This window comes from Amblyraja radiata, chromosome 35 (genome assembly GCF_010909765.2).
Source record: "Amblyraja radiata isolate CabotCenter1 chromosome 35, sAmbRad1.1.pri, whole genome shotgun sequence".
In the NCBI taxonomy this organism is placed as follows: domain Eukaryota; kingdom Metazoa; phylum Chordata; class Chondrichthyes; order Rajiformes; family Rajidae; genus Amblyraja; species Amblyraja radiata.
Genome location: NC_045990.1, coordinates 5399718 through 5471483, shown reverse-complemented (window position 1 = coordinate 5471483; position 71766 = coordinate 5399718). Strand labels below are relative to the sequence as shown.

The window sequence follows — 71766 nt, the reverse complement described above, 5'->3', positions numbered from 1 at the left end:
ATGATACTCAGACGATCCTCCCCAGAGCTGGGCGAGACAGTGACGCAGCAGTAGAGTTGCTGCCTTGCATCTTTGGAGTGTGGGAGGAAACCGGAGCACCAGGAGAAAAACCCACGCGGTCACAGGGAAAACTTGCAAACTCCATACAGGTAGCATCCGTAGTTAGGATCGAACCAGGGTCTCTGCAGGCTCTACCCGCTGTGCCAACGTGCCACCGCCTTTTGATGTGCATATTACCACACCAGAGCATTAAAGACACAAGGGATGCAGATGCTGGAATCCTGAATAATAAGCAAAGGGCAGGAGGAACTCAGCGGGTCAGGTAATAATAATAATAATGGATGGGATTTATATAGCGCCTTTCTAATACTCAAGGCGCTTTACATCGCATTATTCATTCACTCCTCAGTCCCACTCGGTGGTGGTAAGCTACTTCTGTAGCCACAGCTGCCCTGGGGCAGACTGATGGAAGCGTGGCTGCCAATCTGCGCCTACGGCCCCTCCAACCACCACCAATCACTCACACACATTCACACACATTCACACACAGGCAAAGGTGGGTGAAGTGTCTTGCCCAAGGACACAACGACAGTACGCACAGGTAGCATCTGTGGTGGTAAATGGACAGACAATGTTTTGTGTCGACATCCCTGGGACCCAACCCACATCTTCATTTGCCCACTTGGGCGGCACGGTGGTGCAGCGGTAGAGTTGATTCCTCACAGCGCCAGAGACCCGGGTTCGATCCTGACTACGGGTGCTTGTCGGTACAGAGTTTGTACGCTCTCCCCGTGACCGCGTGGGTTTTCTCCGGGTGCTCCGGTTTCCTCCCACACTCGAAAGACGTACAGGTTTGTAGGTTAATTTGGCTTTGGTAAAGATTGTAAATTGTCCCTAGTGGGTGTACGATAGTGTTAGCGTACGGGGTGATTGCTGGTCGGCGCGGACTCAGTGGTCCAAGGGCCTGTTTCCACGCAGTATCTGTATGACCCACCGATTTTTTAGCTGCTCTGTGCTTTTCAGAAAAGTTTAACACCAGGTCCATTCAATAATGGGTGCAACAGTGGCCACATGAACAGAGCTTGGCAGAAATTACAAAAAGTAGTAAACACTGCCCAGTCCATCATCGGCTCTGACCTTCCTTCCATCGAGGGGATTTATCGCAGTCGCTGCCTCAAAAAGGCTGGCAGTATCATCAAAGACCCACACCATCCTGGCCACACACTCATCTCCCTGCTACCTTCAGGTAGAAGGTACAGGAGCCTGAAGACTGCAACGACCAGGTTCAGGAATAGCTACTTCCCCACAGCCATCAGGCTATTAAACCTGGTTCAGACAAAACTCTGATTATTGGTGGCCCATTATCTGTTATTTGCACCTTATCAGTTTATTTATTATTCATGTGTGAGGAGGAGGAGATTCACTGTGATGGATGTTTGTATAAATTGAATTGTTTGTATGTTTTGTAGGATTTGTCTTTGTTTGTATGGCTGTGGAAACGGAGTTTCGTTTGAGCCTCACTGAGGTTCAAATGACATGTAATAAATATTCTATTCTATTTATAATAATAATAATAATGGATGGGATTTATATAGCGCCTTTCTAATACTCAAGGCGCTTTACATCGCATTATTCATTCACTCCTCAGTCACACTCGGTGGTGGTAAGCTACTTCTGTAGCCACAGCTGCCCTGGGGGAGACTGACGGAAGCGTGGCTGCCAATCTGCGCCTACGGCCCTTTGACCACCACCAATCACTCACACACATTCACACACATTCACACACAGGCAAAGGTGGGTGAAGTGTCTTGCCCAAGAACACAACGACAGTATGCACTCCAAGCGGGATTCGAACCGGCTACCTTCCGGTTGCCAGCCGAACACTTAGCCCATTGTGCCATCTGCCGCCCCAATTTATATTATGGTATATGGACACACTGATCTGTTTTGTAGTCAATGCCTACTATATTCTGTGTGCTGAAGCAAAGCAAGAATTTCATTGTCCTATCAGGGACACATGACAATAAACTCACTTGAACTTGAACTTGTAGAGTAAGTGGATCCAGGAGCCACACAAGAGGAGAGCATCAAAGAGGGGTGGACATGGCAGATTGTGCATGCCCAGAACTATTAATTCCGTTTTGACAGGAGATGAGGAAAGTAATGAAGGGCTGGCCAATGAGTCATAAGGCAAGGCAGCTTCCGGAGTGGTGCTAAGTAGGAAGGAGATGTACTGTAGCTTCAGTATTGTGTGGCAGCAGCACTCCAGGGATCTCACAGTTGGAAGCCAACCTCGGCATACCTGCCTCTCACCACACACTTGTCACAAACCTGTCATCGCTAAAAAATAATCAGTTTGTACTTGCATACCTCATCCAGCAGCAGCTCCCCTGTGGCAAAAGACATGAACATATATTAAACCCAGTAGCAGCTCCAGTCCTGTAGCCTGCTGTGCTGGAACCTAAGCTTTTAATTGCCTTCACTAACATTGAAAAAAAAAAAATCATTTTATTTTCACTTCTTTCTGTCATGGTTGTTCCACTCTTCCCATCGCCCGCGATCGCAGGGGACCAAAAAAATGGTTTAAAAAATTCAAGAGCGCGGGAAGTGTCCAGACACAGAAAGAGGGATGTTGGGATGGGAAGGGAGGGGGGCAGTAGGTTCTGAAGAAGGGTCGCGACCCAAAAAACACCACCTATACCTTTTCTCCAGAGATGCTGCCTGACCCGCTGAGTTACTCCAGCACTTTGTACCCAGCCCCATCTATAACACCCCCACCTGCCTACATTTGACCCATATCCCTCTAAGAGTATCTCTAACCTTGCATCTACTCAGCCGTTTACTGAGTTTGCTTAGCATTGAACAATCCTTTTTCAATCTCTTTTCAAAATACTCAACCACTAAGTGTGTCCAAACCCCTTTGGAATAAAGAATTACTACAGATCTGGGCACTGGATATTTTTAAGGCAGAAATGGATAGATTCTTGATCAGTACGGGTGTCAGGGGTTATGGCTAAGGCGGGGAATTCCACAGACTCACCACTCTCTGTGAGAAAATGTGTTTCCTCGTCTCCGTTCTAAATTGCTTACTCTAAATGTGGCCCCTGGTTCTGGACTGCCCCCAACATCGGGAACATGTTTCCTGCCTCTAGCTTGTCCAAGCCCTTAACTATCTTATATATGTCAATGAGATTTCCTCTCATCCTTCTAAACTCCAGAGTGTACAAGCCCAGCTGCTCCATTCTCTCAGCATATGACAGTCCCGCCATCCCGGGAATGAACCTTGTTTCCTCATTTGAGGAATCCGGAGTTCCCGGGGAAAACCCACGCGGGTCACGGGGAGAACCTACAAACTCTGCACAGATAGCCTAGCACCCATAGTCAGGATCGAACCCAGGTCCCTGGCGCTGGGAGCCACTGTGTTGTTTGACTTTATCTCTCAGAAGATCACTGCCCGCACTCTGCTTCTGACAGAAGGGCTTTCATTCAACCTGAAGATACAAAGGACCAACTTTGCCTGAGGACATTTGTTGCGGCCTTGAATTTTCCAGGTCTTATCTTGTCTCCAAGTCACCCCCCCACCCACCGACCCCTGCTTTCACTCTGAAGAAGGGTCCCGACCCGAAACATCACCTATCCTTGTTCTCCACTGACCCGCTGAGTTACTATGTGTCTATCTTTCATTCATCCTTGCTGTGATCTTCAATGCTGGAGAGCAGTATTTTGACTTTCCTGTAGGCAGCCTCTAGGCTTTACCTATCGTCAATGTATCAGGACAAACAAAATAGGATTCAATGTTCCAAAGCCAAAATGTTCCACTCTTTCGATCGGTCATGACTTCCTCAATTTCATAATCTATCATTTGGCTTTGCAATAAGTTCATGTTCATAAGTGATAGAAGAAGAATTGGGCAATTCAGCCCATCAAGTCTACTCCACCATTCAATCATGGCTGATCTATCTCTCCCTCCTAACCCCATTCTCCTGCCATCTCCCCATAACCTCTGACACCCGTACTAATCAAGAATCTGTCAATCTCTGCCTTAAAAATATCCACTGACTTGTCTTCCGCAGCCTTCTGTGGCAATGAATTCCACAGATTCACCACCCTCTTAACTAAAGAAATTCCTCCCCATCTCCATTCTAAAGGAAGTCTGAAGAAGGGTTTCGGCCCGAAACGTTGCCTATTTCCTTCGCTCCATAGATGCTGCTGCACCCGCTGAGTTTCTCCAGCACCTTTGTTTACCTTCCATTCTGAAGGAACGTCCTTTAGTTCTGAGACTATGACATCTGGCTGTAGACTCTCCCACTAGTGGAAACATCTGCTCCACATCCACTCTACCCAGCCCTTACAGTGTTCGATAAGTTTCAATGAGGTCCCCCTCCCTCATTCTTCTAAGCTCCGGCGAGTACAGGCCCAGTGCAAGGCTAGAAATGACCAGGAATATTCAAGGCCGCAACAAATGACCTCAGGCAGAGATGGGCGGTTGTTTGTAAGAGAATGAATGAAAGCCCTTCTGCCAGTAGCAGTGCTTGGGCAGTGGCCTACTGAGAGACAAAGTCAAACATAAAGTACAGGCTCAAGGCAAGTGTTTCCCAAATCTCTTTCCATTTTGGAAAAACATATTTTATTTTTAGTTACTTTGATCGAGCAGAGGTTCTGGGATCAACATAGCTGTTAAACTGGGCGATGCAGAGATTAAAGAGATTTTTCTCATTTTTTAATAAGTTTAATAAGTTTAATAATGCAACAATCTCCCCATTCCTGCTCTCCACAGATGTTGCCTGTCCCGCTGAGTTACTCCAGCTTTTTACTCCAGCTTTACAAGAGTGATCCCAGGAATGAGTAGGCTAACTCATTTGTTGGCACTGGGCCTGTGCTCACTGGAGTTTAGAACAATGAGAGGGGACCTCATTGAAACTTACCGAAAAGTGAAAGGTTTGGATCGAGTGGATGTGGAGAGGATGTTTCCTCTAGTGGGAGAGTCTATGACTAGAGGCCATAGCCTCAGAATTAAAGGACTTTCTTTTAGGAAAGAGAGGAGGAGGCTGAATTTCTTTAGGCTGTAGAGGCCAAGTCAGCGGATATTTTTAAGGCAGAGATAGATAGATTTCCGATTAGACAAAAGTGCTGGAGAAACTCAGCGGGTGCAGCAGCATCTATGGAGCGAAGGAAATGGGCAACGTTTCGGTCCGAAACGTTGCCTATTTCCTTCGCTCCATAGATGCTGCTGCACCCACTGAGTTTCTCCAGCACTTTTGTCTACTTCGAAGGCAGGAGAATGGGGTTAGGAGGGAGAGATAGATCAGCCATGGTTGTATGGCGGAGTAGACTTGATGGGCCGAATGGCCCAATTCTACTCATATCACATGACCTTTTTATGTCTTTCTTTGGTTTAAACCAGCATCTGCAGTTCCTTCCTACACATGAAACAATCTAATTTGGAATCAGTAAAGTCCAAATTTCAATCCTATTTTCTTAGGTTGCCCATCAAAATATTCACATATTCGGGTGGGCGGCGCGACTCACGTCACAGCGGCCTCTGCAGTCCGTCTGTCGTTTTTTTATTTTTTGTCTCGTTTGTATGTAGTCTTTTTAATTTTTTAATTTATTAATTTTTTTAAGCTGGGTATGTGTGCGGGGGGTGGGGAAACTTTTTAAAATCTTTCCCCTGCACGGAGAACCCGACCTTTTCTCTGTCGGGTCTCCGTTGTCGTTGGGGCCGAGCACTGTGGAGCGGCCTCCAACCGGAACGACCTGGGGCTCCAGTCGCGGAGTCTGCGGACTTACCCACCATCGTGGAGCTGGCCGTGTTCGGAGCAGGCATGAGCTGTGGTGGCGCGCTGCTGAGTCTCCAGCCGCAGGTCTGGTGGACGGTAACACCGGGAGCCCGCGGGTCCCTGCTGGGAGACCGCTTTTCGGGGCTTCTGCAACGGCGACTTCTCCCGCCCGAGTTGCGGGGTTGAGGATGACCTGGAGCGGGGCCTTACATCACCCGGCGCGGCTTTAAATGGCCGCGGGACTTGCTAGCGCCCGCCGGGGGCTCCAACACCGAGACCCGGAGCGTGGCCTTGCATCGCCCGCCGCGGCTTTATAATTGCCGCGGGACTTATCTACCATCGCCCGCCGGGGGCTTTGACTCTGACATCGGGAGGAGAACGAGGAGTGCAGGGGAGAGATAAGACTTTGCCTTCCATCACAGTGAGGAGGAGATCCGCTGTGATGGATGTTCGTGTAAATTGTGTCGTGTCTTGGTTCTTCTTCTTGTTCGTATGACTGCAGAAACCAAATTTCGTTTGAACCTCTGGGTTCAAATGACAACAAATAAATTGTATTGTATTGTAAAATGCCACAAGCCAGTGATCACTCATTCCAGCAGATACGAGTAGTTGCTCTACTCAACAGCCAAAAATCTGTAGCCTCCCTTTGATCTGGTATTTTGTTGGTTGATCAATGGTGTTTTATCATTAATGTTTTATTATTATTAATGTCTAGTGTTTCATTCGTAACTGTCACTGTATGTCATGTTGTTACTTGTGGGCGGAGCACCAAGGCAAATTCCTTGTATGTGAATACTTGGCCAATAAACTTTCTTACTTACAGGTAGATTTTGCTGGGCTATTTCATTCAAATCATTCAGTGCATGCACAGGATCTCTGTATAGTGGAGCTTCATACTGTGCTTGATTTGTTGCAGGCTGCGTTAAAACATTCTATCATCCCAGAAGTCTTAAGGTCAGCAACCGTGGTCTCATTGCGATTTAGATCTACATTTTTCCCCCGAGCCCTTTTATCATTCTTGATAATTAATCCGTTTCAGTCCAGGATTATCTCCGCACCTCTTGAAAAGACAAAGTGTGATTGCAGCCAGGGAAACAAGGCATCATGTTGCACAGAGATAACCAGGGAAAGTAATTACCACAAAAACTGAGTGTGTATTCATATCAACAAGATGAAGACAGCTTCACAATTTGGATCTAATTACTGTAATTGCAACACCTGGGGAATTTATTGAAAAAAATCTCATTCCTTTTACATAGTTGAGATTAAATTACCGCATGTAATTTCTACTTTTTCATTTAAACTGGTAGTGAATGGAACCTTGCTTATGAGTAGAATAATATTTACTCTAAAAAGATGAAACTCCTGTGAAATTAAAGTTAGATTTGTGTGTTGTGTGTGTGTTTGTGCGTGTGTGAGCGTGCGAGTGTGTGTGTGTGTGAGCGTGTGTGTGTGTGAGTGCGTGTGTGTGCGCGTGCGTGTGTGTGTGCGTGAGTGTGTGAGAGTGAGTGTGTGTGCGCGTGCGTGTGTGTGTGCGTGAGTGTGTGAGTGAGTGAGTGTGTGTGTGTGTGTGAGAATGTGTGCGAGTGTGTGTGTGTGTGCGTGTGTGAGCGTGCGTGTGTGTGTGCGTGAGTGTGTGAGTGTGTGTGAGAGAATGTGTGTGAGAATGTGTGTGTGAGTGTGTGTGTGTGTGAGTGCGTGTGTGTGTGTGCGTGCATGTGTGTGTGTGTGCGTGTGTGCGTGAGAATGTGTGTGTGTGTGTGTGTGTGTGCGTGTGTGTGTGCGTGCGTGTGTGTGTGAGAATGTGTGTGAGAATGTGTGTGTGAGTGTGTGTGTGTGTGAGTGCGTGTGTGTGTGTGCGTGCATGTGTGTGTGTGTGCGTGTGTGCGTGAGAATGTGTGTGTGTGTGTGTGTGTGTGCGTGTGTGTGTGCGTGCGTGTGTGTGTGAGAATGTGTGTGAGAATGTGTGTGTGAGTGTGTGTGTGTGTGTGTGTGTGTGTGTACGTGCGTGTGCGTGCATGCATGCATATATAAAGTTTTAGTTCAGGTTAGTTTAATTTAGTTTTGTTTAGAGATACAGCACAGAAACAGGCCCTTCAGCCCACCGAGTCCATACCGCCCAGAGATCCCCGCACATTAACACTACCTGACACACGAGGGAACATTTACACTTATACCAAGCCAATTAATCCACAAAACTGTATGTCTTTAGAGTGTAGGAGGAAACCAGAGACCCAAGAGAAAACCCACGCAGGTCATGGGGAGACCGTCCTTAATCAGGATGGAACCTGGGTCTCTGGGACTGTAAGACAGCAACTCTACCGCTGCACCACCTTGTTCTTGCTCTGTATATCATTTTTATTCTGAATAACGTTTATTTTTGGAAGTTATAAAAAAAAAATTCTTCCTAATGAGCGTAGAATCTCATGACGGGGAGAAATGGCACTTACTACGATAATGGTGACAGACAATCTATCTCTGTGCTTTGAAGACAAATGCTGCCTGCCTGCCATTTAGCAGAGCACGTTGCAGAAGGCACAGTGATGGAACTAGTCTGTGTTATCACAGAGCCTTCCAACGCATCCCTATTGTGACAATCTCTGTCAGCTGACAGCCGCAGTAACATCACCCCTGAGCCTTCCCTAAATGAGAACGGTGACATTCCACAACTGTCACAGCTCACAGGGAGCTGAAGAACAGAGCTGACAGCTGGAGATGTCTACCTCGTCTATAAGGTGGTGGCACAGCGGTAGAGTTGCTGCCTCACAGCGCCGGAGACCCAGGTTCGATCGCGTCTCCATACCCAGTTTGTTCGGTCTCCTTGTGACCGCGTGGGTTTTCTCAGAGATCTACGGTTTCCTCCCACACTCCAAAGACGTATAGGCTTGTAGGTTAATTGGCTTGGGTTTGTATAAGTGTAAAAAATAGTTGTCCCTAGTGTGTGTAGGCTTGTGTTAATATGCGGGGATCGCTGGTTGGCGCGGCTCGGTTTCCTGGTCCTGTTTCAATAGACAATAGGTGCAGGAGTAGGCCATTTGGCCCTTCGAGCCATTCAATGTGATCATGGCTGATCATCCCCAATCAGTACCCCGTTCCTGCCTTCTCCCCATATCCCCTGACTCCGCTATCTTTAAGAGCCCTATCTAGCTCTCTCTTGAAAGCATCCAGAGAACCGGCCTCCACACTCACCACTCTCTGTGAGAAAAAGTGTTTCCTCATCTCCGTTCTAAACAGTAACTTTAAGTAAGATTTTGCCTCCATCACAGTGAGGAGGTGCCTGGTGAACTCACTGTGGTGGATGTTAATTTGTGTTTGTTGTGTGTTTTGTTGTTTATTATTATTATTATTATATGTATGACTGCACGCAACAACATTTCGTTCAGACCGGAAGGTCTGAATGACAAATAAAGGATCGAATCTAATCTAATCTTACCCCTTATTCTTAAACTGTGGCCCCTGGTTCTGGACTCCCCCAACATGGGGAACATGTTTCCTGCCTCTAGCATGTCCAAACCCTTAACAATCTTATATGTTTCAATGAGATTCCCTCTCATCCTTCTAAACTCGTTTCCCCGTTGTATCTCTAAACTAAAGTAAGAAATATAATTGCCTGTAAATTTAAACCCTCTGCATATGTGTGAATGCGTCACGGCATTGAACAATCCCTCTGGAATTCAGCTCCATTGAGTCCAATGAGTGAATGAGGCAGAAAGCATGGTGCTGACGCAATTATGGAGCATTTCTAGCACGACCAACTGGAAACAATTTTCTAGGCTGCTGCGCTTGGATGTTTTGTGCTAATTTTTCATGCATCTTTTCTCAAATGTCACAGTTTGCACACACTTTCAGGTACGACTGGCTGTTTCTTCGTACGTAAGAAGCAGTCATATTTTTAAATACAAAAGTAATTAAAATCCAAAGACTTCAAGCTGTCAGCAATTCACTTTTCAAGTTCAAGTACAAGTTCACATTTATAGCCACATGCACCAATTACAGTGGCATCTGATTGACCATGCAGCCACACAATCAAATGGGGCACAAAACACAATAAAATATAACATGAACATCCATCACAGTGGAATCAACATTCTTTACTGTGGTGGAAGGCAATAAGGTTCACTCAGTCTTCCTCCTTTGTTACATAGAAAATAGGTGCAGGAGTAGGCCATTCGGCCCTTCGAGCCTGCACCGCCATTCAATATGATCATGGCTGATCATCCAACTCATCAACTCCCTGCCTTCTCTCCATACCCCCTGATCCCTTTAGCCACAAGGGCCACATCTAACTCCCTCTTAAATATAGCCAATGAACTGTGGCCTCAACTACCTTCTGTGGCAGAGAATTCCACAGATTCACCACTCTCTGTGTCTAAAAAAAGATTTTCTCATATCGGTCCTAAAAGACTTCCCTCTTATCCTTAAACTGTGACCCCTTGTCCTGGACTTCCCCAACATCGGGAATAATCTTCCTGCATCTAGCCTGTCCAACCCCTTAAGAATTTTGTACGTTTCTATAAGATCCCCCCTCAATCTTCTAAATTCTAGCGAGTACAAGCCGAGTCTATCCAGTCTTTCTTCATATGAAAGTCCTGCCATCCCAGGAATCAGTCTGGTGAACCTTCTCTGTACTCCCTCTATGGCAAGAATGTCTTTCCTCATCCGTTCTTTCCTCATCTGTCTATGTTCATCCGTTTAGCACTGCCTGTCACAAACAAATCATTCCCCGTTAGTTTTTGGTTGTGGAAGAAAAAATGTAATTTGAAAAACAGAGTCCATAGTGGAAGGGAAGGGCCACTTCTCAACAAATATGTTTCTTCTCACTACTAGAGCAGAGGTGCAGCGGTAGAGTTGCTGCCTGAGCGAAATATCAGCGGCTCTGACAGTGGAGGAGGCCCAGGACAGAACGGTCAACATGGGATAGACACTAAACGCTGGAGTAACTCAGTGGGACAGGCAGCATCTCTGGAGAGAAGGGATAGGTGACGTTTCGGGTCGAGACCCTTCTTCAGAATAGTCAAGGGAAACGAGAGATATTTACGGTGATACAGAACAAAGGAATGAAGAATATGCAAACAAATAAAGGAAACAGGCCATTGTTAGCTACAGTATCTCTCGCTTTGGTTTGGACCGGTGGCCCCAAGAGTCTGTATCCGTGCTGTATCTCTAAACTAAACTACACTAATCTGCACATTGGATTCCAAGAAGCTTTTGCTTTAGCAACCTGCAGCTACAGTATCTTCCTTCTAAGTAGCAACTTCAATGACTCGGGTGCCAGTCCAGGATTCACAAGTTATAGGAGTAGAATTAGGCCATTCGGCCCGTCGGGTGAGGCAGCAACTCTACCCCAAAAAAACACAAAGTGCTGGAGAAACTCAGTGGGTCAGGCAGCACCTCTGGAGGACATGGACAGGCAATGTGTTGGGTCGGGACCCTTCTACTGACCTGAAAAGTTGCCTATCCACATTCTCCAGAGGTGCTGCCTGACCCGCTGAGTTACTCCAGCACTTTCTACTTGTGAACCAGCATCTGCAGTTCCTAGTGTTGTATACCTTGAGTGTTTCTGTGTCTGGAATGATTTGATTTGACCGGATGGCACGTATACAAAAGCTTTTCACTGCATCGAGATACAGGACATTAATAAAACATAAAGCAGGGATCAAATACTCCCTCTTTGTGAGCCGTTTAAACACGTTTTCTAGTCTTTACATATGGGGCAGTGGGCAGGTGCTATGGACCTGCACGGGAAGGTAGACGCTCCCGCCCCCACGAGTCTCGGGCAGATGGGGCTCGTCAGCCTGGGAAGACAGTCCATCTAGGAGAGGGAAAACTCTGATTTAAAACCTCCACTGCCTTGTGGCCGTATCCAGTCATGGAAAAGGCTCCAGGAGTAAACCAGGAGAAAATCCGGAGTCGGAGCCCCTAAGGTAGTTTGTCGTTGTCTACAACCTCGCTCTGGCAGCTCCGGCGACGGCGCTGGTGCCAAACTGTAACGGCCCTGCTGTTCCTTTGGATCAATCAGCGACGTGGAGAGGGGGGGACGTGCTGCATGGGCAACAGCCTGTCCTCCACATGACATCGATCGCCCAGGCTTGCATCCGACCACACATCACCTGCAAACTAGGATGCATCTCCCATGGTCAGTCATGACCGAGGAAAGCCCTACTACGACTACATATGGGGAAATGAAGGTAGACAAAAATGCTGGAGAATCTCAGCGGGTGCAGCAGCATCTATGGAACGAAGGAAATAGGCAACATTTCGGGCCGAAACCCTTCTTCAGGGAAATGAAACTTTGTTTAACCCTGCGACTTGGATGAAAGGCTATCAAATTGAGTTCGCTTTGCCTATTTGGTGGAAATGAGAGGAAACCTGCGCGATTATTTATGAGCCCATGAGTCCTTGAAACACAGTCTAGCATCACAGATTCAATCAGCGGCCGGCTCTGCTTGAACAGTCTTGACCTCTCGACAAACAGACGCACACATCCACTTGATTAATAAAGCAAAAATAATCTCTCGCTGCCTTGACGGACATTTTGAAAGGATCAGATAATACGAAACATCCGATCCGAGCCTCTTTCATAACCCTGTGCCAATCTCAACCTGCCCTTTTGAGCGCCCATGTCGTGGGTGATTCACTGTTTTTATATTGGTCATTGTGCAATAACAAAGGGAACAAGAGACTGCAGATGTGGGAATTTCAAGAGAATCGAGAGCGTTTTTTACTGTATGTCCCCCAAGCCGAACAATGAAACTCTTACCTGCGGCAGCACAGTGTGTAGGAAGGAACTGCGGATGCTGGCTTACACCGAAGGAAGACACAAAAAGCTGGGGTAACTCAGCGGGTCAGGCAGCATCGCTGGAGAGAAGGAATAGGCGATGTTTCAGGTCGAGACACTTCTTCAGACTGAGTCAGTGGAAAGGGAAACGAGAGATATGGAAGAATATACAATTGGAAGAGGCATAGATAGGGTAGACAGCCTGAGCCTTTCTCCCCAGGGTGGGAAGTCCAAGACAAGAGGGCATAGCTTTAAGGTGAGAGGGGAAAAGTTTAAAGTAGTTTTATTTTTACACAGAATGTTGGGTGCCTGGAACACACTCATGGTGGTGGCAGTAGATAAAATAGAGGCATGTAACAGATTGTTATATAGTCATAGACAGTGTGGAAACAGGCCCTTCGGCCCAACATGTCCCAGCTGCACTAGTCCCACCTGCCTGCGTTTGGTCCATATCTCTCCAGACCTGTTGAAAACTTTCTTAAACAGGATAGTCCCAGCCTCAGCTACTTCCTCTGGCAGCTCGTTCCATACACCCAACACCCCTTTGTGGGAAAAAGTTACCCCTCAGATTCCTATTAAATATTTTCCCCTTCACGAACCTATGTCCTCTGGTCCTCGATTCCCCTACTCTGGGCAAGAGACTCTGTGCATCTACCCGATCTATTCCTCTCATGATTTTATACACCTCTATAAGATCACCCCTCATCCTCCTACGCTCCAATGAATAGAGACCCAGCCTATGCAACCTCTCCCTCCAGCTCACACCCTCTAGTCCTGGCAACATCATCGTAAATCTTCTCTGAACCCTTTCAAGCCTGACAACATCTTTCCTATAACATGGTGTCCAGAGTTAGATAGAGCTCTAGGGGCTAGTGGAATCAAGGGATATGGGGAGAAGGCAGGCACGGGTTATTGATTGGGGACGATCAGCCATGATCACAATAAATGAGGTGCTTGCTCGAAGGGCCGAATGGCCTCCTCCTGCACCGATTTTCTATGTTTTCTATGTCTTATACAACTGCAACATGACCTCCCAACTGCACCATTAATCACTCAATACTGACTGATTAAAGGCCAATGTGCCAAAAGCCTTTTTGACCACCTTATCTACCTGCGACTCGACCTTCATGGAACCATGCACCTGTACTCCTAGATCCCTCTGCTCTACAACACTCCCCAGAGGCCCCCATCCACTGTGTAGGTTATGCCCTTGTTGGACTTCTCAAAATGCAACACCTCACACTTCTCTGTCGGGAACATGCAGGGTAATATGCAAGGAATGGATTGATATGGATCATGAGATTAGTTTAACTTAGCATGAAAGGTGCTATGCTGTGCTGTTCTACGCGCAGAAAGCAACTGCAGATGCCGGTGTACAGCGAAAATACACAAAATGCTGGAGTAACTCAGCAGGTCAGGCAGCATCTCTGGAGTAAAAGGATGGGTGACATTTCGGTTCAGTCTGAAGAAGGGTCCCGAACTGAAACGCCACATCTTTTTTCTCCTGAGATCTGCCTGACCCGCTGAGTTACTCCAGCATTTTGCGCCCATCTTCTCTACTGTTCTATGCTCTATATTATATTCAATTCTTAAATTTGCCGAACATTCATGTCCTTTGATGAATCAGCTTCGGCACAGTAAAATCAACAGCACTTTATTTAAATCCTTTTCTTTCTACCTTTTATTATTTTTATTGACTGCTGCCAGTCTATCTAAAGTGTTTGTCGTGTGTACAGAAACAGAATGAAATTCCTACTGATATCCTTGTTTAAAAGAAGTTTGGCTGAATAAATCTGACGTGTAGTAGCTTCAAGTAATACAGCACACAATTCATGATTTGTATCATCCACCGGCATGATTTAGATTCTGTCTTACGATATTTGAAAGGCTTCTCCTCTCAACTTGGAGTCATTTTCAGCTTAGTTTTAGTTTAGAGATCCAGCGCGGAAACAGGCCCTTTGGCCCACCGAGTCCACACCGACCAGTGATCCCTGCACATTAACACTACCCCACACACACACACTAGAGTCTGTGGAATTCTCTGCCTCAGAGGCCGGTTCTCTGGATGCTTTCAAGAGAGAGCTAGATAGGGCTCTTAAAGATAGCGGAGTCAGGGGATATGGGGAGAAGGCAGGAACGGGGTACTGATTGGGGATGATCAGCCATGATCACTTTGAATGGCGGTGCTGGCTCGAAGGGCCGAATGGCCTACTCCTGCACCTATTGTCTATTGTCAATTTACCAACAAGCCTGTACGTCTTTGGAGTGTGGGAGCAAATTAGATCACCTGGAGAAAACCAACACAGTCACAGGGAGAACGTACAAACTCCGTACAGACAGCACCCGTAGTCAGGATCGTACCCGGGTCTCTAGCGCAACAAGGCAACTACTCTACCGCTGCGCCACCGTGCCGGCCTCATCAGCAACAGCAGAAGAAATGTGTAGATGCTGGTTTATATCAAAAAAAAGGGTCCCGACCCGAAACGTCACCTATTATTTTTCTCCAGAGATGCTGCCTAATATGCTGAGTTACTCCAGCACTTTGTGTGTCTTCAGCAACTGCGGAGGTTAGTTTACTGATGCTGCCCTCTGGTGGTACGTGAAATGAAGGCAATGCGAAACACGAGAGAGAATATGCTGTAAAATAAACAGGCTGGTCATGCAATGACCATGGAAGGAGAAACAGCAAACATTTCAGGTTGGGGATATCTCGCTGGAAATGAGAGAAAAAAAACGAATTAGTCGCGGTGGCAGTGAAGGTGATAGTCATACAGTGTGGAAACAGGCCCTTTGGCCCAACTTGCCCATGCTGACCAACATGCCCCATCTACACTGGCCCTACCTGCCTGCATTTGGCTCATATCCTTCCAAACCTGTCCCATCCATGAACCTGTCCAAATGTCTTTTAAGTGAATCACTGCCTTACCTGGAAAATCCCTCACAATTCAGAGACTGCGGGAACAGAAGAGGTGAAAGGATAAGTGACCCAACAGCTGTATTTCATGGAAATTTGCCTTGTGAGAGATGGTCGGTGGGATTGGGAGTTGGGAGTCACAGAGGGAGCCTTCATTTTGAAATGTTGACAGGGAAAGGGAACTCTGGTGGTGGGATCTGGAGAAATACAATATTGAGCGATATTGGATTATTTATTTGTCTATTGTGTTATCTATTTAGCATTGTGTTTACAAACCTGTTATGATCATGACATAGAAGAATAATCAGGCCATTCGACCCAAGTCTGCCCCGCCACTCGATCATGGGTGAAAAGAAAACTTTGAAAAGAATTTAATACTGTTGGAAGTGTATTTAATCATGTCATAAAGAAACAGGCCTATCAACCCACGCAACTCTCACACACTCACCTCATCTCGGACTGTCACGCCTCGACACACAAGTCTAAGACACAATTGACCATCTATAGATGGCAACTCCCACTGTATGCCTCAAAGCCAATGACATATAATCATTTATATCACGGTGCAATCTCTGATGACATTTTTTTATACTTTTTAATATTTTAAACTTTATTCTCTTATCTTGTATCAATACACTGTAAATGGCTCAGTCTGAAGAAGAGTCTTGACCTGAAACGTTGCCTATTTCCTTCGTTCCATAGATGCTGCCTCGCCCGCTGAGTTTCTCCAGCATTTTTGTCTATCTTCGATTTTCCAACATCTGCAGTTCCTTAATCAATTGTAATCATGTTTTGTCTTTCTGCTGACTGGTTAGCACGCAACAAAAGCTTTTCACTAGAGTCGTAGAGTGATACAGTGTGGAATCACTTCGGCCCAACTTGCCCACACCGGCCAACATGTCCCAGCTACACTAGTCCCACCTGGCCGTGCTTGGTCCATATCCCTCCAAACCTGTCCTATCCATGTACCTCTCTAACTGTTTCTTAAATATTGGGATGGTCCCTGCTTCAACTACCTCCTCTGGCAGCTTGTCCCATACACGCACCACCCTTTGTGTGAAAAAGTTACCCCTCAGCTTCCTATTAAATATTTTTCCCTTCACCTTAAACCTATGTCCTCAGGTTCTCGATTCACCTACTCTGGGCAAGAATGTATACCTCAGTACACGTGACAATAAACTAAACGACTGAGTATATGCTCAGTCACTTATGGATCATAAGACCTTAACATATAGAAGCAGATTTAGACCATTCAGCCCATTGCGTATTCTCCACCAATTAATTGTAGCTGATCTATCTTTTGCTCTCAACCCCATTCTCTCCATAACCACTGACGCCCTTACTAATCCAGAACCTATCAATATCCGCTTTAAAATATCCAATGGCTTGGCCACCACAGCAGTCTGTGGGCAATGAATTCCACAGATTCACCGCCCTGATGTAATTCTGTATTGCACATTAAGTTCTACAAAACTGCCATTAGGCAGCCTTGCCCGTCGTTAAGAGGATTTATAGGCTTTGTTGTTAAAAGATTCAGAACATTTATTGGAGGGAAGGCAACTGAACATGAAAGTTAAGAGTTTGTGAATGTTGTTGCATAGTGTCAATGATAATTTACACTAACAATGGAAGAAAATCAATACGAGAGATCACCATAGAGACACAGAGGACAAACTGGACAAGGGTGACAAGACTTCCTCTCTGGAGGACACTGAACTAGATATTTGTTTTTAAATCATTCGTTAAAATAAAGATATTGGAATATTTCAGAGAACTATAATTGATATATTACCATACTAGGCTTACAAAAAAAGGCACAAAGTGCTTGAGCTACTCAGCAGGTAAGGCAGCACCTCTGGAGAACATGTATAGGTGACGTTTCGGGTTGGGACCCTCCTTTAGAATTAAAGGACATTCTTTTAGAAAGGAGATGAGGAGAAATTTCTTTAGTCAGAGGGTGATGAATCTGTGGAATTCTTTGCCACAGAAGGCTGTGGAAGTCAAGTCAGTGGATGTTTTTAAGGCAGAGATAGATAGATTTCTGATTAGACAAGAGTGCTGGATAAAGCGGGTGCAGCAGCATCTATGGAGCGAAGGAAATAGGCAACGTTTCGTTCCGAAACGTTGCCTATTTCCTTCGCTCCATAATAATAATAATAATAAATTTTATTTAATGGGCACCTTTCAGACATCTCAAGGACACCTTACATAGTAATCGGAATAAAAACATATAATCGGAATATAACAAGTAATAAAGACATCACAGAGACACAAATTAAAAACAGAATTCAATCCAAAAACAGAAAATCAAAAACACAGTGTGAAGAGAGAGCAGCGGCAGCCAAAGCGCGCCAGCGTCCACTCTCCCTTCACGGCTGCCGCATCCGCTGAGTTTCTCCAGCATTTTTGTCTACCCTGGAATATTAGAGGGAATCTTTAGCTATTCCAGTTGCCCAGATAAAACATGATTCAACGCAGATTAAGGACAACCAACTGCACAGAATAAGACAAGAGGCTCTGATATTTTGAGGAATTTCTTTATTTTGACTTAGTCAGACAAATGTAACCTTACATTTCCCATCAACCTCAATTTCATGTTGTAGCTTCAGTGCACTTTAAGAAGACATGCATGCACACCAACGCTAACCAGCCTAAAAGGATCTTTGCAACAGAAAAGAGAAAAATGATTCTCTTTACCCGTAGTTCAGATACCGACAATTAACTTTTCAGAACTGCATCTCTATCAGTACCTTGTGGAATGGTCTGAGGGGGGGGCGGGGGCGGGGGAGAGAGAGAAAAAAGTTTACCTATACAACCACTGACCATGCAATGGTCAAAGATCAGCAGCAATACTGCATACCAAGAGCACAGAAGCTAAAGGATGATGAGTTAAAAGTACTCCCCGCATATCAATGCTTATGCATTTCCGTGGAAGTGGTAAAGGGCCCTGCTTTAACTACAAACAAAAGCCTTAACAGGCGCTACCTCCAATATAAGAGAATAAACACATACACCATATGAACTTGTGCATTAGTGTAACTCGCAATGACTAAAGCAATAAACAAAGGGATGCTAAATTCACCCACAATTTCTCAGTGCCGGGAAAATAAACATTAATTTTGTCTAAATTAAGCCTGCGTTACTCCAATAAAATTCAAACGGTCTTCAACACATCATATAGCAGAAGCGTGTACAACAGAGTAACGGCAATACGGCGCAGACTGGCACAAACCTGCACTCACCCCCAGACATTGGATCAACATGTGGACTGCTGCATAGAGACAGCGTTATTTTAAAGACTCCGTTTATATAATTAAGGTCAGTTCCTTCCTCTGACTGCCGCCGTCGCCACAAGTGCCTGCAAGCGCACTGGACAAAATGTCAAAATTTTTAAAATACTAGGGATGCCGGAAGCAATGTGGGTGAACGTTTCCATAAACTGTCTTCAGCAGTGGCTGGGCGATTCACTCTGTAAAGACAAACCAAAGGGAGGCACCTTAAGCAGTACGGAGGATGATATGAATACCAGAATCCGTAAACACTGGATTGCTCATTTCTCCAATCTTCAGCGAATATGTGGCTTCCTCAAACGGCCTCTGCATTTGACCTAAAAACACAAAGCAAAATGTAAAGATCAATGTTTATTGATCGCTACCAAGATGGTGGAAAATGCCTTTTTTTTTTTTTTTTATTCCATAAAATCAGAAAACCACACAAGCTACAGCTAAGTCGAGGACAATATTGGAAGAATCAATGTTCTTCTCACAGGACAAGAGAGAATAATTCACTAATTGTGAATATGCTATCTTCGTTGGTAGAAGCAGTCGGTATTCACAATCATTCATGAATGGTCTTTCCTCAGGCAGATCAATATGCAGGCGGACAAAATGTGTAGAAAGGAACTGCTAAATGCTGGTTTATACCGAAGATAGACACAAAGTGCTGGAGTAACTCAGCGGTTTAGGCAGCATCTCTGGGAAAAAAAGGCTGGGTGATTTTTCAGTTCAGGACCATTCGGGTTTGGACTCTTGGGTGAAGGATCGCGACCTAAGACGTCACCCATCCTTTCTCTCCAGAGATGCTGCCTGACCCGCTGAGTTACTCCAGCGCTTTGTGCCGATCTTCTGTATTATGGCGGAGATGCTTTTGGTGAACACAGCCTCGTAGGGATTTCCGTAATGCAGTGCCATATCATGTGCACATGAATCAAGATCCACAAGCTGAAATAAGTGTTTATTAACCTTTTCCACATAAATTAAGTGAGACCGGATCTTATACACAGATCTTATCATATTTCTGGGTAGACAAAAGTGCTGGAGAAACTCAGCGGGTGAGGCAGCATCTATGGAGCGAAGGAAATAGGCAACGTTTCGGCCCAAAAGTTTCTCAAGCACTTTTGTCTACCTTCGATTTTCCAGCATCTGCAGTTCCTTCTTAATAATATTTCTGGGTAGTGATTAGTGAACTCCAAGGGCGAATTTTCACAATGCAAATAGCATTCATGCAGGGGCTGTCCGTATTTAGCTTTTTAAATCATTTTTTAAATATACATTATTTTTTTTTAAGTTGCATTCGTCAACATTTTCATCACAAATTATGTTATTCTAATTACTTCACATTAGTTATCATTCATGTGCAGCCCTTGAACATGGTAGGAAGGTGCGTTCCCATAGAGCTTTTGTAGTGGCTTCTCCCAGTTTCAGCACATCATAAACGTCCGGGCATGCAGGTTTCTAGTACTCAATGGTACAGAAACAGTCTAGAATATCAATGCGCTCCAGGCACATCACAATTTCCAAGCAGTATATATATTTTTATAGGTAGACAAAATAATATTGACCAGCTTTTCCCTGGTCCATTCGTCCCTTCCCACCCAAACCACCCCCACCCCGGGTACTTTCCCCTGCAACCGCAGGAAATGCAACACTTGTCGCTTTACCTCCCCCCTCGACTCCATCCAAGAACCCAATCAGTCTTTTCAGGTGAGGCAATGGTTCACCTGCACCTCCTCCAACCTCATCTACTGCACCCGCTGCTCCAGGTGTCAACTTCTCTACATCGGCGAGACCAAGCTCAGGCTCGGCGATCGCTTCGCTGATCACCTCCGCTCAGTCCGTATTAACCAACCTGATCGCCCGGTTGCTCAGCACTGCAACTCCCCCACCCATTCCCAATCCGAACTTTCTGTCCTGGGCCTCCTCCATTGCTAGAGTGAGGCCCAGCGCAAATTGGAGGAGCAGCACCTCATATTTCGTTTAGGTAGTTTACACCCCAGCGGTATGAACGTTGACTTCTCTATTTTAGATAGCCCTTGCATTCTCCTTCCTTCCCCTCCCTCTTCCCAGTTCTCCCACTGTCTCCGCATACTTCCCTTCTTTTTCCCGCCCCCAACATCAGTCTGAAGAAGGGTCTCGACTCGAAAAGTAGCCTCTTCCTTCTCTCCACAGATGCTGCCTCACCCGCTGAGTTTCTCCAGCATTTTTTGTCAACTTTCGATTTTTCCAGCATCTGCAGTTCTTTCTTAGACATATATATTTTTACAAGCAGTTTTTAGAAAAGCCCAGCAAAATAAGTGCTGCATTATGTCTCTGTATCTATCTCCCGTACTCCTGGCAAAAAGCATTCTGGGAGGAGAGATCTAATTACCAGAGCAACAGTTTTAAGGAGATGCAAGAAGCTGCAGATGCTGGAATCTTGAGCAAAAAAAAAAAGGCAGTAGGAACTCGACTGGCCAGGCAGCATCTGTAGACAAAATGTGCAGGAAGGAACTGCCGTTGCTGCTTCACATAGAATGTTTCGGGTCAAACGGATTAGTCTGAAGAAGGGTCCTGACCCGAAAGCTGCCTGCCCATACCCTCCACAGATGCTGCTTGACCTGTCAAGTTCCTCCAGTCTTTTGTTCATAATGACAAGGTGTAATGTGACCAATTTTCCGATGGTACGTGAAAGATTTGAAAGGGAGGGCTTTTCTCATCACCAAACAAGCAACTAGGCTTTGGGGTTTGAATGCAGGTAATATTGACATTCCTATTTCTGATGTACTGCAGCAGAGATGGCCAAATTGATTTTTGAACATCTTAAAAAGATGGGCTGCTGAGAACCCACAACTGCCAAGTTGCTGAGTAAAGGATATCAGATGACCTTTAATTACAAGTACGAGTTATAAGTGGACGTGGAGAGTGTAAATTAACATGTCAGGTTACAGCTTTTTACAGCAGTATAGAACAATTCATCAACTGAAAATGCCAGTTTTGTTTTTCACAGCACGAGTGCTGCATGGCCAAAATATTCCCGTATTTCTTCTCCAGATTTATTTCAGACTTCCAGTGCTAACTGAATTTCACTCAGCATCCATTACAGATAATAACATCAGTCAATTGCAACATGGAGAGAGAGTGACTGCCAGAGCCACAACTATTGATTTCAATATAAATATTTAATTTTAATTTAAGAATGGCTTTCAACTATTTAAAATTTAAAGCACCTTCACAAGTTAAATTCTTCATGACTTTGCCACCGCACAAACTGTGCTTTGTGACACAAACATATGATATAAATGCAGTGCAAGGCTTGCTCCGCAAGTGTGGCCGAGTAAACAAAATGTTAGTTTTTAGTTTATTTTAGAGATAGAAATAGGCCCTTCGGCCCACTACGTCCGCACTGAGCACAATCTGCCATATGTTAGTTCTATCCTGCATATTGGGAACAATTTACAGAAACCAATTAGCCTACAAAGCTGCACGTCTTTGGAATAAAAGGAAACAGGCCATTGTTAGTTGTTTGTTGGGTGAAAACGAGACGCTGGTGCGACGGGTGGGGGAGGGGTAGAGAGAGAGGGAATGTCGGGGTTACTTGAAGTTAGAGAAATCGATAATCGTACCATTGGTATAGACACAAAAAGCTGGAGTAACTCTGGAGAGAAGGCAGCATCTCTGGAGAGAAGGAATGGGGTCGAGACCCTTCTTCAGACTGGTTTGCCAAATTTATTTACCATGATAGGAAGCATTTGGCTTAAAGCCAAGCGGAGCACACATGCTCCATGCCAAGTCTGCTTTACTGCAAGACAGTGCTTCAAGAAACTTAGGTGCCATCTGCTGGTTCATCTGCTTTAGACAAGAACACAATGCATTGCAGAGGAATTCCTTTTAAACCGATGAAACTACTTGGCAGTAGTAGTTTAGTTTAATGATATAACCCACCAGGTCCATGCCAACCATCGATCACCAAGACACTCTTTCTATGCTATCCCACTTTCACATGCTGCACACTATGGGCAATTTACCAAAACATATAATTGTATTTCAGATATCAAAACCTGATGCTTCATGATATTTTACTGAGCAAACTTACACAATTTGAATGAACTCTAATTAAAAACCCAAAACATATACAAGACTGAACTGAAATATAAAACAAAAATAAAAATCAAGTGGGGAAAAGATTTAATAGGAACCTGAGGAGTAATTTCTTCATGCAAAGGGCAGTAGGTGTATGGAACGAGCTGCCCGAGGTGGTAGCTGAGGCAGATACTATCACAATGGTGAAAAAACATTTAGACAGGTACAAGGATAGGACAGGTTTGGAGGGATATGGGCCAAATACAAGCAGGTAGAATTAGTGCAGATGGGACATGTTGGCTGGTGTGGGCAAGTTGGGCCGAAGGGCCTGTTTCTACTCTGTAAAGGGCCTGTCCCACTTGGCCGTCATTTGCGCCTCATATGTAAAAAGGTCGATGCGTCATTACGCGCAAATCATGCGTCATCGTGACATCTGGTGCGCTGGACGTCATTAGATCACCCTGCGGCGACGCATGGTTACGCACGGTGACGTAACCATGCGTCACCACGCGATACACGTGAGACATCTGGACGCCAATGCGTCGGCGTGTGTACTCAATGCGTTAGCATGCGTACGCGATACATCACGCAGGTGGCGCGTGAGGATTTCGTGCAGCACTCCTCCACGCCTCTCCATGCACCCATCCCGCGCTACCCAGACGCTACCCGTGCGTCACAACTCGGCGACCACATTTTTGGAGGTCGAGTAAATGACGGCCAAGTGGGACAGGCCCTTCAGACTCTCTATGACTATAATATTGTAAACATTATAGTGATAAAGTTAAAACAAAAGAGAATGAATATTTAGCTTTTTAAAAGTGGCCACTTTGAAATGGCTCGATGCCCAGCGGCCAGATCAAAGACATATTGCAGGACTGATGCTTTTTTTCGTGTCAGCCAAAATTCCTTCTCTATTTTAAATTGTGCCTGACATTAGCATTTTACACAATGAAGTGAAACAGCGGGGAGCTATTGCATAACAATTTACCAGACAAGAATGAGTAGAGAGGAAGGTTCATAAAATCTTAAAAAACAATGGTTCAACTGAAAGTGTATTCTTACATGCAGTTGAGGAAGCCACACTGACTGCCTGGATGAGGGACCGTAGTTATGTAGATTGGATAAAATGAGATTATTCTTGGAACACCAGAGGTTGCATGGAAATCTGTCGGTGTTTTAATCATAAAGGATATAGATGGATAAGATTGAAGTGTTAAGAACGAGAAAGCATAGAATGAAGGAGCTAAGCAAATCCAGGTGAACAATCAAGTTTATCTGTTATTTATATGATGCACAGAGGGTGTCAATGGAAAAGTCAGTACTTTGAAAAGGCAAAGGAAGAAAATGGACAAAAAAACCCCCAACCATAATAGATTTAAGAGCAACAGTGGCACAGCAGTAGAATTGTTGCCTCACAGCGCCAGAGGCCCGGATTCAATCCTGACCACGGGTGCTGTCTGTACGGAGTTTGTATCTTCTCCCTGTGACCGCGTGGGTTTTCTCCGGGTGCTCCAGTCTCCTCCCATATTTCAAAGATGTGCAGGTTTGTAGGTTAATTGGCTTCTGTAACTTGTCCCTAGTGTGTAAGATAGAACTGGTGGACGGATGATTGCTGGCCTGTTTCTACACTGTATGTCTAAGCTAAGTTAAGCCAAATGTATTCTAAACCAGGGCCACCTTGGTCACAAACAGGGAAGGCAACCACATCAAAATTGCATGAATTACTTCCTTGGAAGAAAGAGTACGAAATAGTTTGGTGTAAACCCTACGACACTGAATGTAATCCCTATGCATCATGTGGTATCAGTAAAAGGTCTGACTGTTCACAATAGGAAGCTGATAGCAATCAAATCTGAAACGGCCCCGTTCGTGTCACGTTGGATGGCGTAGTGTAGGTGGAAGCAGCAAACTATCGGTGCCACTTACATGATAAAGATATCACATCTTACCTTTGCCAAAATAGCCCAGATCGCCCCCTTCTCTTGCAGAGCTGCAATCACTGTATTTGGATGCTAAGCTGTCAAATGAGGAATCTCCAGATTTGATCGTTTGGATATACTCTGAATTAAGACACAAAAGTTCACAGTAGTCTGATCAATGGTTCGACATTGTGCTATCAACACATTAATAACAATATGCTCCACAGCCAAGCAGAATGCAATCCTATATCCCATTATTTCCCCACAACAATGAAGCACTAAAAGATCACTTTAGGAGACTGATAGCCAGATATAATATCCAATCAATTCTGGAACAAAAAGACCCCGTTCCACCACTGTAGGTGTCAAGAATCTGGCCCTATAAATTTCCACAGCAATTTTGCTGATGGAAGGGAGAGCGCTTAGCCCGAACCATGAGTGCAGCACGTAAAGTGCCAATCCACAATAGGCTCTACATTTAATCTGCTGTCTACTGCAGCAAAATCAATAGTCTCATGCTGAGGTTATGCTTGAAAATATGCGGCAGGAAAAAAAACAGGGGACACTTGAGAATTTTAAAGGTCAAAAGTTATTAGTTTGGTGACAGAACAACCACACTTCTGTTTCACTTTGTATTTTCAATTTAGCTCCCAAGCTTAATGTCGCCATATTTTATTTATAACATGTGAGTGCACCCTGGCGTGGTGGTACAGTCGCTGCCTTACAGCACCAGAGGAACCCGTGTTAGATGCTGACTACAGGTGCTGTCTGTACGTGTTTTTACATTCTCCCCTTGACCTGCGTGGGTTTTATAGACAATAGGTGCTGGAGTAGGCCATTCGAGCCAGCACCACCATTCAATGTGATCATCCCCAATCAGATGTAGTTCCTGCCTTCTCCCCTGACTCCGCTATTTTTAAGAGCCCTATCTAGCTCTCTCTTGAAAGCATCCAGAGAACCTGCCTCCACCGCCCTCTGAGGCAGAGAATTCCAGTTTTCTCTGGGTGCTCCGATTTCCTCTAACATTCCAAAGGCATACAGGTTTGTAGGTTGATTACATTTGGTAAAAAATTGTAAATTGTCCCTAGTGCGTAGGATAGTGCTAGTGCATGGGACGCTGTTCTCTAAACTAAACTAAAATAATGGCCCAAGAGTGGAAGAGTCTAGGACTAGACGCAATTCCCTCAGAATAAAAGGACGTACCTTTAGAAAGGAGATGAGGAGGAATTTCTTTAGTCAGAGGATGATGAATCTGTGGAATTCATTGCCCCAGACTGTTCTGGAGGCTGTTAATTGATATTTCTAAGGCAGAGATTGACAGATTCTTGATTAGTACACTTATAGCCCAGTGGTATGAATATTGATTTCACTCACTTCAGGTAGCCCCAGCATTCCCTCTCTCTATCCCTCCCCTACCCAAGTCGCACCAGCTTCTCATTTTCACCCTACAAACAGCTAACAATGGCCTGTTTTCTTTATCATCGTAACTTTTTTGCATATCTTTTATTCTTGTTCTTTATTTCTCCACATCATCGTCTATATCTCTCGTTTCCCTTATCCCTAACCAGTCTGAAGAGGGTCTCGACTCCAAACATCATCCATTCCTTCTCTCCAGAGATGCTGCCTGTCCCGTTGAGTTACTCAGCCAGCTTTTTGTGTCTGTCTTGATTAGTACGGGTGTCATGGATTATGGGGAGAAGGCAGGATATTGGGGTTGTGAAAGACAGAAAGAGAGGTTTGATGGGGCCGAACGGCCTAATTCTGCTCCTGTAACACGATATCAAGAATAAACTCAATGTTACAATGACCCCTGTCTGATGGGAGAGGGGAGAAGAGGGAGTGACCAGGATGAGACCGGTCCTTGATTATGCTGGCGGCCTTGCAGACGCAGTGTGAAGATGGATATAGAGTCGATGGAAGGGCAGATGGTTTGGGCTATGACAACAACTCTCCACAATTTCTTGCGGTCATGGATGGAGCTGTTCCCAAACCTGGCTGTGATGGGAGCCTAAGAGAGCCAGGAGAGAGCGAATCAAAGTTGGAAAATAGAAATATACTAAGTAAGCAAAATAAACAGGTTGTGGAAACAGAGGCAAGCACCAAATGCAATAAAAATTTGGAGGGGGGAGGAAGAATTACAAATTTAAATGCACTTAATCTAAAGCACTCGGCATTCATTAGGTGGGTGAATGCAAGGTACAGAAACAGTGGCGGACTGGGTCTAAAAATATTGGTTGCCAGGAGACAAAGGGGGCCCACTTCATCAGGGGCCCACTTGATATAGGGGGCCCACTTGCCACCGGGCAAGCTGACACCCTGGCCAGTCCGCCATGGCACAGAAATATGGATGTAGCAATCAAAATTAGAGACTAAAATATTCCCGGATATTCAAGAGGCAAAAAGGAAATGGGGTAGCAGTGTTAGTAAGGGTTGACATCAGCAGTTATCAAACTTGCCTTCGCAGAATGTGGGACAGAATTGGAATCTCTTTGGATGGAGCATTGCAGTAGTGGCCACTGGAATACATTGGTTGGGGTTGTTCACAGACCTCCCAAAATCTAGTAGCGAGATACCGTGCGATAGCAATATGGAAATTATAGGTTCATGTAACAAGGATAATGCAGCGTTCACGTGGATGGGTTTTTCTCCAGATAAAGACTGAACAAAACAAAATTAATATTAATAGCCTAGCGGATGAATTCCTGAAATGAACACGATGTAGATTTCCAGATCAGCATGTTAAGCAACCAACTAGGGAACAAACTATTTTGGATCTAATTAATTTGTTTTCTCAATGCACAATAATCTTGTTATAAAGGATCGCCTACAAACAGCAATCATAATTGGGATATAATTTCATATTATGTGCAAAAGTGTAGTTTAACTGAAAATTAACGTTCAATTTAAGCAAATTAAAATGAAGAGGTGAGAGATAGTTTATGATATAGGAGTAGGATTAGGAAATTTGGCTCATTATATCTACTCCGCCATTCAATCACGACTGATCTATCTCTCCCTCACAACCCCATTCTCCTGCCTTCTCCCCATAACCCCCGACACCCGTACTAATCAAGAATCCGTCAATCTCCACCTGGCACGAATTGGTTGCCGCTGCTCTCTCTTCACACTGTGTTTTTGATTTTCTGTTTTTGGATTGAATTCTGTTTTTAATTTGTGTCTCTGTGATGTCTTTATTATTTGTTATATTCCGATTATATGTTATTCCGATTAAATGTCTATTATTGTTATGTCTGTATTCTTTCTTTATGTGCTGCACGGAGAGGACGCTGGCGCTGTTTGTTCGCCGCTTCTCCGTTTGCTATTGTCTGTTACTATTGTAAAGCGACTTTGAGTCTTAGAAAAGCGCTATAAAAATAAAATTTATTATTATATTATTATTAAAAAATATCCATGGACTTGGCCTCAGCCACCTGTGGCAATGAATTCCACAGATTCACCACCAGATGGGTAGATTCCAGAAATATTGGAGAACCAATACGAGGAATTAAAAGAAATTAGCTTGAGTAAAGAAATACCACTGGAGAAGTTAATGAGCCTAATCCCAAGTATCTGTGCACCTACATCCAGTCTGAACGAGTTGACTTTGGAGAGTGGATGTATTGATTAACTTCCAAAAAACTGTGCATTCCACAATAGATCCTACAGATTGGAAGACAGTGATCATAACACCCCTATGTCAGAGGAAGCAAGACAAAAACAGGAAACTGTTGAGTTTAACATCATGTTCTAATGGACACAGAGATTAAAGTATATTTCACCCTCTGATTCCAAGCAATTCACAGATTATCAGGCATCACCAATCTTCACGTTCTCCTCCTTGCTTTCAATCAACCCTTGGACCTACCCTCCCTACCACTGTAATTCCCTCAATCCATGGAAAGCCCGTGACTCCGAAGTAAAATCCCGATTTCACAAAGGCCCACTAACTTCTTCACTCTGTTTTGTTCTGGCTGTCTTCAATTGCTGTGGTCATAAAAATCCTGGCATTCCTCAGCTAAAACATTAAAAGATATTAAGGTATACAGATTCTTCTCAAAACCTAGATCTATCAAACTTTACAGACATTAGCTCCATTGCCCTGCATAGTTCAGCATCAGTTCTCAGTTCAAAAACACTTTGGGATGTTTTACTGCATAAAATCAAATAAACAACAGCAAGTTGGTTTGTTGCCACTGCCACTTCACTCTTCATCTACTATTTTCACAAGCTAAATTAAAAGCTGCTATATTTCAAAACTCATTTAATTTCTCATTGGCACAGTCTCTAATATTTAAGAGAATTTATTCTACAAACTCACTGCAAAAATCAAAATCTTGTGTTCATGTAATAGATTTGCTTTAAACTTAAAGCACTGAATTTTTCTTCATATTGAATGACATATTTAGAAACAGCACAAATTACATTCCGTATTTTAAATCAAGACATATTTTCAATACACTTTGCAAATTTAAGGCATAATTTTCAATTTACGCTTTTTCCTCCTTGATTTAAATGACACCGATTTGATTTTTGTCCATTCAACGGAAAAAAAACTTAGCATTACCAGAAACACACGAGTCTGCAGTTTAGTTTAGAGATACAGCATGGACACAAGCCCTGCGGCCCACCAAGTTCATGCCGACCATCTATCACCCGTTCACATTAGTTCTATGGTATCTCACTCCCTACACACTAAAGGCAATTTATGAAAGCCAATTAACCTTCACACCCACACATCTTTGGGATGTGGGAGGAAACAGGAGCACCCGAAGGAAACCCATGCAGTCACGGGAAGAACGCGCAAACTCCATACAGACAGCGCTCGAGGTCAGGATCGCACCCGGTTTATGGGCGCTCTAAGGCAGTAGCTGCAGTACAGCGCCGCTGTGAGCCGGCCTTTTGTGGAACCTTGAACAAAAAACAAACTGGAGGAGCTCAGTGGCTCTGGCAGCGTATATGGGGAGAAATATACCGATGGCGCTTCTGGGCCAGGACTCTTCTTTAGACCCAACAGAGGAGTAGGGGCCACTATTTAACCTTGGCATACAAAGTCATAAAGTCACAAGTAATAAGAGCAGAATTAGGCCATTCAGCCCATCAAGTTTACGCCCCCATTCAATCGTGGCCGATCTATCTCTTCCACCTAACCCCATTCTCCTGCCTTCTCCCCATAACCTCTGACACCCATACTAATCAAGAATCTACCTACCTAAAAAAATATCCATTGACTTGGCCTCCACAGCTTTCTGTGGCTTAGAATTCCACAGATTCACCACCCTCTGATTAAATAAATTTCTCCTCGTCTCCTTCCTAAAAGAACGTCCTTTAACTCTGAGGCTCTGGCCTCTAGTCCCGTTGTTGCATGTCAGCAGTTGATGGCAGGTGGGAGGTTTTGTGGGTTCAGCGAGGTGTGATTTGCCATCCACTTACCATTCAATGTTTCCAGCGCTTCCTCTTTGCTGCGTGTGATTTCCTCCTGCCTCCATGATGACGGACGGCGTGACTGGTTGTGCTTCACCAAGAGGTGCGAGCACCGGACTTTGTCAGGCTCGACGGAATTGTGATTTCCACCCGCTTTGGGTCGCTCCCATTGACTCTTGTTACTTATATGATTGAAGAAGTAAATGCGACCTACAAAAATAAAGATATTCACTTTTAAGTCAGAAGCATCAATACTCAATACAGGCAAGACACATTTTTCAAAGTACCCTTTTCCTCCATCAACTTTAATAATCTTTCCCATCTCAATACAATATAATAATACTTTATTAGTCAAGTATGTTTTGCAACATACGAGGAATTTCATTTGCCATAGTCATAGCAATAAAACGCAACAGAACACACAAAATACATTTTAACATAGACATGCACCACAGTGACTCCTCCACATTCCTCACTGTGATGGAAGGAAAAAAACAGTTCAATCTCTTAATTCTTCTTTGGTCTTATAGCAAGCCAATTAATCTAGGTCCTTGGAGTGTGAGAGGAAAACAAAGATCTCGGTGGTCACAGGGAGAATGTACAAACTCTGTACAGACAGCACCCATAATCGGGATCAAACCCGGTTCTCTGCCACTACAAGCACTGTAAGGCAGCAACTCTACCGCCTAGCCACCGTGCTGCCCTACAATCCAAACATCTTGACATCCGCAAATATGGCAGTTGTTTACATGCAACACCACCTCCAAATTGCATTATTGACATCCAACTTTTGAATTGGCAGGTTTCCTTCAACTAATTCATTTGGAAACTGAAGCCACCATCTATCAGATTTATCTCGCTAGCCACCTGTTCCATCCTGCTCTTTGGCAGCTCTCTGAAGTTGATTTAGGCGGCTCGCAGTTTTGTGAAATACATGATGCCAAGTAAGTCTTATATTACTCATCTCTATTCCCAAAACGTCACCGTTCTCTGCCCCATCTCATCTCATTTGTTGCTGAATCCATCCACAATGCCTCTTAGTATAGAAACCAGGAACTGCATATGCTGGTTTACAAACCATGACTTATCTTACCTGCAGTACTCCTAATTCTGGTCCATATGAATCCGTGGCCGCCTACAACTGTGCTCCAACCACTCAAAATGACTACCCTAGCCTGCACTGGCTTCACATTAATCAATGGTTTAAGTTTTATATTTTAATCAAATCCCTCCATGATCTTGACCTTCTCCACCTCTATAATCCCCCTCTGCATAAAAGCCCTGTCCCACAGTACGAGTTCATTCCGAGAGCTCTCCCGAGTTTGCCCTGATTCAAATTCGGAGATTTACGGTAATGGCCACTTGTCGGTACTCGGGGCTCTCGTGGACATTTTTCAACATGTTGAAAATTCTTCACGAGTCTTCCCGTGCTTACCTGCCATTAGCAAGTCTTCCAGAGTACCTGCCGTTAGCGCTAAGAGACGTCCCCAAGCTCCAACGTACCCGCTACGTTCATTCTCCATGCTTACCATGAGTTTGATTTTTTTTAAACTCGGGAGAGCTCTTAGAATGAACTCGTACCGTGGGACAGGGTTATTACTAGCAATGTTACAAAATTTTGAGATTTTAAAAATCAAGTCTGCAATTTATCCCATCAGATAAAGCATAAAAATAAGTTTAATTTGACACCTAATTCACTTTCATATCTCAAGTATTTAAAAAGTTATGGCCATTTTCATACTGGGAAATGAGCATCTTGTTCCCTATTGATTTTCTATGGACATAACAAAAAAGCTGTGATCGTGGACAGTCAAAAGCCCATAACTTTCTTAAACATTAAGAGAACTGAATGAAATTTCCAGTTATCATAGATTGAAGCATTCTGAAACAAATATAAAATTATCTTACTTGGATGACCTGAAATTAAAGCATATAATTAGTTAGTTACCTAATTGTAGCTAATTTCAGACTTCAATTACTAGATCTAAACATCTATCCATTTCTTAATAAATGATTAACATTTTTAAATAGCCTAAGTGTCCAAATAATATTCACAAATAATTCACAATAAAACATGATTTTTAAATCTCATTTACATTAATTTATAGACCAAATGGAAGGAATTTAGTGTTCAATTGCTGTAAATTAAAGTCCATTTTAAATCAGCTTTCTAGTGGGTCCCTGTGGAACGCGCTGGTTTAGAACGTTCACATTGCGGTAGATTTGTGCCTCAAATGCCGAGAAAAATACTGCGGGATATAATGGGCCCAAAATGAGCTACTCGCAATATTAAACTTTGTATAAAGGGATCTTTAGAAGCCCTTTTTAATGTAAAAATATACAACCTACCTTCTACTATTTGCTTTATGAGACCCTGCGGTTGCTGGTGTTCGCGGGTTTAGAGGTTGATTTTTAAACTACTATAACTATTATACGAGGCCTTTAAAACTAATAATAGCTTTTGCGACGGGGTCTTCCAGCGATTTTTCGTTAATAATTAACTAGGCTGAACATCTTCGATTTGAACAGCCTAGAGAAAATCGCGTTTTAAACCCGCCCCCCTCTAAACGGCGCCAAAATCGCGCACACCCGCAGCGGCAGATTTTCCTCGACGCTTCAGGTAGGCTTTGCAACATACCTATTATTACCAGAGACAGAAATTGATTCTAAGTTCGAAACAAAGATTGTGGCAGATTTTAGCTCGATATCATTCATCTATCTCTATTAATATTTACATCAGGTCTCCACTTGTGTAAATGGATCAGATAAAGTTTGTGATGGATCAGCATCAATTGTCACGACTGGAAAAGAGAGCTAAGATAAGGAAAGGAAAAAAAACAGAAGGGTATGGAATTCACACATACATATAACTTGGTCAAATGGCTAAGACTGGCCTGGATCTGCCCCACAACTCAGACAACTTATTAGTCTTCCCACACTAACCTGTGCAAGATAGAGAAAGCTAATAGAACCGAGACCTATGTTCAAGAGCAGAGTCACCTATAAGCAGCAACTAAGCCTCATATGGCAGATCCTTAAAAAAACCCCACATCGCTTGGATATTTCAACATCTTTGCACCGAAGATCTGAATTCCAATCTTGATCATCTAGGTGAGTGAACCGAGTAATGGCAAATGAAATTAATTGCAGATTAGTGCAGAGTATTACATTTTTGGAAATCAAGCTCGAGTGTCTTGGATTGTCTTTGGAGTGTGGGAGGAAACCGAAGATCTCGGTGGTCAGAAGGATTGTCAAAGTGAACAGTATGGGCGTGGAGATTACTGTAGAACACAGGGACGCAAGACATAGTTCTGATGCCACAGGTGGAAAGGGTGATGAAGGCTTTTGGTGCATTGGTTTTAATCAGTAAGGGGACTGAGCCTAGAAGTCAGCCTTTTATGTTGCAGTTGTACAACTCCACAGTTGGAGGCTTGTGTTCAGTTTTGATCAACAAGCTGCAGAAAAGATGACATTAATCTGGGGAAAAAAACTACGGAAATTATTTACAAGCAAGTTGCCAGGACTACAGGTATTGAATTATAGGGAGGGGTTGTGTAGGCTAGGACATTATTTATTGGTACTTAGGAGAATGAAGGATGATATTACAGGGGTGTAGATAAAGTGATTGCGCACAGTCTTTTCCTAGGCAATAAAGAACTAGAAGACATAGGTTCAAGGTGAAAGATGTAAGAGGAACCCAAGTGGCAACTTTTCCCACCAAGAGGGAGGTATGTATATGGGCTGTGGACGTACCCTAGACCATCATACAAATCAACCTCCCTTCCACTGACTTCATCTTCACTTCACGCTGCCTCAGCAAGACCACCAGCATAATTAAAGACGTCTTACTCTTCTCCCCTTACGCATGAGAGATTCTGCCCCCTCGCCCATTCAGGGACAGGTTCTTCCCAGCTATTATCAGGCAACTGAACCATCCTCTCACCAGCAAGAGTGCTGGCCTGACCTCCTATCTACCTCAATGGAGACCGTTGAAGTATATTTAATCGGTCTTTAACTTGCACTGAACGTTATACCCTTTATCTGTAAACGGCTTGATTGTAATCATGTATATTCTTTTCTTTGACTGGTTAGCACGCAACAAAAACTTTTCACTGTACCTCAGTACATGTGACAACAATAAACTAAAGCTAAACTTAAAACGGATGTTTGACATTACACCGTAAAGCTGCTGCTCTCAGTTATAGCTTATCAAGCTTCTTGTCATTCCTTCCCAGTTCTGATGAATGGCTTTCAACACAAAACATTAACTCTGTTTCTATTTCCACAGATGAGGCGTGACCTGCTGAGTATATGTTGCATTTTCGGTTTTTATTCTAGCTTTCAAGTTGCTATTTATGGTTCATTATTAGAAGGTTTGCTACACAATGGAACTGGTTTTATAAATCATCACGTTTGTCTTCAAAAAATTATTTTAATAAATTAAATGGCAGCACAGGAACGCAGCAGTAGAATTGCTGCCTTACAGCGCCAGAGACCCAGCTTCGATACTGACTATAGCAGCGGTCTGTACGGTGTTTGTACGTTCTCCCTGTGACCAGGTGGGTTTTCTCCGGGTGCTCCGGTTTCCTCTCACATTCCGAAGACATGTTGGTTAATTGGCTTCGGTAAAATTATTAAAAGTAACCATACGGTGTAGGATAGTGTTGGTGTACTGGGTGATTGCTGGTCGGCGTGGACTCAATGGGCCAAAGGCCTTGTTTCCATGCTGCATCTCTAAAGTCTAAAGGAATGAGTTATATATAGAATGTTTTAACAGACAATGTAGACTTACAGATAACGCCACACTATGCCTTGTTATCTATGAAATTTGGCAGATTCGTAAACCCATTCAAAACACTCTTTGAACATAAAGTCACTGCTCTATTTTTTATTCATGTAATGCAATATTCAAATTATATGATGGGGCTGTGCAAAGAAGATGCAGTCATTATTCCTCTGGGGAATTATGCTTTGGTAATTGACAGGAGACATATCCAAACAGCTAACCAGTATGAAATATACCAGTGCACCAAATGAAGCTATTCGCTGACAAACCCCAGGAACCAGGAGCAGGAAAATATGAAGCTCTAAGTATCCAATACATAAACTTTCCAATTTTAAAATATCTGGTTCAATAACTGAATAGCCACAACTATTAAATTAAATATTCAAGGCAATTTTCAATAGGCGCATTTCTTCAGATGCAAACACAAATGATCCAAAGCATAAACAAAAATGGTGGAAATAGTCAGGTCAGTGCATGCCTGGGGGAAGAGAACTAGAATTAACATTTCAGGTTGAAAGCTCTTTGAACAGTCATGGCCTGAAACATTAATTCTGTAGATACACACAAAGTGCTGGAGTAACTCAGCGGGCTAGGCAACATCTCTGGATGAAAAGGATGGGTGACATTTCAGGTCGGGACCCTTCAGTCTCAGCCCCGACCCAAAATGTCACCCATACTTTGTCTCTAGAGATGTTGCCTGACACGCTGAGTTACTCCAGCACTTTGTGTCTACCTTCGGTATATACCAGCATCTGTAGTTCCTTTCTACACTTTAATTCTGTTTCCCTTCTCACAGATGCCGCCTGACCTACCAAGTTGTTTCATCATTTTTCCATTGTAGTTTTAGATTTGCAGCAGCTGCACTTTAGGATGTTTATTGAAATTGAAGCCAGTTAACTCATAAACCTGTATGTCTTTGGAGTGTGGGAGGAAACCGGAACACCCAGAGGAAACCCACGCAATCACAGAGAGAACATACAAAATCTGTACATACAGCACCTGTAATCAAGAACGAACTTATAACTCTGGCGCTGTAAGGCAGCAGCTCTACTGCTGCGCCACTGTGCCCTGGAATGCTTTTAGTAAGCCAGCCTTATTTTCATTCATTTAGTGGATTATACAACATGATACTTGAGCATCATTTTAATGACACTGTTCTGCAGGATCCAATGAGAGAAAATGAACCCATGTCTTTCTCCCAGTGCCTGGAGTTGGAAATGTAAATGGTCTTCAAGTGCGAGTCCTGATCTCGGAGACCTGTTGATCTTAGAATATTAGAGGAAGAAAATAATTTTAAAAAACATTGCTAGTCATCTTTTAAAATATTTTGGACTTGAGTGTATTTTTACAGATTGGAGGGTACCAAATATAACCAATCATTTAACAAAGAGGGAAAACAAGGAATTACGCGTCTGTAATCCATACAATAGTTGGAAAAAGTTTAGAATAATTTATTAGTAAGTAAATTTTATTTATATAACACGTTTAAATCAACTCGCATTGAAACCAACGTGCTTTAAATTAAAAAAATAATTAGAAGATGTAACTGCACGAAGACAGAAAACAGAAAATATTCAGTTAATTCAGTTTAGATCAGGGGAAATGTCTTCATCTGAGGGAGATGAACATGTGGAATCATCTACCATACGGGATGAGGGCACCAAGACGTTACATTTATTCAAGATACATTACTTGTCTGGTTCACGGTCTTAATATCCAAAAAGAACAGCAATTAAAAGTGCAATGGGCTATTAATGGGAAACTTTCATTGTATTCCCTCCATAGCTGGGGCACATACAAATCTTTCTGTCCTGGACATTCTCCATTGCCAGGGTGAGGCACCTCTTATGCTGCCTCGGTTACTTACTACTCAACAGTATGCACATTGAATTCTCCAATTTTAAACTTCACCAACTACAAATAACTTCCTTCTTCTCCCCCTAACTCCCATTCTCTTGTGCCCCATCTGAACTCTCTTTTTTGTTAAATATATTCATAACTGTAATGGTGATGGTTCTTGCTATTGCACAAACCTTGAAGGTCATCACCTTTGATGCCAATTTCAAACCTGCTCTCACTTCACTCAGTCAATTCCACACTCTTGACGTACAGTCTATCCTCGCTTTTATGGATTTCTTTTCAGTCCGTGGTGGCGGTTGGCACGCAGCACTGCGTTAGACAGCGAGAAAGCGAGCAGTAAATTTTTAAAGAGTGTTGCATTAGGCACTGTTTTGCAGCAGCTACCACAAAGCGAGGTACCAGGTTGGATGCAGATGCAGCATGCGCCATTGCACCTTTGTCGCACTGTCAACACGTGTCTCAATCGCCTGAAAATGGCGCGAGGCTCCCGTTATACTCCCACCCCGGTTTACGCCAGGTTACCCAACGAGCTGGCACCACATGGCGTGTTTCCAGTTGCAGGAGCAGAGAGAGAGCGAGCAGCAGGTAGGCAACTGTGCCCTCTTATACTTTTCCAATTAAGTCCACAGTCTAGAAGCAGCAAGTCCTGACTAGGTGTGTAGGAAGGAACTGCAGATGCTAGTTTATACCGAAGATAGACACAAAATCCTGGAATAACATAGCAGATCAGGCAGCATCTCTGGAGAAAAAGAACAGCTGACGTTTCAGGTTGGAACCCTTCTTCAGACTGGAAGTTGGAGGAGGGGGCGGACTGTAGGCAAGAAAAGGCCAGAACAAATCGGACATTTCTTCTGACCTTTTCCACCTTCAGTTTCCCCCCCCCCCCCCCCCCATTATCTTTATCCAGAGATGCTGCCAGACCCGCTGAGTTACTCCAGGAGTTTGTGTCTGTCCTGACTAGGCACAACCCCTCAACACAGAATTCAACAATTTCAGGTCAATTGGGTAGGTCCTGATGAAAGGTCATCAACCTATGATATTGGCGCAATGTTTTTCTCTCCGCAGATGCTGCATTTATTCCAGATGACCTTAAAGGTATCGCATAAAGTGGATGAGTGCTTGCTATGTAATTAATTCGTGTATTTTAACAAAGATCTGGAACAGATAATGATGGGCTACAGACTCTCCTCCTGTGCTCTAATTCGGCAGTGTTTTTTTACCTGTCAGGTGATATCTGGCTTGTTTCGCAGGTTTATTAGCACTTGCAGTAATAAAACATATGTTGGTTAGACTTCAGGGAATCCTGCATCAAAATCTGGGCTTACATTCAGTATCAGAAAAGCCGTCTTTTTGATGAAACATTAGCAAGGACGGCATTTATTGGCACCTCAACTGCTCTCGAGAGGCACGCTACCTTCTTATTCTACTGCAGTTTTTCTGGTCAAAGTGCTCAGTGTTGTTGACTGGGGAGTTTCAAGATTTCAACCTAGCAACAATAAAAGAATAGAGATATATATTTCCAAATTAGGACGTGGGTGGGGCGAAATCTGCAGCTAATGTTGTTCACTCACACTGCTATGGGCAGCACGGCGGCGCAGCAGTAGAGTTGCTGCCAGAGACCTGGGTTCGATCCTGACTACGGGTGCTGTCTGTACGGAATTGGTGAAGACCATCATTGGTTGACTCCATGAACATTACCTGCCACTTTGAGCCTTTGTTGTGGTCTCTCTCATATGAACTGCTCCAACTTCAGTACTCCAAACAGAATCAGATATCCTACTTCTGACCTTATGATGGAAAGAACATAATTGAAGCTGATGAAGATGATTGGACCCAAGACACTGCCCTGGGAACCTCCTGCAATGATTTCCTGGTTCACTATAAATCTCCACCAACTACTCCCCTCGTAACACGTGGCCTTTAATCAGTGCCTGTCCTATTATCCAGCAATCCAAACACTCAGTTCTAGTCATTCTTCCAACTTGATGTACTGCACCTAATGGATGTTTGCCCTTCCATAACCACAACCACCTTAATTTGTACAAGATTTGATTGCAATCATTGGAGCTTTCCCACACCCCAATGCTGCATTCGGGTCTGAAGAAGGGTTTCGGCCTGAAACGTTGCCTATTTCCTTCACTCCATAGATGCTGCTGCACCCGCTGAGTTTCTCCAGCATTTTTGTGTACCTGCATTCAGTCAAATGTGCCTCTGATGTCTAGGACAATGACTCGTACGTCAGCTTGGAATTCAGTATGTTATCCACACGACAGAGGCCGTGATAAGGCCTGGAGTCAAATGGCCCTGGCAAAAACTAAAACGGGTACTGGAGAGTAAATACCATTTAAAAGCACTATAATTTCTCCACCATTGTGGCGTTTGAGCTGTCATTAGCCAGGCTGGACAAGTGGAGAGTATTGCATAACACTTCTGACAAGTTCCTTGTAGATGGTGCATCAGATAACAGTAACTGTACTGGGTCTGAAGAAGGGTCTCGACCCAAAACGTCACCCATTCCTTCCCTCCATAGATGCTGCCTCACCCGCTGAGTTACTCCAGCATTTTGTGTCTACCTTCGACTTTACTTGATCACTTTGGTCAAAAGAGTGCCTAGTTCTGGAGTACAAAGCTTTAATACTAAAATAGGTATTTCTGGTTCTACAACCTTTGCTGCACACTGTCCATTCAACTAGCTCTTAATATCACGCGAAGAAGCTGAAGATTGGCTTCCAGGATAGTGGGGGTCTCGGGTGTAAAGTGAAAGACATCTACTCGATGCAAACCATACAGCCTGGTCTATGGAACGGAAGGGGATGGGAATGTTCTTTAGGGTGCATCTTCACATTACCATTTTTAACCATCCAATGGAGCGGCACCATGGCACAGCGACAGAATTGCTGCCTTACAGCGCCAGATATCCAGGTTTGTCTGTTCAAAGTTTGTCATTTCTCTTTGTGCCCACGTGGGTTTTCTCCAGGTACTCTGGTTTCCACTCACACCAAAGATGTACAGGTTTGTAGTTAATTAGCTTTGATAAAATTGTAAATTGTCTCTAATGTGTAGGATAGTGTCAGTATACGAGGTGATTGTTGGTCGACACGGACTCGGTGGGCCTAAGGGCTTGTTTCCACGCTGGCTCTCTAAAGTCTAAAGATATATGACCAGATTCAGTCAGACTACTTTCATCTAATGATTGAAAGATCATGTGGATCTGGACAGCACACGTATAATCCTCGACTGCACGACTATTTAATTGGCTCCGCATTTTTTTTAGGTATACCTGGTGCTACTCCTTGCATGCTTGTAATTTAGCAATGAGTCATGACATTAGCTTGTCAATAAATATTTTTTTTGCTGCAAATGGTCCACAGTGTCATCTTGATGCCTAGAATTGGGCTGCCAGATCTATCCAATCCCATTCAGCACCATAGGGCAGAATGGCATCCTCGGTGTGAAAATAGAGCTTGGTCCGTGGAAAATGGCAGCCATGGACCAAGCGAGGCAGTTTGGCAAGGGAAAGGCCATTTAGGTATCTTTCTCACTGCAGACTAAACTCATCAGCGGTGGCTTCAGAACTCAATTATTGGTGGTGCTTTCAAGCTATTTTTGGTCATGAGCATCCAGAATTCACAAAAAATGCAGACCCTGGAATCTTGAGCCAAAAACAATTTGCTGTACCTACTCAGTGGTTCAGGCTGCAGTTGTGCAAGAGATAGATTGATGGAGTAGTGGGGAGCTACTCCATTGCTCTAAAGAAAGGTCCCAACCCAACTCATTTGTCCATTTGCCCCCCAAAATGCAGCCTGATCTGCTCAATTCCTCCAGCACATTTTTTTCCTGAACAATACAGATTCTTCTTCTTCCAAATGTTATCTTCAAAATGAATAAACACTGATCCATCAGTTGGCTGAAGACAATAGGTGAGTGATTAGGACAGGTTTCCTTGTTCTTTAACCTGATGCTGAGTCAATGTTAAAGAATTCCAGAACATATTATACTGCACCACCCTTAGAGGAACTCATCTTACCCTCCCACACCAGGAACACACACCTTACTAACCCATCCCTGCCTACGCCAATATCACTCTTTAAGTACCCACCTTACCTCATCTGGAGTACTCTCTACTCCCCCTAGAGAAACATCCATCCATTCCTCCCCTAGAATGTATCCTCTCTACCCAGCCACATTTTACCAACACGCACGCATCGGACCCACCCATCCTCCCAGGGAAGCTATCCTACCCATCCACACTCCCAGGGCACCCATCTTACCTAAGGCTTGTGTCCCCCCACCCCCTCAGGGCTTGTGTCCCCCCCCCCCACCACTTCAGGGATTGTGTCCCCCACCCCCTCAGGGCTTCTGTCCCCCACCCCCCAAGGCTTCTGCCCCCACCCCCTCAGGGATAGTGTCCCCCACCCCCTCAGGGCTTCTGTCCCCCACCCCCTCAGGGCTTCTGTCCCCCACCCCCTCAGGGCTTCTGTCCCCCACCCCTTCAGGGCTTCTGTCCCCCACCCCCTCAGGGCTTCTGTCCCCCCACCCTCTCAGGGCTTGTGTCCCCCACCCTCTCAGGGCTTGTGTCCCCCACCCCCTCAGGGCTTGTCCCCCACCCCCTCAGGGCTTGTGTCCCCCACCCCCTCAGGGCTTGTGTCCCCCACCCCCTCAGGGCTTGTGTCCCCCACCCCCTCAGGGCTTGTGTCCCCCACCCTCTCAGGGCTTGTATTCCCCATCCCCTCAGGGCTTGTGTCCCCCACCCCCTCAGGGCTTGTGTCCCCCCCCCCCTCAGGGCTTGTGTCCCCCCCACCCCCTCAGGGCTTGCGTCCCCCACCCCCTCAGGGATTGTGTCCCCCACCCCCTCAGGGCTTGTGTCCCCACCCCCTCAGGGCTTGTATTCCCCATTCCCTCAGGGCTTGTGTCCCCCACCCCCTCAGGGCTTGTATTCCCCATTCCCTCAGGGCTGGTGTCCCCCACCCCCTCAGGGCTGGTGTCCCCCATCCCCTCAGGGCTTGTGTCCCCCCCCCAACCCCCTCAGAACTTCTGTCCCCCACCCCCTCAGGGCTTGTCCCCCACCCCCTCAGGGCTTCTGTCCCCCACCCCCTCAGGGCTTCTGTCCCCCACCCCCTCAGGGCTTCTGTCCCCCCACCCCCTCAGGGCTTGTGTCCCCCATCCCCTCAGAGCCTGTGTACCCCATCCCCTCAGGGCTTGTGTCCCCACTCCCTCAGGGCTTGTGTTCCCCACCCCCTCAGGGCTTGCGTCCCCACCCCCTCAGGGCTTGTGTCCCCCACCCTCTAGGGGCTTGTGTCCCCCACCCCCTCAGGGCTTGTGTCCCCCACCCCCTCAGGGCTTGTGTCCCCCTCAGAACTTCTGTCCCCCACCCCCTCAGGGCTTGTGTCCCCCCGCCCACCCCCTCAGGGCCTGTGTACCCCACCCCCTCAGGGTAACCTAAAGATCCTCCCTGCCCCAGGCCCACACAGAAATTCAGTCCTCCCCAGAACTCTGTCCCCAACCCCTAGGGGATTCTGTTGTCCCCACCCCTAGGGGATTCTGTTGTCCCCACCCCCAGGGCCTTCTGTCCCACCCCCTCAGGGCCTTCTGTCCCACCCCCTCAGGGCCTTCTGTCCCACCCCCTCCGGGCCTTCTGTCCCACCCCCTCAGGGCCTTCTGTCCCACCCCCTCAGGGCAACCCCTCCCCCCCCAGGCCCACACACACACACATGCGCCACCATTCTATTCTATTCTGCCCCGCCCCCACACCACGCCTCCCCCCCATCCCGCTTTTACTTCAGACCATCACCGCCTCGCAGCTTTGAAGCCGGCCGCTGTGCGGATTATTGTTTACTATTGTTGATGAAGGAGCGGTGCAGGTACCTGACTTGCGGCTCATCCGCTTCTCCCAGCCCGAGGGTAGAGGCTCCTCGTCGGCCATCGCCCGCTCGTCGTCGCGCCGCCTGCCGCCTCCCGGCGCAACCTATCCTGCTGGCTGCGGGACCCGAGAGCCCGCCCCTTGCTCCGTCCCCGATTGGTCAACTCAGACCTCAAAGCCCGCCCTCTTCCCATTTCCCCAATGCCCATTGGTCAACACTAACGTCAATCAACCACTCTCCACCTCCATTGGTTAGTTCCGACGTCAATCGATGTCCACGATGCCGTTCGCTGATTCGCCAACCCGCACATCAATTACGGCCCAGTCCCGCCCACAATGCAACCTATCCTGCTACCGGAAACACTGGGATGGGGGAAGGTCCCGCCCTCTGAGCCAACCTGTAGGGGGGAGGAACTGCAGATGCTGGTTTACACTGAAGGTAGACACAAAGTGCTGGAGTAACTCAGCTGGACAGGCAGCATCTCTGGAGAGAAGGAATGGGTGACCATTCTTCAGTCTCGACCCTCATATGAAGAAAGACTGGATAGACTTGGCTTGTACTCGCTAGAATTTAGAAGATTGAGGGGGGATCTTATAGAAACTTACAAAATTCTTAAGGGGTTGGACAGGCTAGATGCAGGAAGATTGTTCCCGATGTTGGGGAAGTCCAGGACAAGGGGTCACAGTTTAAGGATAAGGGGGAAATCTTTTAGGACCGAGATGAGGAAAACATTTTTCACACAGAGAGTGATGAATCTCTGGAATTCTCTGCCACAGAAGGTAGTTGAGGCCAGTTCATTGGCTATATTTAAGAGGGAGTTAGATGTGGCCCTTGTGGCTAAAGGGATCAGGGGGTATGGAGAGAAGGCAGGTACAGGATACTGAGTTGGATGATCAGCCATGATCATGTTGAATGGCGGTGCAGGCTCGAAGGGCCGAATGGCCTAATCCTGCACCTATTTTCTATGTTTCTATCACCCATTCCTTCTCTCCAGAGATGCTGCCTGTCCCGTCTGAAAAATGAACAAAATAAATGCAAATAAACACAATTGCAGTGTATGTGTATATCTCACTGAACTTTTTTTCTCCTTTATTATATCGTTTACAGAATGTGAAGAAGGGTGTCAACCTGAAACTTTACCCATTCCTTCTCTCCAGAGATGCTGCCTGTCCAGCTGAGTTACTCCAGCATTTTTGTGTCTATCTTCTGTGTATTTGTGAAACCGCATCCAACTTTAGATGGTTACCTAACATTTTTGCTGATTATCTTTATATTTGCAAAATGCATAACAAGTCTGAAAAGTGAACAAAATAAATGCAAATAAACACAATTGCAGTGCATGTGTATATGTGTATATCTCACTGAACCTTTTTTCTCCTTTATTATATTGTTTACAGAATGTGAAGAAGGGTGTCGACCTGAAACGTCACCTAATCCTTCTCTCCAGAGATAATAATATAATAATAATAATATATCTTTTATTGTCATTGCACGTCAGTGCAACGAGATTTAGTGTGCAGCTCCACTGATGTACAAGAAAGGTAAATAAATACAATACATAAATAAACAAGCTGAATTGATTGACGTGACCATCTGAGGGAGACTGTCCAAAGGGGGTGGGTGGGGGGGGGCACTCATTAGGGCCGGTTCAGAGCCGCTATAGCTCTTGGGATAAAACTGTTCCTGAGTCTGGAGGTTCGGGCATAGAAGGCCTTGTAACGTCTGCCGGAGGGAAGTAGTTGAAACAGACCGTGGCAGGGGTGTGATGAGTCCTTATGGATGCTGAGGGCCTTCCTGAGGCACCGCGTGTGGTAGATGCCCTCCAAGGCTGGTAGCTCTGTCCCGATGCTGCCTGTCCCGCTCCAGCACTTTGTGTGTACTATGTGTACACATTCTGTTGTGCTGCTGCAAGTACGAATTTCATTGCTCTGCCTGGGAATATGCTACTTTAAATCTAATATAGACACAAAATGCTGGAGTAAAATTATTAAGGGATTGGACAGGCTAGATGCAGGAAGCATGCTCCCCATGTTTAAGAAGGAACTGTAAGAATTACAAAGGGAACTGCTGGAAAATCGAAGGTTGACAAAAATGCTGGAGAAATCTAGTGGGTGAGGCAGCATCTATGGAGGGAAGGGAATAGGCAACATGTTCCCCATGTTGGGGGAGTCCTGAGCCAGAGGCCACAGGTTAAGAATAAGAAAGGGGTAGGCCATTTAGAACTGAGATGAGGAAAAACGTTTTGACCCAGAGAGTTGTGAATTTGTGGAATTCTCTGCCACAGAAGGCAGTGGAGGCTGATTCACTAGAAGTATTCAAGAGAATAAAGGAATATGGGGAGAGGGCAGGAATGGAATGGAGTACTGATTGTGAATGATCAGCCATGATCACATTGAATGGTGGTGCTGGCTCGAAGGGCCGAATGGCCTACTGAGCGAGAGAGAGTCTTGTGCAAAGCCACTTTTCATTTCACTGCACATCTCGTATGTGTATGTGACGAATAAGGTGTCCTTGAGACTCTTGAAAGGCGCCCATAAATAAAATTTATTATTATTATTATAAACTTGACCTGACTGCTGGAGGATCTTTGGTCTTGTGTGAGAGGGGGCGGGACTAAGTCGCACGTCACCTGATTGCACACTCCGGCTGTCAATCAACCAAGGGGCGTGGTCAACCTGCGGCCTGGTCGTCGTTGCTACGGGAAGTGGAGCCTGACTGGTAGTAGTGCAGCCGTGCGGCCGGTAAGCGATGCTTTCCTCCGGAATTAGTCGCCTCAAACACACAATATCAGTCGCGTTAGGGATTAAGCTTTACTTTGTTTACATTCTCATGGCGTTAGTGGCTGTATTCCTCTAATTGCTGGCCCAGGTGGTCTGTGGGCCCAGGCTGCAGCGATCCTTCCACATTGTCCTGGATTATTATTGTTAGTGTTGTAGTTATTATAGTAACGTTGTACTTATTATTAACGTTGTACTTATTATTAACGTTGTACTTATTATTAACGTTGTACTTATTATAGTAACGTTGTACTTATTATTAACATTGTACTTATTATTAACGTTGTACTTATTATTAACGTTGTACTTATTATAGTAACGTTGTACTTATTATTAACGTTGTACTTATTATTAACATTGTACTTATTATTAACATTGTACTTATTATAGTAACGTTGTACTTATTATTAACGTTGTACTTATTATAGTAACATTGTACTTATTATTAACATTGTACTTATTATTAACATTGTACTTATTATAGTAACGTTGTACTTATTATTAACATTGTACTTATTATAGTAACATTGTACTTATTATTAACGTTGTACTTATTATTAACATTGTACTTATTATTAACGTTGTACTTATTATTAACATTGTACTTATTATTAACGTTGTACTTATTATTAACGTTGTACTTATTATTAACGTTGTACTTATTATTAACATTGTACTTATTATTAACATTGTACTTATTATTAACATTGTACTTGTTATTAACGTTGTACTTATTAACATTGTACTTATTATTAACATTGTACTTATTATTAACATTGTACTTATTATTAACGTTGTACTTATTATTAACATTGTACTTATTATTAACGTTGTACTTATTATTAACGTTGTACTTATTTTTAACATTGTACTTATTATTATTAATGTTGTAGTTATTAACGTTATAGTTATTAATGTTGTAGTTTTTATTAATGTAGTTATTATTGATATTGTAATTATTAATATTATAGGTATTACTATCTTACTGTTGTTATTTTGAGTGTTGTAGTTATTCTTACCATTGTTATTACTAATGTTGTAGTTATTGTTATTAGTCTTGTAGTTATTATTAGTGTTGCAGGTATTGCTATCATAGAAAATAGGTGCAGGAGTAGGCCATTCGGCCCTTCGAGCCTGCACCACCATTCAATATGATCATGGCTGATCATCCAACTCAGTATCCTGTACCTGCCTTCTCTCCGTACCCCCTGATCCCTTTAGCCACAAGGGCCACATCTAACTCCATCTTAAATATAGCCAACGAACTGGCCTCAACTACCTTCTGTGGCAGAGAGTTCCAGTGATTCACCACTCTCTGTGTGAAATTTTTTTTTCTCATCTCGGTCCTAAAGGATTTCCCCTTTATCCTTAAGCTGTGACCCCTTGTTCTGGACTTCCCCAACATCAGGAACAATCTTCCTGCATCTAGCCTGTCCAACCCCTTAAGAATTTTGTAAGTTTCTATCGTACTATTATTGTTAGTGTTGTAGTTATTCTTACTATTATTATTTCTGTTGTAGTTGTTATGAGGGCTGTAGTTATTCTTGCTTTTGTTATTATTAGTGTTGTAGTTATTATTATCATTAGTGTTGTAGAGGGAAGGACCTCCCCCTCTCTTCCTAAGGGTCTCGACCATTCCTTTTCTCCAGAGATGGGCGGCACGGTGGCGCAGCGGTAGCGTTGCTGCCCTACAGCGCTTGCAGCACCGGAGACCCGTGTTCGATCCCGACTACGGGTGCTGTCTGTACGGAGTTTGTACGTTCTCCCCGTGACCGCGTGGGTTTTCTCCGAGATCTTCGGTTTCCTCCCACACTCCAATGACGAACAGTGTTGTAGGTTAATTGGCATGGTGTATGTGTAAATTGTCCGTAGTGTGTGTAGGGTAGTGTTAGTGTGCGGGGAATAGGTTAATTGGTTTGGTATAAGTTGAAATTGTCCCTAATGTGTGTGTGTGTGTGTGTGTAGGATAGTGTTAATGTGTGGGTTCGCTGGTCGGCTCGGTTGGCGAGAGGGCCTGTTTTTGAGCTATATCTCTAAAAACTAAAAAAGAAGATGCTGCCTGGTCCGCTGTGTTACCCCAAATTTTTGTGTCTATCTTCGGTTTAAACCAGCATCCGCAGTTCCTTCCTACACACCAAGTAAAACAGTCTCCACTTGTAAATGAAACATCGTTTAAATGGACTTTAGATAGGCACATGGAAGTGCAGGAAATCGAGGAATATGTTTTGGCAGATGAGATCAGTTTAATTTGGCATCATGTTCGACACAAACATCATGGGCTGAAAGGCTGGTTAGGTGCTGTACTGTTCGATAACGTCGCAAGCACTTTTCTGGTGGGTCATCTCCGCACCCTCTCCAGTGTAATTCTTTACTGTATCAGTATAAATAATAGTATAATATCACCAATCACAATTTTTAAGAAAGAACTGCAGATGTTGGAAAAATCGAAGGTAGACAAAAATGCTGGAGAAACTCAGCGGATGAAGCAGCATCTATGATCATTTAATCTAAATTAAACATGGCTGAAGAGGGGAGAGGAATGGATTCAATTGGAGAAATCTAGTAAAGGGCCAGCACGGGTCTGAATGGTGTAATTCGATGTTGATGTAACCCAAGACCCATGGTTATCTTGGATGTTAGCTTAATTCTTTAGCCTGTAGGTTAATGTTAAACCAAGGTAACTTCAAGAAGAATATCCACCCACATTTTGCTTATAATTGAATTGACTTGACAATAACTTGATTAAATCAGTCCATTTGTAAATACACCAAAGGACAGCAGGTCAGGTCGCATCTCTGGGGAACATGGATGAGTGATGTTTTGGGTCGAGATCCTTCTTCAGTCACCATTGATAAATTCCATGAGAATACTGAATTTGGAGATGGTGACGGTCAAAATAACCAAATCATGGAGTGAATTACTTTGGAAAATTACTATTTTGATTCAAGATATATTCCAACAGGTGGCTTTGTTTTCTTTTTAAACTTCCATTCCTCATCTTTCCAGGAATTCTTAATATGATTGAGATCATTTGCAACGACCGTTTGGGGAAAAAGGTTCGTGTGAAGTGCAAGTATCCTTTTAAAGATGGGTGGTAAATGCTGTGTCCTTTTGAAATAGGATGTTGAATGTTAGTTGTTGAATGTGCATCCTTGGTGGTCCTTGTTTGCCCTATTGGTTATGCCTCTGCATCCATAGACATAATGAGTACCGCTGTATCTACATGCTCCAGTAACTCTGTGGGTTAGGCTGACCCACTGAGTTGCACCAGCACTTTGTGTCCTTCTTCTATAAACCATCATCTGTAGTTCTCTCCTTTCCCTCTCCCCTGACTAACCTGAAGAAGGGTCTCGACCCACAACGTCACCCATTCCTTCGCTCCAGAGATGCTGCATGTCCCGCTGAGTTACTCCAGCATTCTGTGTCTATCTTCAGTTTAAACCAGCATCTGCAGTTCCTTCCTGCACATCTGTAGTTTCTTGTGTCTACATGAATAAAATGTATTGGACAAAGTTATTGGAGTGTTAGTAAAGCTTACGGATATTGCAGCCTAAACCTGGTAACTTGTTGCTCAAAGGCGATTTTGCTTTTAATTCACACTGTGTGATTTTTTAAAATCCTGTTTTAGTTTCTTGTGCTGAGCTATAAAAGGCTTTTCTTTAGTCAATCATACAATGTAGAAACAGGCCCTTCGGCCCAACTTGCCCATACTGACCAACATGCCCCTTCTACACTAGTCCCACCTGCGTACATTTGGCCCATATCCCTCTAAACCCGTCCTAGCCATGTACCTGTCCAAATGTTTCTTAAACATTTGTGTTTAAATATGTTAAGCATCTTAATGTTTTTGCATTTTAATTTAATTTACCCTTTGCTGACTAAACCTGAGCATCCATGGTATGCCAGTATCTGCAGCTTGAATTATTATCATATTGTTACAGGTGTGGCCTTTGTAAAGTGGAACTGAGCAAAAAATATTGAATTCTTATGCCTGCTCATTGAGCATTGGGGGCACCATCAACGATAGAGATGTTAAGGAAGGTCTTAAAGCGTCAAAGAATAAAGAAATTTAGAATGTTTACAGCAAAGGGTTTGTTTCAGTTTTCTACCAGTGGATGAAGCAAATGTTCAAAGTGAAGGTTGCAATCAAAACAATAAGGACCGAAGAGAGGTATATTATTGACTATGCCACAAAGATAGAAAGGTAAATGGAGGATGGTATGGGTGAGAAGGTTGCTGGGAATACTAGGAATGCAATGAATATCTCTTTGAGGAGAATTATATGGCCTGTCACACTGATGTGTGCAGTGAATATACACGGAGAATGTGCCAGTTCCACATTGGGGCGGAGTGTGAGTTTGGCAAGGGTCACTTCAGTTTTGGGGTGTGCGTGTGGGTGGTATGAGTTTGGACAGGCCAGCGATGGGTGCCGGAGGACGGATGAGTGGACGCCACCAGTAACAAGGAGGGACCCTGTGGCGGGGGCTGCCGGGAATAAAGAGGGACCCGGCGAGGGGGGGGGGGGGGACGTCGGCAACAAAGAGGGGCCCCAGCGTGGGGTCTTCGAGAACAAAGAGGGATCTGGCTTGAGGGGTTCTAATGAACACTAACTTTGTCTGCACTCCATATGTGGTGACTCTTTGCATACCTTATGTATGGTATGTAAAACAAAGAATGTTACTGTGATACGTCACATATGATAAAGTATCAATCCTGGTGGGAGCGCATTGGAGTCCACCTTCCATTTGTGAGGAAGAGGTTATTGAGCATGATTTTAATTTGGGGGAATATGAGACCTTTTTGAGAGATGAGCAGTCATTTAAGCAGCTGATATACCATTTAACTGTTATGATAATGATCAGGCTCAAGTCCCAACTGTCAACTACAGCCAAGAAATGTGTCCACGGTGTCCTAATCAAAAACCAATGATTGTATGAATAGTTCATTGTATTTGTCACCAGTTGGCAATAAATCAATTTCATTTTGAGTCAGCACTGATTTGTAAGAAAATAAAATGATAGGACTGTACTGGGGACTGATATTTTGCAGAAAATTGCTGAATTAGACTGATTTAATCTGTTTACGTTAGAAGCAAAAAGTGACCACACACAAGATAATAGATAGAATGTCACGCAGTTCAATGTGTTTTTGTTCCTTAATGTTTCATTTTTTCCAGTCCTGATGATACCATTAAGGATCTGAAGAAGTTAATAGCTGCACAGACTGGGACAAAATGGGACAAGCTTGTCTTGAAAAAATGGTTTGTTCTCCTACTTGGCTTTTTGTTCCTGAACTGGAGTTGTTTTAACCTCTCTAAAATATTCCATGTTTCTTTCTCTCTGCTTCCAAAACAAAACTCCCCTCAAAATTCTCCAGCCCTTTAGCTGAAGTTGAAATACTAGATTGGTTGAAGAAAAAACAAACAAAAAAGCTTATTTCAATTCCTTGTCCTAACTTTAACTTTTCCTATTTTAGGTACACCATTTTCAAGAATCACGTTCAGTTGGAGGATTGTATCCTTTGCTGTTATGAATTTATGCTTATGATTTCTACTATTTCAGACTCTGAGTTAGCTGGAGGGAAGGCAGGGGGGTGGTTGAGATGAACTTTGTCAATTTTAGTACATGCCTCAAAACAACTAGACCTAATTTCCTAAGAACAGTCTTGTGGTCAAAGGAAAACGTACTGCACTGCGCCACTGTGCTACTGCCCACCATTACCTGGGAATTCAGTAACCAATTCAACCAAATGCCCTTAACTACGTAGACACATTTTCTCAATGACCTGGAAATTGCCACAAATTTCACATTTTGCATCTTGAGAGAAGCAACTAGTGACATAGTTTTATCACTTCTTTCTGAAGTTCTAAGTTTTATCAAAACTTTCTGAAAATTCACCTGTTTACATATCAATTGTGTTCTCCCTTCCAAGAATTAGTGATTTATTTTCAACAACAAAAAAAACTATCTCTTAAGATTTGGAATTATTTTAAATTAAGTCCATTGTCATGATTTACACTTAAAAAAAATATATAATTGGTAAGAAACAGTTCTCTGCTATGCATGGTTGTGTTGTTTGGTCTGTATTGTGTGTGTGTGTGTTTAGTTTAAAGCGCTTTCTCACGGGGCGACTTGACGCAAGAGTTAACCAGAGTTGAACATCGTGGGAACCCCGTGCGATAACCGTACGGCATTCGTGGACCACCGTGGACCACCGTGGCGCTAACGGCAGGTACTCGTGTAACTTGGTGACTCGGGAGAAAATTCAAGCAAGTTTGAATTTCTCCAAGAGTGACTTGTACACTTGTGGTTGAAGATTGCAACATTATATGCACGTAGTGGCCAGTGCGATATCCGTATTAACTCTTGCGTGTACCGTGGGAACTCCTGCGAACGGTGAACCCGGAAGCTGGACAGAGGGGACAGAAGGTGAGTAATCTGGAATGAACATGCTGTTAGGCTGGGATCATTCTCTGCAAGATGATCTTAGTGCGGGAGACAAGTGTAGGAGAGGTGTACTGACTGTGTGGGCAGAACTTTGGAAGTGATTGCCCACCATTCTCAAAAGCCGCTGTGTCTCCCTGTCCCTCCAACTCCAGAGGAATCCGCTCCCCGATGGGCTGCTACGGCGACAAGTGGCAAGCGACAAGGGGTCTCCGTGCTTGCAGTCGGTGTCCCGTTGGGCCTAACGTCTCCGGCCACCCCCCTGGACTGGAGCTGAGACTGTGAACTGTACCGCCCTTGCCCCCTCCCTCTGCAACTGCAAACAACCCCACAGTTCCCAGTCTCAGCTCCTGTACAGGGGGGTGGCCGGAGACGTCACAGCCCGAGCTGCGCCCCCTCATCCGCAACCCCAAGAACAAGACGTACCTTGCACACCATCAGCTTCTGTCCCTACGGGGAGCGTGTTCCTCTGGAGTTGGAACGGGGCTGCGCTGCTGCTGGCTGTGGGTCTCTGGGATCTCAGTGCTTGCAGTGGGCCTGGGGGTCGGTGTCCCGTTGGTCCTGACGTCTCCGGTGACTGGCACTGACCTGCTGGCATCGCCGACGTGAAGACAGTGCAAAGCCCCCGCGCCGGTGCAATGGGCGGGGAGCTGAAGAGGGGAGGGAAGGGGTCACACACATGGCCGGGAAGCAGAGGGGTGTAGGTGGGGTGAAACTGAAGGGAGCGACAATCTGCTGCTGTCTGCCCGCTGAGTTAAAAAGTTCCCACGCAAGACTCACGATACACTGTATATCGTGAGTCTACCGTGGGAACTTTTTAACTCAGCGGGCAGGCAGCAGCAGATTGTCAATTATTAACCCTCCCGCGCAATTACCTTCTCTTTTATGAATGGGGATTCACAATGTTCATTCAAGATTTAACGGGAAAGCTCGGGAGACGGACAAGTCACTCACACAAATAACAGAAATGCCGAGTACCCGTGGGAACTCTTTATCTACCCCCCGTTATATCGTGTGATATCGTGCTAGACCACGACCACTTCACTCTGGTTACATCTTGCGTCAAGTCGCCCCGTGAGAAAGCGCTATTAGAGATACAGCGCAGAAATAGGCACTTCGGCCCACCGGGTCCTTGCCGACCAGCGATCCCCGCACACATTAACACTATCCTACACACACTAGGGACAATTTACACGAACACCAAGCCAATTAACCTACATACCTGTACGTCTTGGGAGTGTGGGAGGAAACCGAAGATCTCGGAGAAAACCCAGGGAGAACGTACAAACTCCGTACAGGCAGCACCCGTAGTCGGGATCGAATCCGGGTCCCCTGCACTGCAAACGCTGTAAGGCAGCAACTCTATCGCTGCGCCACCGTGCCGCCTTGTGTGTAATAGCCTTGACCAAAATTACCTTCAGATGAGATCCACGATGGAATGAACTTGGAGCTATATTACCAGTGAAGTGTATTGCAGTCTGTGAAATCTGCCACAATTGACCAACAACTCATGGAGAAACAAGCTTGCGGCTTCAAAATGAACATTTCCTTTGTGCATTTCTGCACCGTACCTATAACCTTTGTTTAAGAGTGTTCTTTGTACTGTAAAACGAGTTTAACTTTTGATTTCTGATACAAATTTACAATGTTTATTAGCAAATAAAGTGGCTAATGCGTGCGATTGAATCCCTATCTTTTTTTCCTCCCACCCTGACTATAATTTGTTTCAATCAGCACACATATTTTTGACTAGATATTGCCTTGAGCTTCCTGCCTAACTGGGTCGTGCATTTGCTACTGTTTCCATTACTTTACATCCCAACGTTTGCTGAATGAAAGGAAGAATTTGTGGAGATTGAAACTCTCCTTCATAAATTAGTTTTAATTAGATTCTTTCTTCTGTGTTTGATTTAACGAAGTTTAGAGGTGGATGCTTCATTCAGTATTTTTCCCCCACGCCTTCTGCAGGTACAAGTTAATTGACCAGTTAACTGGCTAACGGTGCAAGTGAATACTATCAGAAAGCTATTGTTCTCTGGCGTGGTTAAGTGACCCCTCATGGCCATCTACCGGCTTTAGACCTTTTTTATTTTAAACTGCTGGCGGGACATCAACCGCCTCAACTTCTCCACTCCCCTTTCTCACTCTAACCTCTCCCCCCCCCCCCGAACGTACAGCCATCCACTCACCCCGCAACAACCCAGACTGGGTGATCAAACCTGCCGACAAGGGAGGTGCCGTGGTAGTCCAGGGCCCTATCCCCAAACTCTACCTCCGCTACATTGGTGCTACCTTCTGCACCCACACACAACTCACTGACTTCATCCATTTCCCCACTGACTTCCATCCGGAAATCAAATACACCTGGACCATTTCCCTACCATTTCTGGACCTCCTTCACTATCTCCATCAAGGCTCTCACCAGGGTTACTTATATACACCGTAACTCTGCTCTCGCTCCCCATCCTCCCCACTCGTAACAAGGGCAGAGTCCCCCTTGTCCTCACCTCCCACCCTATCAGCCGTCACATACAACAAATAATCCTCCGACATTTTCGCCACCTCCAATGGGATCCCACCACCGGCCACATCTTCCCATCTCTTCCCCTGTCTGCTTTCTGCAGAGACCGCTCCCTCCGTAACTCCCTGGTCAGTTCGTCCCTTCCCAGCCAAACCACCCCCTTTCCTGGCACTTTCCCTTGCAACCGCAGGAAATGCTACGCTTGTCGCTTTACCTCCCACCTTGACTCCATTCAAGGACCCAAGCAGTCTTTCCAGGTGCGGCAGAGGTTCACCTGCACCTCCTCCAACCTCATCTATTGCATCCGCTGCTCTAGGTGTCAGCTGCTCTACATCGGTGAGACCAAACGCAGGCTTGGCGATCGCTTCGCCCAACACCTCCGCTTGGTTCGCATTAACCAATCTGATCTCCCGGTGGCTCAGCACTTCAACTCCCCCTCCCATTCCGAATCCGACCTTTCTGTCCTGGGTCTCCATGGCCAGAGTGAGGGCCACTGTAAATTGGAGGAGCAGCACCTCATATTTCGCTTGGGCAGTTTGCACCCCAGCGGTGTGAACATTGACTTCTCTAATTTCAGGTCGTCCCTGCTTTCTCCTCCCCTTCTCAGCTCTCCCTCAGCCCACTGTCCCCGCCTCTTCCTTTCTTCTTCCTGCCCCCCCCCACCCTCACATCAGTCTGAAGAAGAGTCTCGACCCGAAACGTTGCCTATTCCTTTCGCTCCATAGATGCTGCCTCATCCGCTGAGTTTCTCTAGCATTTTTGTCTACGTTCTCTGGAGTGAGATTGAGTTAAGAGTCAAGAGTGTTTTATTGTCCCAGATAAAACAAGTAAGTAAGCAAGTAAGTTTATTGGCCAAGTATTCACATACAAGGAATTTGCCTTGGTGAACAATGAAAACAATGAAATTCTTACTTGCTGCAGTCCATCTGCTGCCAGACCTGTTGAATTCCTCCAGCACTTTTGTGTTTTACTCAAGATTCCAGCATCTGCAGTTCTTTGTGTCTCCCTCTCGCAGTAATACATTTACATTTAACCTTGCTTTAAAGGCCAATACATTAGCTCCATAACCTGTATTTTCAATTTGAAAAGTGGTTGTTATTAGCCAAGATGCAAAGAGCTACCAATACACAACCTTGTAATAAAATAAAAAACAGTTTTGACTGAAAAGAATGAAAAACGAGTCTCTGAATTCAATTATCCCGGGCTATTTTATTGCAGAACCATAGATAAATTTTCTGCAGGTGAATTTATGTTTCTTTAGTTCCAGGACACAGCTACAGAAGTTGATATGAAATGGAATTTAATATTGATTCATCTGTGATACTCTGATTTATTAGAATGCAATTTGATGGTTTCCCTTGAATCTTACTTTGACATCTTCTATAAAACACTTGTCATCTGATTCCTCTAACTGATTGTCTTTCACGGACTTAATTCTACTCTTATTTCCCAATTCCCTAGCATGAGGGTTTCGATCTAATCTTTCTGCTATGTCTTGCTTCATTGCTTTTCACATTAGCTGAGAGATAGTCACCCAGTTTATTTCCCCTCTTTTATTGAGACGTATTGTCCTCAATGCTCATCTTTATCTTTTGATTTGAGATCCAACTCTGCCTTGCAACTTGTGCTCTGGTTTCATAGTTCTAACGATGTAGGAGGTGATCATCTTATTTACGCAAGCTATCACAATGTTCCCAATGTTGGGCGAGTCCAGAACCGGGGCCACAGTCTTAGAATAAAGGGGAGGTCATTTAAGACTGAGGTGCGAAAAAACGTTTTCACCCAGAGAGTTGTGAATTTATGGAATTCCCTGCCACAGAGGGCATTGGAGGCCAAGTCACTGGATGGATTTAAGAGAGAGTTAGATAGAGCTCTAGGGGCTAGTGGAGTCAAAGGATATGGAGAGAAGGCAGGCACGGGTTATTGATAGGGGACGATCAGCCATGATCACAATGAATGGCGGTGCTGGCTCGAAGGGCCGAATGGCCTCCTCCTGCACCTAGTTTCTATGTTTCACACATCCCATCGCCCCACTTAATTTCTGGACTTTTTACAAAATCTGGCCATTCATTCATCAGGCGGAAGATACCGAGGCTTGAAAACACACACCACTGGACCCAGGAACAGCTTTTACCCCCTCTGTCATCAGGCTTCCAAATGGTCCTTCCACAAGTCAGGTACCAGTCTGATTCACCTTCCCCTATTGTGGACATTGGACTTTTTGTCCATGGAATTGGTGCCCTACGATGCTAAGAACTAGGACTAAGGACTTGGAGGCCACGTCAATGTTTAAGGCGGAGATCGACAGATTCTTGATCAGTACGGGTGGCAGGGGTTATGGGGAGAAGGCAGGAGAATGGGGTTGAGAGGGAAAGATAGATCAGCCATGATTGAATGGCGGAGTAGACTTAATAGGCCGATGGTCCTAATTCTGCTCCTAGAATAGTTGAACTATATTCTGCACTCTGTATCTGTACCTATTGCACTCGAGTTTGGGTTGATTGTGTTTATATATAATATCTGATTTGATTGGATAGCATGCAAAATAACACTTTACACTGAGCCTTGGTACACATGATAATAATAAACCTCGGCCTATTCTCTAGCCCATCAAGTCCCCTTTCCTCCATGTGGGAACATACAGCATCCATGACTTACCAACCAGAATGTATTTGAGACTTGGGAGTAAAGCGCGCAGATACGGGCTGCACGGTGGCGCAGCGGTAGAGTCGCTGCCTTACAGCGCCGGAGACACGGGTTCCATCCCGACTACGGGTGCTGTCTGTACGGAGTTTGTACGTTCTCCCCGTGACCTGCGTGGGTTTTCTCCGAGATCTTCGGTTTCCTCCCACCCTCCAAAGACGTACAAGTTTGTAGGTTAATTGGCTTGGTGTATGTGTAAATTGACCCTAGTGTGTGTAGGATAGTGTTAATGTGCGGGGATCGTTTGTCAGCGCAGATTCGGTGGACCGAAGGGCCTGTTTTCTGCGCTGTATTTCTAAATGAAACTAAACACAGATGACAAGACAGTCCCAAGATCACAATCAAAACCAGTCATCAAGCTATTAGATAGTAACAATCCCAAAATTATTCCTTGGTCTATGAATGTTCAAACTGGAAATGTTTACAATGAAGTTGTTGACTGGAGTAGATACTTTGATTAACAAAGCTCTTTCTTGTACAATAAATAATGCTCTGTTATGCAATTTGGAACATTGTATAGCTATAATGTATCTTACCCAGTCTTTCCAATTTAAGACATTTCTGCCTAATGAATTATTTTCCTGGAACATTTTCCCTCTCGTAAATCAAGTAACAGCCCAATTAAAAGAAAAAAAAGATTAAGCTACTTGTTGCTTGTTACAGAATGTGAATAATAAATCACAGTTTCTCTGTGAGAAGTATTTCTATTGAATTATTCTGAACCGTGATGAAGCTAGTTGAGTTGCTGCCTCAGCTCTAGAGTTTACAGCCCAGTGGTATGAATGTTGATTTCTTCAGGTGGTATCGGCATTCTCTCTCTATCCCTCCCCCACCCAAGTCGCACTAGTTTCTCGTTTTCACCCAACAAACCGCTGTCTGAAGAATGGCCTCGACCCAAAACGTAGCCTATTTCCTTCACTCCATAGATGCTGCCTCACCCGCTGAGTTTCTCCAGCATTTTTGTCTACCTGCTAATAATGGCCTGTTTATCAACAATACCTTTTTGCATATCTTTCATTCATTGTTCTTTATCTCTCCACATCACATCGTCTATGTATCACTTGTTTCCCTTATACATAACCTGCGTGGGTTTTCTCTGTGTGCCTAGGTTTCCTCCCACACTCCAAAGAAGTACAGGTTTGTAGGTTCATTAGCTTGGTGAACTTGTAAAATGTCCCCAGTGTGTATAGGATAGTATTAGTGTGTGCGGATTCGCTAATAGTCGGCGCGGACTCGGTGGGCCAAAGGTCCTGCTTCTCCTCTGTATCTCTAAACGAAACAAAACTGAACTCTTATCTGTCTCCACTTAATCCCTCATCCTCCATTCCCAGCATATCCATGTGCCTGTCCAGAAGTCTCTTAAATGTCACTATCATATCAGCCTCAAACACCACCCCCGACAACGCCTTCTGGATACTCACCACCACCTCTTGCGTACAAAATAAAACTTGCCCTGCACATCTCCAATATACTTTGCCCCTCTTACCTTAAAGCTCGAATTTCATTTTCCCACTTCAGGCAAAAAGGCTTTGACTGTCTACCCTCTCTATGCCTAGCATAATTTATGTACTTCTATTAGGTCTCCAGCATTTCAGAGAAAGCAACTCGATTCTGATCAACTTCTCCCTTTACCTTACAACCCAATGGTATGAACATTGAATTCTCCAACTTTAAGTAACAACCTCCCCCTCCCCCCCCCCTCTTCCCTCTTTTTCCTGTTTCTAAACCCTCCCACCACCTCAATGTGCACCCATTTCTCCCACAAACATGCCGCACTTTCTCCCCTCCCCCCCCCCCCCATTCTCTTCCAGTTATAGCCCTCCATTTGGCTTTATATTTCGCTCCTCTCCTTATCTGACATCCTTTTTGTCTCCGTTTTATCCACCCATCAGTTTAATGTTACTTTATTGACACACGCACCTAGGTACAGTGAAATATTTTGTTTCGCAGACACTCATAGAGCAGGTCTGAAGAAGGACCTCGACCCGAAACGTCACCCATTCCTTCTCTCCAGAGATGCTGCCTGTCCCGCTGAGTTACTCCAGCTTTTTGTGTCTATCTCCGATTTAAACCAGCATCTGTAGTTCCTTCCAACACAGAACATAAGAGTCGCCATGCTTCTGGCACCGACAGGAAGTTCATCGATGTCTTATCTGCCGCGTACAGCGGTGAACCAGGCCTGCCAACCCCCCTCCCCCCACCCCCTCATCATTATCGGCGGCTCCCTGCTCGATGCCCCCTTCGATTTTGGCCACCATCCTCACTCTTGGCAGCGCGGGTCCCTCTATGCTCTTGACTGGTCCACCTCAATCTCGAACCCCCCACCCATATCCACCTATCACTCGCCAAGCTTTGTCCCATTCCCACCTCTTTTCCTGCGTTCTTCCCACTACAACAACCAGTCTGAAGAAAGGTCCCGACCCAAAATGTCGCCTAACCATGCCCTCCCCAGGTGCTGCCTGACCCGCTGAGTTAATCTAGCATTTTATATTTTGCCCTATCATGCCTTTTGGATTTGAGGTGCATTTCTTTACATTGCATAACTCCCAACATTTACCATATAAATCTGTTGCTAACCCAAAACCATTAATTTCACCTGCTTCATTACATTACAATAACTTTAATTAAGGGATGGCAAGGATGAGTAAAGCAATCCTGGAATATCCAGAATTTAGCAAAACTCGGTTTGATTTATGAGTTCAATTTAATTGCATTCACAAGACCTAATATCACTGTGCGTTCAAAATGGTTTTGAAAGTGAATTAATACTTGCTGGCGAAAATGAATTAAGTTCCTTTTTCTTAATATGGTGCATAGATACTTTAGAACCTGGAATAAAATTGTCGCAAAGTCATTATTTTTATTTGAAGATTTTAACAAATTCACAATGTACATACAGTTCAGAGATTGGATTCTAATGTTTTGTCCATTATGGTAAATTACATTAATGCTTTTCTCTCCTCGGATGTGAAATCTCATTGTGGTGGGGGGCTCTATTAGAGAATCACACAGAGGCCATTCAGCCCATTAGTTTAGTTTAGTTTTGAGATAGTATGGTAATAGGCCTTCGGCCTGCCGAGTCCGCACCGACCAGCGATCCCCGCATATTAACACCATCCTACACACGAGGGCCAATTTACAATCTTTTTATTGAAGTTAATTAACTTACAAAGATGGACGTCTTTGGAGTGCGGGAGGAAACCGGAGATCCTGGAGAAAAGCCGCACAGGTCACGGGGAGAACGTACAAACTCCGTATAGACAGCACCCGTAGTCAGGATCGAACCCGGGTCTCTGGCGCTGTAAGGCAGCAACTCTGCTGCTGTGCCACCGTGCGGCCCTTACCACAAGGGTGGGACTATCCCATTAGTCGCACTTCCCATGGTACTCTGCTTTCTCCCTCTCTAATTGTGACGTTTGGCCAAATCTATATTTTCAAGACTAGGTGACCACTTGCACTAGTTCCACCAGGGTCAAATGAAACCCCTGGTTGCTAGCCAAGTCAATTCCCATATCAGCCTGCACGTGTTTGCCGTGTGAGGAAACCGGATCACCCGGAGAAAACCCACGCAGTCACGGGGAGAACGTACAAACTCCACACAGACAGCATCTGTAGTTGGGATCAAACCCGGGCCTCTGGCGCTGTAAGACAGCGTCTCTACCACTGTGGCACAGTCCCTGAGAGATGCCAGTTACTCCAGATATACAGAAAAAGCTGGAGTAACTCAGCGGGACAGACAGCATCTCTGGAGAGAAGGGATGGGTGACGTTTTGGGTCAAGACCCTTCTTCAGACACCAGTACTCTGAGTTACTCCAGTGTGTGCGTGTGTGTGCGTGCATGTGTGAGAATGCGTGTGGGTTTTTTTTTGGTGTAAATATGCAGTTTTTAGTGCCTCTGTTCAAAGATCCATTCTCATTCAGGAAGGATGAATTCATCTCTTGCTTCTAACTCCCGAGTAACGATCGATCTCGGGGAAGGCGCGGATGATTACAGAGGCACAGTCTGCTTGCTCAGCATACCAGGCACTTTTGGAGAAAAATCATCAATACCTGAATTATTATTATGCATCTGGGGTCCCCGGGGATGAGTCGAGTGCAGCATGATGGTTATTTGCAGAGTAACATAGGGACAGGCTTCATTTAAATGAGGCAGCTGGGAGATTAGTGATGGTATTTGCAGTGGGTTATATGCAGTGGCTGGAAGGCTTTGCAGAATCTCAATAATTGGAAATGAAAAGATTATATTATATTATTACAATAACAATCAGCCAGCGGTAATCCCTTAACTGTTTAAGAATACAGATCTGGCAGAACATAGAACACAGACTAGAGGCGCCGCATTGATGGCAGCCTCTGCCTGTTTTTTCTATATATTTTAAATTTTAGTCTGTATTAACAGTGTGTATTGGAGGTTTCTTTCGTTTTTCTATGTAGGGTAAGGGGGAAACCGTCTCCCTGTCACTTCCTGGCAAGGATGCGACTATTCTCCGAGTCCCGCCCTCTCCAAACCTCCCCCTCCGCGGCCTACCAACTGGATTGGCGCTGCCTTTCCTACCGGGGACCAGGCCAGAGCTTCAGCAGCGGCGGCGCAGCACTGCATTCATCGCGGAGCGAGCGGTACCTGACCTAGGATCGCCGTTTGAAGCTCTGGAATGTTGGGCCTGCTGCTTCAACATCGCGGAGCTGTGGTTCGTAGAGCTTCCAGCGCGGGCGGCGCTGACTCCAACATCGCAGAGTCCTGGGATCCCTTTGCTGAGGGCCGCCAGCGTGAATCTCCGCCCAGCGCGGCCTGTGGGCTTCGGGAGCCGTGGACTCCGGTGGGAAGTGGCCGATTCGGAACTCCAAGCCGCTGAGGATGTTCTCCCGTTCCGGTGTCGGAGTTCCGATCATCCCAGCGAGTGGGCCTGAACATCGGGCCGCCTGTATCGGCGACTGCGGAGGACTCGGGAGGCCCCGACCACGGGTGAACATCAAAGAACATCAGAGGAAGAGGACTGCACTTTGGTGCCTTCCCTCACAGTGGGATTCTGCTGTGTGAGGATGTTTTATGTTGGACTCTATCGTGTATTATTCGTATGGCTGTATGGTGACCACACATTTCACTATACCAATTGGTACATGTGACAAATATATGTATCTTGTATCTTGTACATGGATAGGATAGGTTAGGAGGGATGTGGACCAAGCTCAGGCAGGTGGGACTAGTGTAGCTGGGACATGTTGGCCGGTGTGGGCAAGTTGGGCCGAAGGGCCTGTCTCCACACTGGATCACTCTATGACCGTACAGCACAGGAACAGGCCCTTCGGCCCACAATGTCCATGCTGACCATAATGCCAAGATAAATAAATCCTCTGCCTGCACATCATAATCCATATCCCTCTGTTCCCTGTGTTTGTCTATCTAAAAGCCTCTTAAATGCTACTATCGTATCAGCCTCCACCACCACCACCCCAGCAGCTTCTGCATCTAAAGAACTGTCCTGACCCGCAATGGGTGGCACGGTGACCCATACAGTGCCAGAGACCCTGGTTCGATCCTGACCTCGGGTGTTGTCTGTGTGGAGTTTCTATGGTGCATTCTCCCTGTAACTGTGTGGGTTTCCCTCCGGGTGCTCCGGTTTCCTCCCACATCCCAAAGACGTGCAGGTTTGTAGGTTAATTGGCCTGCTGTAAATTGCCCCTAGAGTGCAGGGAGTGGATGAGCCAGTGGGATCATGTAGAACTTGTGTGAACGGGTGATCGATGGTTGGCACCGACTCGGTGGGCTAAAAGCCCGGTTTTCATGCCATACCTCTAAACTCCAAAGCAGCAAATGTGTATAAAACTAGTAATTCACAGAATAGACAGTATTATTCCTAAACCTCTAATGGTCATCTGTGATTAGTCCTGCCCCATTTCACCTCTGTCCCAGCTTTCTCCCCTCCACTACAATCAGTCTAAAGGTGGATACCAGCCCGATAGTCACCTATCCATGTGCTCCAGAGATAATAGACAATAGGTGCAGGAGTAGGCCATTCGGCCCTTTGAGCTAGCACCGCCATTCAATGTGATCATGCCTGACCCGCTGAGATTCTTCAACACTTTGTGCTGTTTTTTCGTAAACCTGCGCCTGCAGTTCCTCGTGTCCACAAGTATATTATTATCTGATTTCATCGGATAGAATCCAAACAAAAGCGATATAGAGTTGCTGCCTCACAGCGCCAAAGACCCGGGTTCGATCCTGGCTACGGGTGCTGCCTGTAGGGAGTTTGCACGTTCTCCCCGTGACCACGTGGGTTTTCTCCGAGATTTTCGGTTTCCTCCCACACTCCAATGACGAACAGTGTTGTAGGTTAATTGGCATGGTGTATGTGTAAATTGTCCCTAGTGTGTGTAGGGTAGTGTTAGTGTGCGGGGATCGCTGGTCAGCGCGGACTCTGGGCCAAAGGTCCTGTTTCCTCACTATATCTCTAAACTAAACTAAACTCTTTTACACCTCTACTTCGACAACAACATTTCTTACTTTAATTATGCTCTTTGTAATCTCATTATTCACAGTATTCCCTTTATCATGTATCTGTACACTGTAAATGGCTCGATTGTAATCATGTATTGTTTTTCCGATAACTGGTTAGCACACAACAAGAGCTGAGTCTGAGGAAGGGTTTCGGCCCGAAACGTTGCCTATTTCCTTCGCTCCATAGATGCTGCTGCACCCGCTGAGTTTCCCCAGCAATTTTGTGTACCTAAGAGCTTTTCACTGTCCACATGACAATACGCTGAACTCAAACTTAAATTTCCCACATTTTATTTTGTACAAATTACAAATTTGCTTCTGAAACTCGAGGGTTGAAGTGGTTTTTTATATTTACTCTGCTTTACATCGCTTCATAAATAGGACTATCTCATAAGATACCTGTATAGCAGTGTTAGTCCAGGGATCCATAGCCAGACATTTCAATGTCAGACTCATTCAGTGCAGGTCCACCTTGATATCACCAGTAAATGATGACTTTTACTAAGGCCGAGTGTGTTCAGTGGTTCAAAGGTTCGTGGAAATGGAGAAGTTCAGGCAGTAACTCAGCTGCACGTCTTTGGAGTGTGGGAGGAAACTGAAGATCTCAGAGAAAACCCACGCAGGTCACGGGGAGAACGTACAAGCCCCGTACAGACAGCACCCGTAGTCAGGATCGAACTCTGGTGTCTGGCGCTGTGAGGCAGTAACTCTACCGTTCCACCACTGTGCCGCCATTGTTAGACACGTGTTATAGAAAAGCCAAATCATTATCTTTTACCCAAGACAGTGTGCTCTTCGACCTCCTGGGTCACTGACTTGCACGTAAAAAGAAGCAAAGATTTATTTCATACGTTTCTATACCGTATTAATAAATACAGAAAAATCAAAATGTTCTATCTAAAGAATAATGACATTTTTATCCTCCAAGACTATATAGATGTACATGGCTCTGGGGTATCACAGAACCTAATTTTCATTGCTTTTAACACAAGGGGACAGAGGGCTAATATGTTTTGGATTGTTGAAGCATTGTAATTCTCTGGATGAAGACATCTGTGCTGGAGTCTCTCTGCTCTGCTGTAATATCATCGTTGAGTCTTCATAACCGAGCATTGGGCCAAGATACTTCAATAGCAGTAGTCTGAATAATCTTCTTCAACGTAGTTAGCAGGGAATAGGCCGACCTGAAAACAGAGAGAGAGGATGGAATTACTGAAACGCTACGCCGCTTGCAAATCCCAGTTCACAAGTCACCAAAAGACCCAAATCACTCAAGGCTTGGATAGAGCGGATGTGGAGAGGGTGTTTCCATTAGTGGGAGAGTCTAGGACCAGAGATCAAAGTCTTAGAATTAAAGGACGTTCTTTTAGGGACGAGAAGAGGAGAAATCTCTACGGTCAGAGGGTGGTGAATCTGTGGAATTCTTTGCCACAGAAGGTTGTGGAGGCCAAGTCAGTGGGTATTTTTAAGGCAGAGATAGATAGATTCTTGATTAGTACACATGTCAGGGGTTAAGTAAGTAAGTTTATTGGCCAAGTATTCACATACAAGGAATTTGCCTTGGTGCTCCGCCCACAAGTAACAACATTGACATACAGTGACAGTTACGAATGACTCAGAAAACACTAAACATTAATAATAATAATGGGGAGAAGGCAGGAGAATGGGGTTAGGATGGAGAGATAGATCAGCCATGATTGAATGGCGGAGTAGACTTGATGGGCCGAATGGCCTAATTCTACTCCTATCACTTATGATCTTATAACTCGCCTTCATCGTTCGGGACATTGAGAATAAGAGTCAGTAAGTCATAATAAATAGTCTTATTAGTCTTATTAGTTTAGGCTGCATTTGGAGCATTTGTGTGCAGTTCTGGTTGCCCCATTACAGGAGGGATGTGCAGGCTTTGGAGAGGAGGAAGGAACTGCAGATGCTGCTTTACACTGAAGATAGACACAGAGTGCTGGAGTAACTCAGCTGGACAGGCAGTGTCTCTGGACAAAAGGAATAGGTGACGTTTCAGGTCGAGACCCTTCTTCAGACTTGTCTCGACCCCCAATGTCACCCATTCCTTCTCTCAAGAGATGCTGCCTGTCCCACTGAGTCACGCCAGCACCCTGTGTCTATCTTCAATGGAAGGGAGGATGAAAGTTTTTTTTGGACTTTACCTGATTAGAGGAACTAATGTTGGAAAATGGTGCTGAGGTGAAGGGGCAGCCATGATCTTATTGAATGGTACAGCAGGCATGAAGGGCTGAAAGGCCTCCACCCTGCTTCTATTGAAGCTCAGACACGAATATACTCAATGGGGAAAACGTGTGGCGAATATTTGGAAAATGAGGAAAAGCTTTTTCACGCAGAGGGTTGTCTGTGGAATTCTCTGCCTCAGAAGGCAGTGGAGGCCAATTCTCTGGATGCTTTCAGGAGAGAATTGGATAGAACTCTTAAAGATAGCGGAGTCAGGGGATATGGGGAAAGGCAGGAATGGGGTACTGAGTGTGGATGATCACAGTGAACGGCGGTAAAGGCTTGAAGGGCCAAATGGCCTAGTCCTGCACCTATTGTCTATTGTCTACAACAAGGTGGGTTGTTTGTGGCTGTTTTTCATACAGACCTTTCCATACACCTCTCCCTTCCACCATCCGGGAGACGCCTTCTTATTAATAATCTTAACTACATCTCCTTCCTTCAGGCTCAGTTCCGTGCGATCCCTCGCTGAGAAGTCGTATCGAACCTTCGCTGTCCCGTAGCACTTCATGCTGGCTCCTGGCAAAACCAGAATTAAAATATCATAATAATAATAATAATACATTTTATTTATGGGCGCCTTTCAAGAGTCTCAAGGACACCTTACAAAAATTTAGCAGGTAGAGGAAAAACATGTAAGGGGAATGAAATAAATAGTAGAGACATGACTAGTACACAAAGTAAAGACAGAATTCAATTCAAAACACAATATGAGGCAATTAATGCACAGATGAAAAGGGAGGGGGACGTGGGGCTAAGGATAGGCAGAGGTGAAGAGATGGGTCTTGAGGCGGGACTGGAAGATGGTGAGGGACACGGAATTGCGGATCAGTTGGGGGAGGGAGTTCCAGAGCCTGGGAGCTGCCCTGGAGAAGGCTCTGTCCCCAAAACTGCGGAGGTTGGATTTGTGGATGGAGAGGAGACCGGCTGATGTGGATCTGAGGGACCGTGAGGGTTGGTAGGGGGAGAGGAGGTCAGGAGGTCAGTGAGATATGGGGGGGCCAGATGGTGGAGGGCTTTGTAGGTGAGGACCAGGATTTTGTAGGTGATCCGGTGGGAGATGGGAAGCCAGTGAAGTTGTTTGAGGACTGGAGTGATGTGATGCCAGGATTTGGTGTGGGTGATGAGTCGGGCGGCTGCGTTCTGGACCAGTTGGAGTCGGTTGATGTAGGTGGAGCTGATGCCAAGGAGAAGTGAGTTGCAATAGTCCAGTCGGGAGGAGATGAAGGCATGGATGAGTCTTTCAGCAGCGGGAGGTGTGAGAGAGGGTCTGAGTTTGGCGATGTTGCGGAGATGAAAGGAGGAGGTTTTAATGACATGGCGGATGTGAGGCTCAAGGGAGAGGGTGGAATCAAAGATCACGCCAAGGTTGCGGGCCTGGGGAGATGGGGAGACAGTGGTGCCGTCGATGGTGAGAGTGGGGTTATTGATTTTGCTGAGTGTGGCTTTGGAGCCTATGAGGAGGAATTCTGTCTTATCGCTGTTGAGTTTGAGGAAGTTATGTACTGTATTATTTGCTCACAGGGCAATAACATCCATAATTGCCATTGAGGTTCATGGAGTTTCAGAGATCGCCTCTGTGGTCAGGGCAGCATGGTGACAAAGTGGTAGAGTTGCTGCCTTACAGCGCCAGAGTTCCGGGTTCGATCCTGACTACGGTTGCTGTCTGTACAGAGTTTGTACGCAGGTTTTCTCCGAATGCTCCCGTTTCCTCCCACACTCCAAAGACATACAGGATTGTTGGTTAATTGGCTTCTAACTGGTTGTCCTCCAGGAAACTCACCTGATAATTTTGGGACCACCTTTTTCTCAGGATCCTTGAAAGGATTCTGTAATATTGTGTCCATCCCTTTAAAGCATTCTTTTAGAGAATTATGTTGGTAGAACTCCACCAAATCCTGCAATTAATAACAAACAATTGATTTAAGGCAACTAATCACTCTGTGGCACGGTGGCGCAGCGGTAGACCTGCTCACAGCATCAGACACCCAGGTTCAATCCTGACTATGGGAACTGTCTGTACGGAGTTTGCACGTTCTCCCTGTGTCCTACAAGGGTTTTCTCCGGCTGCTCAGTTTCCTCCCACACTCCCACACAGATTTAGAAACATAGAAACATAGAAATTAGGTGCAGGAGTAGGCCATTCGGCCCTTCGAGCCTGCACCGCCATTCAATATGATCATGGCTGATCATCCAACTCAGTATCCCGTACCTGCCTTCTCTCCATACCCTCTGATCCCCTTAGCCACAAGGGCCACATCTAACTCCCTCTTAAATATAGCCAATGAACTGTGGCCTCGACTACCCTCTGTGGCAGAGAGTTCCAGAGATTCACCACTCTCTGTGTGAAAAAAGTTCTTCTCATCTCGGTTTTAAAGGATTTCCCCCTTATCCTTAAGCTGTGACCCCTTGTCCTGGACTTCCCCAACATCGGGAGCAATCTTCCTGCATCTAGCCTGTCCAACCCCTTAAGAATTTTGTAAGTTTATATAAGATCCCCTCTCCATCTCCTAAATTCTAGAGAGTATAAACCAAGTCTATCCAGTCTTTCTTCATAAGACAGTCCTGACATCCCAGGAATCAGTCTGGTGAACCTTCTCTGCACTCCCTCTATGGCAATAATGTCCTTCCTCAGATTTGGAGATCAAAACTGTACGCAATACTCCAGGTGTGGTCTCACCAAGACCCTGTACAACTGCAGTAGAACCTCCCTGCTCTTATACTCAAATCCTTTTGCTATGAAAGCTAACATACCATTCGCTTTCTTCACTGCCTGCTGCACCTGCATGCCCATTTTCAATGACTGGTGTACCATGACACCCAGGTCTCGCTGCATCTCCCCTTTTTCTAGTCGGCCACCATTTAGATAATAGTTAGATTTGTAGGTTAAATGTTTAAGAAGGAACTGCAGATGCTGGAAAATCGAAGGTAGACAAAAATGCTGGAGAAACTTAGCGGGTGATGCAGCATCTATGGAGCGAAGGAAATAGGCAACGTTTCGGAAATAGGAAACCCTTCTTCAGACTGGTTTGTAGGTTCATTGGCTTTTTATCTCTAAAGTCTAAAGTTGCTAGTTTTTTAAAATTCCTTATTTATTTAATAGTGGGGGTTGAACGGAACTCTCCTGTCCTTAAGGTAAGGCCTCTCGTTAAGAATGTCCCACTCACTATTTCGAAGAGCATGTGTAGGAAGGAACTTCATAAGCTGGTGTACACTGAAGATAGACTCAAATAGATGGAGTAACTCAGCGGGACAGAGATGCTTTCTGAACAAGAAGAGCATATTTTTGGCCTACTGCTGCACCTATTGTCTATGTGTCTGTATATGATCTCTGGACACAGCTAACTGAAGTTCATGGGTAGACAAAAATGTTGGTGAAACTCAGCGGGTGCAGCAGCATCTATGGAGCGAAGGAAATAGGCAACGTTTCGGGCCAAAACCCTTCTTCAGATTTTCCAGCATCTGCAGTTCCTTCTTAATAACTGAAGTTCATACTCACCAGTAATGACTTGAAGGCTCTCTTCTCCGTTAAACGGAATAAATAATCTGTCGTTGTCACCTTGATGTGTTTCACTTCAACATTGTACCTGTCACAAAATGTCAGGATATGTTAGCAATCTGTTATCCAAAAATCTGCTGCATTTATTGTACGTGAAACCATTAAACATGCGTTAATTCAATTGCTTTCAGTTGTTCAAATACGATTTAAACTCTAGATAGACATAAAATGCTGGAGTAACTCAGTGGGACAGGCAGCAGCTCTGGAGAGAAGGAATGGGCGATGTTTCAGGTCGAGACCCTTCTTCATACTCTTAGGTACACAAAAATGCTGGAGGAACTCAGCGGGTGCAGCAGCAAACTATTTCTATTTCTTCAGGCATAGAATGACCCCGACACAAAACGCCATCTCTCCATGTTCTCCAGAGATGCTGCCTGATCCACTGAGTTAATCCAGCATTTTGTGACCCATCACATCCAACCTACATCCGAGACAGCACTCACACCCTTCAACTTTTTAATAACTTTCAGGCTCCCATTCACTCATCAAAAAGCAAGAGTCTGAAGAAGGGTTCCAACCCAAAACATCACCAATCCATGTTTTCCAGAGGTGCTGCCTGACCTACTGAGTTATTCCAGCACCTTGTGCCAAGAGAGAGTTAGATATAGGTCTTAGGGCTAATGGAATTGGCCCGTATCTCTAAACTAAATTATAAACACAGACAATAGGTGCAGGAGTAGGCCATTCGTCCCTTCGAGCCAGCACCGCCATTCAATATGATCATGGCTGATCATCTAAAATCACTTCCCTGTTCCTTGCTTTCTCCCCATATTCCTTGATTCCGTTAGCCCCTTAGAGTTCTATCTAATCTAAAGGCCCTGTCCTACTTTCCCGAGTCACGAACTCTCCCGAGTTTTCCCCTTGATTCGAACTCGGGGAATGTCGGTAGCGAGTCCGTAGGAATCCGTAGATATTTCGTAGCGGCTCGTAATGCCAGCTGTAGGTACTCGGGGCATCAGGTAAGTCGGGACGTTTTTTCAGCATGTTGAAAAATGTCCACGAGTTAAAAAAATAGCCCCGCGTACCTACGAACGGCTATTACCGTAATTCTCCGAGTTCGAATCAAGGGGAAAACTCAGGAGAGTTCGTGAATAACTCGATAAAGTGGGACAGGGGCTTGAAACAGTCCAGTGAATTGGCCTCCACTGCCTTCTGTGGCAGAGAATTCCACAGACTCAATATGAACTTAAATATGATTATGGCTGATCATCTAAAATCAGTAGCCCGTTCCTGCTTTCTCCCCATATTCCTTGATTCCGTTAACCCCTTATAGCTCTATCTAACTCTCCCTTGAAACCATCCAGTGAATTAGCCTCCACTGCCTTCTGTGGCAGAGGATTCCACAGATTCACAACTCTAAATTAAATGATGATTGACGGGGTTCATTACTTGATACTGATTGCAAACTCCCCGGCATCCTTCACTCGTTGCCGCACCAGGTAGGTCCCGTCCGAGCGGCCGTTCAGCATTGTTTCTGCCTGACACCGTTCCAATGGGCCGACATACCTACAGGACAGAAACCACAGGGTTAATGTGGACAAACCTCTGTTCTGCCCCATTGTGATGTAGGCTGAAAATCAGTTATAAATAACCACAGGAGCAGAATCAAGTCTACTCCGCTATTCAATCATGGCTGATCTATCTCTCCCTCTCAACACCATTCTCCTGCCTTCTCCTCATAACTCCAGACACCTGTACTAATCACGAACCTGCCAATCTCCGCCTTTAAAATATCCATTGACTTGGCCTCCACAGCCGTTTGTGGCAATGAGTTCCACAGATTCACCACCCTCTGGCTGAAGAAATTCCTCCTCATCTCCTTTCTAATGCCCCTGTCCCACTTAGGAAACCTAAACGGAAACCTCTGGAGACTTTGCGCCCCACCCAAGGTTTCTGTGCGGTTCCCGGAGGTTGCAGGTGGTTGCCGGAGGTTGCAGGTAGTGGAAGCAGGTAGGGAGACTGACAAAAACCTCCGGGAACCGCACGGAAACCTTGGGTGGGGCGCAAAGTCTCCAGAGGTTTCCGTTCAAGTTTCCTAAGTGGGCCAGGGGCATTAAGGTAACAACCTTTAATTCTGAGGCTATGGCCACTGGATCTATTCTAGACTCTCCCACTAGTGGAAACATTCTCTACACATCCACTTTATCCAGAACTTTCACTATTCTGCACGTTTCAGTGAGGTCCCACCTCATCCTTCTAAACTCCAGTGAGTGCAGGCCCAGTGCCGTCAAACGCTCATCATATGCTAACCCCATCATTCCTGGGATGATTCTTGTAAACCTCCTCTGGACCCTCACCAATGCCAGCACATCCTTCCTCCGATATGGTGCCTAGAACTGCTTACAATACACCAAAGACAGTCTG

The 71766-nt window shown here is 44.9% G+C and overlaps 3 protein-coding genes across 7 annotated transcripts in view; 1 reads left to right on the top strand and 2 right to left on the bottom strand.

The window, feature by feature from the left end:
• Positions 1 to 17993: 17993 nt before the first annotated feature.
• Positions 17994 to 42771, bottom strand: pin1 (peptidylprolyl cis/trans isomerase, NIMA-interacting 1). The gene is made up of 4 exons (XM_033012258.1): positions 42661 to 42771; positions 30159 to 30359; positions 24759 to 24869; positions 17994 to 19079 (listed from the first exon to the last, which is right to left on the bottom strand). The coding sequence occupies exons 1-4, from the start codon at positions 42716 to 42718 to the stop codon at positions 18970 to 18972; spliced, it is 480 nt and encodes a 159-aa protein (XP_032868149.1). The 5' UTR covers positions 42719 to 42771; the 3' UTR covers positions 17994 to 18969.
• On the top strand, positions 39794 to 53562 carry ubl5 (ubiquitin like 5). Of its 3 annotated transcripts, none has more exons than XM_033012260.1 (5): positions 39794 to 39807; positions 48440 to 48506; positions 50610 to 50693; positions 50909 to 50946; positions 53298 to 53562. In XM_033012260.1, exons 2-5 carry the CDS (start codon positions 48451 to 48453, stop codon positions 53339 to 53341), a joined length of 222 nt encoding a protein of 73 aa, XP_032868151.1. In that variant the 5' UTR covers positions 39794 to 39807; positions 48440 to 48450; the 3' UTR covers positions 53342 to 53562. The 3 variants fall into 3 exon arrangements, with proteins under 3 accessions (XP_032868151.1, XP_032868150.1, XP_032868152.1); XM_033012259.1 differs by lacking the exon at positions 39794 to 39807 and adding an exon at positions 45291 to 45397; XM_033012261.1 differs by lacking the exon at positions 39794 to 39807 and adding an exon at positions 45407 to 45579.
• Positions 53563 to 63864: 10302 nt separating this feature from the next.
• vav1 (vav guanine nucleotide exchange factor 1) overlaps positions 63865 to 71766 on the bottom strand; it is a 63426-nt gene continuing 55524 nt past the window's right edge. For 2 of the 3 annotated variants that reach the window (XM_033050909.1, XM_033050910.1), the window contains exons 23-27: positions 70792 to 70908; positions 69343 to 69430; positions 67627 to 67741; positions 66211 to 66362; positions 63865 to 64780 (exon numbers count right to left, since the gene is read on the bottom strand). In XM_033050909.1, coding sequence (XP_032906800.1) covers positions 64724 to 64780; positions 66211 to 66362; positions 67627 to 67741; positions 69343 to 69430; positions 70792 to 70908 — 529 coding nt within the window. In that variant the 3' untranslated portion in view covers positions 63865 to 64723. The remainder of the gene's footprint in view (positions 64781 to 66210; positions 66363 to 67626; positions 67742 to 69342; positions 69431 to 70791; positions 70909 to 71766) is intronic. The other variant, XM_033050911.1, reaches the window with a different exon arrangement.

Excerpts from the sequence above, each read along its gene's own strand:
- pin1 (XM_033012258.1), bottom strand. The coding sequence starts at position 42,718 with ATGGCCGACGAGGAGCCTCTACCCTCGGGCTGGGAGAAGCGGATGAGC. Across the intron at positions 24,870-30,158 it reads AGCGCTGGAAACATTGAATG|AGTATATCCAAACGATCAAA; the intron begins GTAAGTGGATGG and ends GTCTTAATTCAG. Across the intron at positions 19,080-24,758 it reads TCTGGGCTATTTTGGCAAAG|GTCAAATGCAGAGGCCGTTT; the intron begins GTAAGATGTGAT and ends TTGTGTTTTTAG.
- ubl5 (XM_033012260.1), top strand. The coding sequence starts at position 48,451 with ATGATTGAGATCATTTGCAACGACCGTTTGGGGAAAAAGGTTCGTGTG. Across the intron at positions 48,507-50,609 it reads AAGGTTCGTGTGAAGTGCAA|TCCTGATGATACCATTAAGG; the intron begins GTATCCTTTTAA and ends CATTTTTTCCAG. Across the intron at positions 50,694-50,908 it reads AAGCTTGTCTTGAAAAAATG|GTACACCATTTTCAAGAATC; the intron begins GTTTGTTCTCCT and ends TTCCTATTTTAG.